Below are 72,089 nucleotides of genomic sequence, written 5' to 3'. Positions count from 1 at the left end.
GATAGCATTAAAGTGATATTAAGTTGTGTAGGTTGATATGCATGCTAGAAACAATTGTAAGTCTACTAAGTCTTAGAGAATGCTTAAGGGCTAGATTGTTATTATGATTTGGTTGTTTTCAAGGTCAATCTACTTATTATGCTTAGAATTCGATTATAGGTTCTTAGTGATAAAGGCATGAAAAAAAAATTTGGAGAAAAAATATGGAAGTTGTTGCTAGTTGTGGCTAGGCGTCAAATGGCTAGTAGCCGGCTCGCATATGGTGCGAGTAGTCTAGGGTTGAGCAAGATGGAGCGAAACGCACTTGCTCAGAGAAAAAAATAATAAAAAAAAAATAAAATATGCATAATTGATCAAGAGTGTGCTCTTTGGTATTCGAGTTATTAAGTTCTTAGGGGACTTTGTGCCTAGTGACCTAAGGCTTTTAGAGTCTGGGATCCGCTAACCTAATGCTCGTTACATGGATACCATTGTATAAGTCTTTTGTGGACCTCACTCATTGCACGGTTAAATAAGCAATTGAGTTGTAAATAAAAAGCAAGATTCCGTAATAAGCTCCAGAGTTCTTGTAGTGTTGTATATCACTTTGTGCCTAGAATTTTTATTCCTTGTATAATCGTAGGATTGCCTTGAGGATAGTCTAGTCATAATAATTGGTCTAGTTCCGAAGCATATCTGTTAAGCATATGCACACACCACGTTTCTGGCTGTATGTCCGTGTGCATGAGTTTATTGATCTTTAGTTGTCTAACTGCATTCGTTGAGGTGTGACAATTTGGTTGGTTAATTGTAGTAAGGGGGATCGCTGCATTTTCATATAGATTGCATTCATGCATGTTTTTATTTGTTTTTGAGTCTGTGACGCTTGAGGACAAGCATCGATTTAAGTTTGGGGGTGTGATAAGTGGCATTTTATACCACTTAGAACGTCTTAAAATGGCTTAAATTGGTGTCTTGAAATCAAGTATTTTGTGTATTTGATGCGTTTTTCTAGTGTTTATGCATTTCAGGGTTTTAGTTGCATTTCGGGGGAGAAATCATCAAGAATAAGCCTTGGCATGTGTTCACCATTGCGAGAGGAAAGAAACGGGCATATTACGGCGAAGAAACGGAGCAAAATCAGATTTTTTCCAGTAGAGGTCTGAGCGCCCGCTCAGCATTGCTGAGCGGCCGCGCAGCAAGCTGAGCGCCCGCTCAGCTATGCTGAGGGGCCGCGCAGGGTCGGGAAAAAAGACAAATTATTTTAGGACTTCTACTTCTGTTTGGTTTCCACTTCTATGTAATCTGAGTTTTATGGGACTATTATATAAGTAGATTTGAGACGTTTTCATAAGTGTGGATTTTAGAAGATTGTGTTTTTACACAAGGAGCGAAGGAGATAAGGAAGAAGACCGATTTAGCACACCGCAACGAAGAGGAAGCATATCTTCTTGTGATTCTTGTTTCGTTGTAACGTTGGATGCTAGTTTTCTTGCTTTGAACTTATTTACTCTTGTGACGTACTCTGTTTTAATATAATTAGTTTAGTTATTATTTTCTTGTGTTTGTTTATCATGATTTCATATGAACCCATGATGACGATAAGTACGATTATGGGCTAATCGTGATCATGGGGTTGCAACGGATTTATTATGGAATTCTTTAGTAATTGTTTAATACTTTAGTGTGTGATGATTGTATGATATCTAGTATTGGTTGTGCGTATTCGTCTTATGTGCGTCACGAACATATAAGATAGGGTGTTAATCTTTTATGAAGCGACGGTGGATCTTGAGATTTAGAACTTGCCATGCTAGCATAGGTTCATGTATGTTGTGCATGATTAGTGGGTAACTCTAACAGTTTTATTTGCCCTATGTAATCAAAAGAAATAACTTGTGCTTAAATTGTTGTGTTGTCAATTTCTGTAGACATATAGGAACTCAACATAATTGATGACTATTCAACTTCTATCTTAATTGTGGATGCTTGGTAGAATGGTATTAGTACAATGAAAGTTGGCTTTTATCAGTTTCGTGTTATTCGATTAATATCATCACTATCACATGCTAAAGGTAATAACAATGACTATTGAAGGAAGTAATAATGAAGTTGTGATCTCATGAATGTTTTATTATTGATAAATTGAAGTGTTAGTTAAGTGGTTAATTAAGTAGTTAATTATAGTTAATATTTAATCAACAATTTTAAGTGTTAGTGTCTTAACATTGAGAAGTAATCATACATTGGTGAGTGAGTTTAATTAGACAATAATTCAGTCTGAGTCTCTGTGGGAACGAACTAGAAAGTATTCTATATTACTTGCGAACGCGTATCCTTACGTGAATATTAGCGCGTGTTTTCGCCCTAACAGAGGTAGACACTGACCACTGACATATGGCTTTTGGATCAGTATCCTCTCCTAACACCTGTAAAGGCAATTGGTCCATTAACGAACCTTGAACAATCGAATCTGACCTTAAAATGGTCGAAACTCTTGTTTCCGTCAACTCATCCTTTGTGTGTGTAACCTTTCCTTGTGCATTAAAAATTGTTTATATTTGAGGTGGTGACACTACATAGGATACCTTGGCCGACAGGCAAATTTCAATAGACGCACCCTGTTGAGAGAATGAATCTAGTAACTATTTTTGTGCCTTTTCAACCATTACATCTTTTTGAGAAGATGTATGGGGGTTAGCCGTTGTCTCGGTTTAAATACTACTCATCTTTGTAGGAGACAGACCTACTAGGTTGACTACACCTTCCTTATGTGGTGCACTAAGGCACTATCTCCCTCACGCTTATTCATACTACATTTAGTGGTAAGAGAGTGTTGGTTGGTTCTGTTTTTGTGTTTGTCTTTACAGTCTGGGATAGACGTTGTGGGTTTTCAACCTCATGACTGTCAATGAAAGAAAGTCATTGGAGACTAAACCTGTAACACAAAACATATGGTAATAGAGAGAAAATGATTTACAATAGTGATTTCAAAAGATTTTACATGAAATAAGAAATCACTAATGTAGAAAGAAGTTTGATTTTGTTTTTCAATATGAATGAGTTTTTGATAAAACATTGATCACTTAGGGTAAAGTCTAAGTAATTCTCATTCATGTCAAAAGCTTAGAAATATCTGCAACATAATGTTAACAACATATCATTGACCGATACTTGTCAAGTACTTTAGATACTAATTGTTATGTTGCATAATATTTAAAAAAAAATAAAAATAAATAATACAATACAAATAATAATAATAAAAATAAATATCAATGAATTAAATACCAAATATCTATCAACAAGATATCAACATTCAATTTCATATATCATACAATACTTACAATTACAGAAAATACAAATAAAAACTTATATAAATATAGCAAAAATATAGCAAAAATATAGAAACTATTTACAAGTTCAAGATAACATTACCAGCTTGCAAACAGCCATATCCCTCGGATAAACCTTTGCTGTTATCTCCAAAGGTAACCAGGGGGCCAGCTTTCTTAATCCACATTTGATAGCAGGGCTCTATCTCCGGTCATATGTCTTGATGATCCACTGTCAAGAATCCACACTCCCGGTTTCACCTGTTTAATGCCCTGCACTACAAATAGATTAACCCTTCTTCGGAACCCAAACTTGGTTGGGCCCGACATACTTGTAGAACTGTCCTTTGTCAGGCAAAACAACATTTTTAATTTTAATTGTCTCAACTTTCTCAATGACTGAACATTTGACCTTGTAAACAGCCTTAACAAATTTCTGTTTAAGCTTAGGCACAAATGTCTCCTTTCTAGCCTTAGAAGGACTAGCAGTCTTAGACCTATCATGCTTCTTGTTATTCACATGCTGACGAGGAGTAGTCTTATCATTAGAAACATGCTTACCATTAAAATAAGCATACATCATATTAAAAGCACAAGACATACAATTAGAAACACCACATGCTTTATGAGAGTGATTAATAGCAGGCAATTTATGCATGGCAGACATGGCATTTTTGTTATCCAACTCATGTGTGTCTGAGTTAGTCTCAGTTGCTTTCACAACTTTGACTGGAACTTTCGACACACTTGACTTGGAAACAACCTTCTCATTAGCATGATCTTCAGCACGTATTTCTTCCTGAATAACAGAAGAGGTCGCATCAAATGGTTCAGCAATTGATGGTTTATAGAGGGGTTCATCAACACCCTTAAGCACATGTGGTACTTCCCTCCCTTTAGCACAGACATGAGGAGGGGAGTTTATGCCTAATTCTCCAATAGCAACATTGTAATCATAACCTATTCCAGATGTTTGATTAACAGATTGCTTACTGTAGAACTTTTTAGCATTCAAACAAGAATTGAAGTAGGCTCTAACCTTAGTCTCAAGACCGATGATCTTGTCTTTGAGAATAGTTTCGAGTTTTCTATAACAGTCAACTCTATTCTCTAGAAAAGATACTTGTTCTTTTAATTTGTCTTGATTAATGTGCACAAGTCTTAATTCATTGACCTCTTTCTCAAGGTCTGTGATCTGTAAACTTAACAGTTCATTATCACGACGTGCACAATCTAAGTTACCTCTTAGATGATAAACCATTTCAGCATCAGAAAGTTTTACCTCTATTCTTGATGATGAAGCTTTTCCATTAATAGCCATAAGAGCAAGATTTCCTTCTTCTTCATCTTCACTGTCAGTATCATCCCAGCTTCTTCCCTTTGCCAGATAAGCCCTTTCAGAGTTCTTTCTTACTTGCTTTGGCTTCCTACATTCTGTGGCAAAGTGTCCCAACTCATTGCAGTTATAGCATCTAATGGTGCTCCGATCAACCATCCCTGTTTTGTATCCACCACTGCTGGTGTTAGAGGATGAAGATCCACTTTTCTGGAATTTGTTGTAGTTGGACTTGTACTTAAGCTTGAGATTCCTCTTGAATCTGACATGGGAGAATCTCTTAACAATTTGGGCCATTGACTCGTCTTCCAATTGCTCCAGCTCTTCCAAGGAATAAAAATCATCACTTGATTGATTTGTAGTAGGAGGATCATATTCTGCTACTATCACATTTTCCTCAGCCTTGGAAAACTGTACCATTCTCTCCGACTGTTGAGATTGTTGTTGTTGTTGTTGACCTTCAGCTACAAGAGCAGTAGATGTACTGACCATTCTATCTTTCCCGTAGACTTCCTTCTGCTGAATCTGCTCCAACTCATAGGTTTTCAACACACCATAGAGCCTATCCAAATAAATCTCACTCAGATCTCTAGCTTCTCTAATGGCAGTGATTCTATGTTCAAGATGAGTTGGCAGTGTTAAAAGGAACTTTTTGTTGACCTCCCTGATTGAATAATATTTTCCATTTATGTTCAGGTTATTGATCAATGCATTGTACCTCTCAAACACTTCAGAAATTCCTTCTCCTGGATTTGATTTAAAATATTCATACTCAGAGGTTAGGATCTCCAACTTGTTCTCCCTAACTTCCTCTGTGCCTTCATTAATCACCTCAATAGTTTCCCACATGCGTTTGGAATTTTTACAATTCATCACATGTCTATTCATCAAGGGATCAAGGGAATCAATTAATATTAATTGAAGGCTGGCATCCAAGGAGGCTTCTTCCTTCTCAGCAGGAGTAAAATCTTCAGGCTCTTTTGGATAGGTTCTAGTTTTGGTAATCACAACATCATCTACTATCACCTCTGGTTCAATAACCATCGGAGTTTTTAGACCCTTCTGTAACAAGTTCAGATATTTGGGATTTGCAACTTGTAAAAATAATAGCATCTTCTTCTTCCACATGATATAATTTTCTTTATCAAAAAGTGGGATTTTAACGGTTCCAACTTTTTGTGAAGTCATTATGAATTTTTGAATAAATAAAAATTCAAGGAGTTGAAAAATCACAAAAGTCTAGGATCTTGATTTGTTCGTTAATCAGAAGGCTCTGATACCAATTGTTAGGTCCCAATGTGTTTGTAGAAGGGGGGGTTGAATATAAATAGTACCGAATAATCGAATTAAGTGCGGAATAAAAATTGAAACAAAATTCAAGTTAAATAAGAATATTATTAAACTTGAAGGGTGTTACAACAACGGTATCGATTACAAGAAATTAATCTCAAATTAATTATCACAAATCTAGAATAAGTTCGACATGACCTTTTACTATTTTTGCAATAATTAGAATCAAATGCTAAACGCGATTTGAGATTAAGTTCTAGGGATTTTGATCCGCTAGATTATTACACAAGAGCAAGATAAAGATTTCTAATGGTTTGGATTTAACAATAAAAACTAGAAATATGATCTTGAATTATGCAGATGAAAAAATGAAATATTGCTGCTTGTTTTTCTTTTCTGCTTTATTCTTGACTTCTGTGTTCTGGATGATTTTTTGTTGAATGGTTGCTTCTGTCTTTAAGTAATCAACCGAATAGAATAGAGCTGGCATGACAATCCTTTTGAACTAGCAAGACTTTCGGTGAGACAATCAGTTGAGCTAGTATGACTTTCGGTATGACTATCAAATGAACTAGCAAGACTATCTGATTGAACTAGCAAGACAATCCTCTTCTAGTGTAACTTTCGGCAAGACAATTATTTGTACTAGCATGACTTTCGATATGACTATTGATTGTCATACCGATTGTCATATTAGTTCAATCAGATTTGTCTTGTTGAATTTAAATAGATTTTAATCCAATTTAAATTCTAAAAATCCTTAATATTAATTCTGAATTAATTAATCAATTAATTCAATTAATCAATAAATTAATCTTTGCAGATATAATTTATTTTCTTAATTAAATTATATGACTTAATTAATTAATAGAGAATTAATACTAATCTTGAGCAGCAACCATTCTTCTGAAAATCTTCTGATAATCACAGTCAATTATGAATCAATTTCACCACTTCAATGTTGACACTCGATGTACTGTCTGGTTCATGAGTGACTAACTTCCGTGACATTTCTTCATGTCTTGACTTTGATACTTGATTTTTTTCAGATTAAATCCTTGTAATTCTCTGATACCCTGACGAGATCTCTGTCACTTGATTAAATCCACAACCTTGACTTATATTACTGAGGCATGATCAATTTCTTGAACTTCTTCCAGTGAATAAATTCCTCAAGTCTGTAGATGAACCTTGTTTCTGAATCCTTTGACAGATATTACTTTGCGAGATCTCTTTGACGGTAGATCCACTATTTACTTATTACATTCTTATTTGAGTTGAGTTAAATCCTCGAATATACAAATAGGCTATGACATATGCCTTACACATTTTAATTCTCATCCTCCTCTATATCACTAACTACTATTAGCTCTTCCAATTCCCTTTTCCACAATTTCTACCTTTTCTAACTCATGACTAGAATCACCATTGTCATTAAGATTATCAACAAGACCCTCAAGCTCTAAAATTTCTCCAATCTGATCATCATCATACTTTTTATTTTTAGAATCACTAAGATAATCCAAAAACCCTTGCTCCCAAGTAATAATGTGATTCTTGATCAATATATTTAACAGTCACATCATACACATAGACTAGTCGGATATAATCAAGTTTCACATGCATGTTAAGTACATCACTATTATGTTTTATGACAAATAACTCAGAATTTTTAGGTGGCTTGTAACTTAGTTCACAATATCATATAGCATAACTGCATTAAGGTAGTTTGTAGTCTTCAACAGCTAACCATCCTAAAGGATAGCCATTGAAAGGCTAACTCATCAACTTATGAGGATTTTGTAACATTTTCTAAGAGATTTTTTGTTAGGTCACACACACTGTAGAAGAGGATTGAATACAGTGTTTATCACAATCAAATCAAATTAAAGAACTCAAGTAACAAAAAAAATAGACTTTATTCAATATAATAAACTCTGTTACAATATGGAACTGTCCTCTCTCAGTGATGAACAAATATCACGAGAGCTGCTAGGGTTACAATGAATATTATTCTCGATAATGATAACACTTATAGTGTAAACCCTATGTATATGTTTATATACTACACAGTTACAAGATAATCGCTAATTGATATGGAATATAATTCTGCTTCCTAAAATATATCAATCAGATATCTTTTCTTCCAAGTATTCTATTCTTCATAGAATTCCTTCTTCATGCATATCTCTTCTTGCGTTTGTCTTGATCTTCTTTCCTTTCAATCAGTCGCCTTCCTTATCTGAAAGTCTCCTTTAAGTCCTGATATTATCTCCTGATAACTTAAGTTCTGACCACTTAAGTTCTGACTTCAGTATAAGTACTGATTTCCAGTTAAGTACTGATTTGTCCTGTTTAGGTAAGATCTGAAAACTAAACACAAATCACATTAGACATGATATTATCAAATATATCTAACAATCTCCCCCAACTTGTAAATTAGCATAATATACAAGTTTAACATATATTTGATGATGTCAAAAACATTAAGTACAAATGCATGAGAATTTGACTAGATAGCTACAACTCACAGTCCTTAAAGCTTTACCAACTTTAACTTGCGATAACAGCTTCAGTCTGTATACACATCTGAATTTGAGCAGTTGTAGATCTTGACTTGGCTTCAATTACTGATCTCTTTAATATCAGGAGTTGTTCTGAGATAGTTCTTTAACAAACATCTCTCAGCATATTTAAGTTCATCAATCATCCTCCTTTTAGCATTCTTCAATTCAACTGTATCTTCACAAATTTGAAAGATAGCAGCCCTGAGATCATTTATTTTAGCTTTCCTTATGTCCTGATCCAGTCTGATCAAATATGCCTTGTCAGACTCAAGGTTGAATTCTACAGCCTTATAACCCAGAAATATAGTTATAATCTTAGCAGAGTTAGGCTTCATCTCGACAATATCACCCTTGTGATCTCTGTACTTGGGACAGTATGTGTTGTCAGACTTCACAGAATGAAGCTTCTTATGTCTCTAAATTTGAGTCTTCAAATAATTTGCAGCACTTTCTGTTAATATGTTCTTCACTTGAAGTAGAAATAAAACATGTTCTAGTTCCTCAAAATACTTCAGTGGTATAGCATTTTCCCTTATGTGGTAAACCCTTCCATCTGTCATGAAATATAACAAGATGTGTTCTTTCAAGAAGGTATTATAAACCATCTATACAGATTCAAGCTGATTCAATCTTTTAGGAGTTGCTCCAACACCTGGTTCACTTAAGGAAGTTGGATCATTGGTTGTGCTCTGCACTCTTCTTTCATCAACACTACCCAAACCAGATTTATCTCTTGCTTCATTTCCTGTAACCACTCTTGTTTCAAAACCATTTGTTGTAGTCTTCAAAGGTTGAGTCTGTTTAGCTTTAGTGAATCCTGGTAGGAGTAACCTTGAGGATTTAACATGAGCAATGTCAGAGGTTTCCTTTAACTTATCTTCTGATATCAAGCCAACTTGAGCTATGTCAGAGGTTGCTTGCTTCAATATCATGTCAGAACTTACTATATCTTGACTTTGAACAACTTGAGCCATGTCAGAGGTTGTTTGAGAAATCTTCTTTGAAACCAGAGTAAGATTAGCATCTTCAACAGATATTTCTTCATCCATAGGAGTCACATAAACCTTTACAGGTTCACCAACTTTTTATTTGCCCTTGGACCGTGGATCTATCTGCATTTGTGATTTGGCCTTGGTTGCCTCAGGATTTACCCTTTCTTTTATCACAATGCCTTTAGCCTTAGGAATTTTCTTTTCAACAACAGAAGCTTCAGATTTGGAGTTGACTTTTTCTAACTTAAGTCTAGCTTCTTCTTCCTTTAGACTCTCAAAGTCCATTCCTGGATTTTCTTTCAGAAATTACTATCTTGAAATCTACTCATCAAGTTCCAGATGTTCATCAGAACTTATCCTTTAACCAGTATCAGAAGTTATTCTTCTCCCAGTATCAGAACTTGTTCTTTGACTTGTATTTCCAGTTCTACTTGATGAAAGACCTTTACCTTGACCATGACTCCACCCATTCCAGAGTTTCCCGGATCATCTTTTCCATCATCATTTCCCTTCAGTGTCTTAATAGGTTTGCATTTGGACTTAATTACTTTCTCCCCCTTTTTGGCATCAGCAGGTAATAAAAGAGAGACAAGCAATTCCACTGAGGATTGGATCTCATTGAGTTGATTTTGATGAGAAGCTTGATTCTTCAAAATTTCATCAATCTGAGACTGTTGCTTCTCTTGGGTTTTTCTCAATGTAGGCAATTCTGTCAAAGGTAGGTTAAAAAAACCTTTTCTTTTCAAGTTTCATATTCATATCTTGCTGGATCAAGTTTTCTTGAATTTTATTCACCTTGTCATGAGTTATTGAGTGTTGACCTTGAAGGTGCCTTGTACTCAATGCAATAACTCTCAGCTGTGTTTTGAAATCATCATTGATCAGCATTTCATCAGCTTTTGCAAGATGCTCAGCAAGAATCTTTTCAGAAGGAACAAAGGTAACTGTGTTCCACTCCTTAGTCCACTCCTGTCCTCTAGGAGTTTCACTCCAAGGTACTGGTGCCTCTCCTGTAACAAACTTCTTAACTATCTCAGCTTTATGAACAGTTTGTTGAGGTGCATGTCCTGATGGACCAGCTGCATCAGCATCTTCATTTGTAGCAGAAGCTTCACCAGTAACTTTATCATTAGCAGCATCAGAACTTGTAGAATCCGCATCAACAACATCCTCAGATGAAAGAATAGTATGAGAGGCTATGGAGGCTTCAACATCATCCTCTAAGTGCTGATCTCCAACTAAGTTCTGATCAACAGCCATATTCTGATGCTCACCTAAAATCTGATCTTCAGTATCTAGATGCAGAGAAGGTGTTGTACGTAATTCTGGATTAAAATCAGCATCAAGAAATGGTGTTGGTGGTGGAGTGATTGGAACTGGTGGAGCTTCTAGATGCAAAACCTGAGGCACTTCCAAGTTATGGATGTCAATTTCATCACTTGGCCCCTGGTTATCAGCATGTACTGGAGATTGATGAGTTGCATGAAGGTCTGGATCAACACTAGGAGAATTGTGAGCTTCAACAGGGTCTTGTGAGATCAGAGATTCCTGACCCCCTTCCTTAGCTGCTGCTTCCATTCCTTTACCAAAATCTTCAGGCCTTTTTGCCAATGATTTGAATCTTTTAGCTTTTGAGAAGTCTTTAGGAACTGTATCATCAGAATTACGCTTTCTAAGCCTTTTTAGGGGCCTGAAACTCCCGATATCAACATCCTTCTGAGAAGTGACCTTCTCAGCTTCTATAACAACAGGTTCTGATACTGGAACATGTTCCTTAGCATCTGATTCATCTCGCAGAATGAATCTCCTTCTCTTCTGTTGTGTCTGAGGTACTTTTTTAGTCCTCTTAGGTTTGGAAGATGAAGGCTGCACTGTAGGATCTGAAGGTGAAGAATGTTTTGGCTGGAATGAAGTGTTGGTTTAAATAGCCAATGGAATACCAAGGGACGGGAGGACTGGGCAACAATTCCAAGTAAAAATGATGACCCCTCGACTCCCTAGATTGATGAGTAATAAGGACAGCCATTGGAAGCTTAAAACAGGAGTTAATGTGCACACGAAACAAGTAAAAAATTACTGTGCATATACGAGTACCACTAACCCAAATTTTGTTGACTGTTTATATCTCACCCAAACATATTCTGATTTTAAATATGACTGTTTCAGATTTTAACCACAAATAAGTCAAGTAAAGAATCGGGATTTAATATCAGAACTTAGACTTATATCAGAACTTAACAGTCATCAGAACATGACTCCTTAACTCGAAAAGAGAATGACTATTTCTGTAATTCTTAACACAAATTCTGATTTCGTTTCTTCAGAACTTAATCATCAGAAATTTCATCATAACTTGTCCTCAAAATTTATGCAACTGACACTTAAACTGTTCATCTAAAAGAACATTGATCACCACAGTAATTTTCATCATTCATATGGAGTGTATGTGTGTGCAATAAGTTAAATATCATATAAAGATTAAAGTCTGATTCACTTCAGTACATCTTAGAAATAAGGCATAACTAAGAACTTTGCTCAAAATCTGTCATGATTCTGAAGTCTACTTTAGAATGAGTTCATGCATGAGTCCACCTCAACTGTTTTATGCTCATTTTATGCATCTTTTGAAATTCCATTTTACAGTGGCTTCTCAGTGTAAGTGAGTCACGACTGCTTATCAAAATTTATGCTATTATCAGAGTATTTCTCCAGTAATCAAAGAGTGTGAAAAATCACCAAGAAAATATTTATTTGCTTTTCTGATGCATATAACTTAATACCAGCAATGCACTTGGGTCTTCCCTTTCACATTTTTACTCTAGATCTCAAAGAAGTACCTGATTTTGATTCCCTTTTCTTTTTCTTTTTCTTTTGATAAGTGAGGTTTATCAGCACTTAGTACATCCATCAGATTTACTAACATCAGAACGTAACAGATAAGAAGCACTATTCTAGGTTGTGACTTAGTAATAAGATACACAAAGTAAACTTAACTAAGCTCAATATCAGAATTTGCTTGTGTTAAGAGATTTCCACATAAATAATTACTTCATACATGGGACCTTTAGTATTTTAAAGACTACTAGGTCAGCATCTAGCACAGTTATCCTTATTGGGTTGAATAGTCACAAAAACATTCATATCACTATCAGAGTTTAGAAATTCACATCAGACAACAACCAGTACTTAAGCAGTTTTCAATTTAAGCACGGAATACACAAAGATAGTAATATCTGTAAATACTGATAATAAAATCTGATGTATCAGAACATAAACTAAGCAGATTTAGAGAAAGAACCTGAAACCATTCCAAGTTCATTTACCAATCTTGTAAAAGTAGCTTCACACAGTGGTTTTGTGAAGATATCTGCTAGTTGTTGATCTGTTGGAACAAAGTGCAATTCCACTGTACCTTCATCCACATGTTCCCTTATGAAGTGGTACCTAATGCTGATGTGCTTTATCACTGAGTGTTGAACTAGATTACCTGTCATAGCAATAATACTTTGATTATCACAGTAAACAGGGATTTTAAAGTATGTTAACCCATAATCCAGTAATTGATTCTTCATCCAAAGAATCTGTGCACAATAGCTTCCTGCAGTAATGTACTCTGCTTCTACAGTTGATGTGGAAATTGACTTTTGTTTCTTGCTAAACCAAGAAACTAATCTACCTCCAAGAAATTGGCAGCTTCCACTTGTGCTTTTCCTGTCAATTTTGCATCCTGCAAATTCTGCATCCGAGTAACCTATTAGCTTAAATTCTGATTCTCTGGGATACCACAATCCCAGATCAGCTGTACCCTTAAGGTACTTGAAAATTCTTTTCATAGCTGTTAAGTGAGGTTCTCTTGGATCTGCTTGAAATCTTGCACAAAGACAGGTAGCATACATAATATCAGGTCTACTAGAAGTTACATAGAGTAGTGAGCCAATCATACCTATGTAATCAGTAATATCTACTGATGTAACAGTATCCTTATCCAATTTTGTTGCAGTGGCCATGGGAGTGGATGTACTTGAACAATCTTGCATTCCAAATTTCTTCAGCAAATTTCTGGTGTACTTGGATTGACAAATAAAAGTGCCTTCTTCATTCTGCTTGACTTTAAGGCCCAGAAAATAGCTAAGTTCCCCCATCATACTCATCATTTGATATCTTGACTGCATCAGTTTGGCAAACTTCTTGCAAAGTCTGTCATTTGTAGAACCAAAAATGATATCATCAACATATATATGCACCAAAAGTAAGTCATTTCCACGGTTGAGGTAGAACAGTGTTTTGTCAATAGTTCCTCTGTTAAATCCACTTTTCAGAAGAAACTGAACTAAAGTCTCATACCATGCTCTTGGAGCTTGCTTAAGGCCATAAAGTGCTTTATCAAGCCTGTAGACATAATTTGGAAGTTTTGAATCTACAAAGCCTGGAGGTTGTTCAACATATACTTCCTCTTCCAATTCTCCATTGAGAAAAGCACTTTTCACATCCATTTGAAAGACAGTAACTTTTTGTGAGCAGCATAAGCCAAAAATATCCTTATGGCTTCCAATCTAGAAACTGGTGCAAATGTTTCATCATAATCAATTCCCTCCTGTTGAGAATATCCTTTTACAACCAGCCTTGCTTTATTCCTTGTTATTATGCCATCACTATTAGTTTTGTTTCTGAACACCCACTTTGTACCAATAACAGATCTGTTCTTTGGTCTTGGCACTAGGGTCCAGACTTTGTTTCTTTCAAATTCATTTAACTCTTCCTGCATTGCTTGCACCCAATCAGCATCTTGAAGAGCTTCTTCCACTTTCTTTAGTTCAGTCTGAGAAAGAAAAGAATTATAAAGACATTCATTTGATGTAGCTGTTCTAGTTCTGACACCTGCAATAGGATTTCCAATAATTAAGTCAGGTGTATGTGATTTAGTCCACTTCCTTGCAGATGGAAGGTTTTCTCTAGAACTGGATGCTCCCCCATGATCTATGCTGTCTTCATCAACATTTTCTGATGCTCCCCCTGAAATTATGTTCTCTGAGTTGGATCCTTCAGAATTTGAGTTTCCAGACTTATCAGAACTTGGCTCATCAGAACTTGATGAATCAGAACTTGAAGAGCCAGTTGCAGGTTCTGATGCTTCTTGAGATTTGGTTGTATCTTCAGTATGCTCCCCCTACACAGGTGCATCTTCCTTTGGCGTAGTCACCACAGTTTCAATAACATCAGAGTTTAAACCATCAGAGTTTGCAGTATCAGGATTTAGACTGCCAGGATTTAGACTATCAGTATTTATAGTATCAGAAATTAAATTTTTATTTTCAAGATCATATTCCTTGTCGACTAGTGACAAATCATTCAAGAGTTTGACAAATCTGTCATATAAACCAGTTATTGACTCATCAGGCTTTGAGTCAAAATGTTCATACTCTTGAGTAAGTATAGTCTTCCTGTTCTTCTTAATTGATTCGGTTCCCTGGCATCTTGTTTCCAAAGCATCCCATATCTCCTTTACAGTCTTGCAGTTAATTACCCTATTTGACATTACATTATCAATAGCACTATGCAGCAAGTGTCGTACCTTAGCATCCTTAGCAACTGAAGAGATATCTTCAGTAGTGTAATCACTCTTCTCCTTTGGTACAGACTTTGCTGGTTGACCTGCAACTACAACAGCGAGTTTGGTTGGCTTGTGTGGTCCTTCATTGATTCTGTCAAGATATTCTGGATCAGTAGCTTCCAGAAACATAGACATCTTCACCTTCCATATGGAATATTCAGATGGTTTCAGAATGGGAACTCTAATAGTCTCATATCGACTATGGATTTGAGTCTTTGGAGGTTCTTCAGTTTTGGTGGGCTTGGTTGGAGTTTCTTCTTCAGACATGATTGTTTTTAGATCTTAAACTGTTTGTGTGTTAACAGATCTTCTCTGATACCACTTGTTAGGTCACACACTGTAGAAGGGGGTTGAATACAGTGTTTATCACAATCAAATCGAATTAAAGAACTCAAGTAACAGAAAACAGACTTTATTCAATATAATAAACTATGTTACAATATGGAACTGTCCTCTCTCAGTGATGAACAAATATCACGAGAGCTGCTAGGGTTACAATGAATATTATTCTCGATAATGATAACACTTATAGTGTAAACCCTATGTATGTATTTATATACTACACAGTTACAAGATAATCGTGTTAGATATATTTGATAATGTCATGGCTAATATGATTTATGTTTAGATTACAGATCTTACTTAACAGGACAAATCAGTACTTAACCGTTGATCAGTACTTATACTGGAAGTCAGGACTTAAGGATATCAGTACTTATATTGATATGGAATATAATTCTGCTTCCTAAAATATATCAATCAGATATCTTTTCTTCCAAGTATTCTATTTTTCATAGAATTCCTTCTTCATGCATATCTTTTCTTGCGTTTGTCTTGATCTTTTTTCCTTTCAATCAGTCACCTTCCTTATCTGAAAGTCTCCTTTAAGTCCTGATATTATCTCCTGATAAATATCTCCTGATAACTTAAGTTCTGACCACTTAAGTTCTAACTTCAGTATAAGTACTGATTTCCAGTTAAGTACTGATTAGTCCTGTTTAGGTAAGATCTGAAAACTAAACACAAATCACATTAGACATGACATTATCAAATATATCTAACATTTTATAGTAGTTTTTATTAATTCCCAAGTTATGTTGACTCAATAGATAATCAAAAATATGATGGCTAATTGTAAATATGTGATATCATGTAATTCTAATTAAGTGAAGTGAATTAGCAGCTGCTAAGTGAAGCTATAACATCAACGGCTAACTGTATTAATCCATCAACGACTAACCAATCACTCTCAACGGTTAAGAAAATTTAAATAGCACTAGTTTATAGCCCGTGCTTTGCACACGGGTATTTCAAAAATTATTTAATAAAATAAATAAATAAATTTATAATTAAAATTGAATAATATAATTTTGAAAGATTAAGTTATCTATATAATAAGTGTATTGCATCTACATATTATAATAAATTTATTTAAGAACTACTTTCGTTACATAAGTTATTTTTATGTTATACATTTTATGAGATTATTTCTATAAATAGATCTGTCAAAATTTAAAGTTTATTTCAAATTTGTATTAAAAACTTACCATAAGTAACACAATTCATATTTATAATTGTATTGCAAAGTTTCTATAATTAAAATGGGTCATAATAAATATATGGATCTCTTATAACTTAGCATTTGATAGTGACCTGATAGTGGTTAAATCCTGATTCTGACATAGCACATGGGTTGATTGAAATCTCGGCAAAGAAAATGGGGTTCAAGACAAACTTTGCATGCGATCTTAAATTCTGAAGAAGAAGAAGAAACGTTCTATTTTCATGCATGGCAAATTGGAGGCATATTCAAAATAACGTGTCAAGATTAAATTGACCTAGAAGACCATGTTATACTTTGTCTAGAAAAGATTGTAACTTGGTGATATAAACCAAGTAGTAGCAGTGGTATCTCTCAAGAAATAGTTTTTAGAGTGTTCATTGTTATAGAGAATTATCTGAAGAAAAAAATTGAAAACGCAACTGTGAAATTGCACTTGTAATTTACAGAAAAAAATTCCTCGATATATATATATATATATATATCTCAGGTGGTAAATTCAAAAACAAACCACCCAAAATTTTTAATTTTTATTTTTCTTCTTTATGTTTATAAGCCTTAAGTTTCTGTTCAAAATTTTCAAAAAGAATTTATTTATATTCAACCCCCTTTCTACAAATCACCATAGTTGATTGTTAAAGAATAACAACATTATCATTCTCAAAATCCTCTACATCACTAACTACTAATGGCTCTTCCAATTCCCTTTCCACAATTTCTACCTTTTCTAACTCATGACCAGAATCACCATTGTCATTAAGATTATCAACAACACCTTCAAGCTCAAAAATTTCTCTAATCTGATCATCTTCAAACATTTTATTTTTAGAATCACTAAGATAATCCAAAAACCCATGCTTATCTCCCAAATAATAATGTGATTCTTGATCAATATATTTAACAGTCACATCATACACATAGACTATTCAGATTTAATCAAGTTTCCCATGCATGTTAAGTACATCATTATCATGTTTTATAACAAATAACTCAGAATTTTTAGGTAGCTTGTAGCTTAGTTCACAATATCATATAGGATCAAAAGTCTCTTCAAATATACTAGCAATCTCTCGTATAGACATCTTATCAACATCACATTTATCAACATACCTAAATCATCCACCTACATATGTTCCATAACCTCACCTCCATGATATAATTTAATGGAAAATAAGTCACCATATGCAACAATTTAGCCATTTGCATCAAGAATAGGGCATATAAAATTGGGATACAATTAGTTAAAGGTATAATAATATGAAGAAGACAACATATACTATCTTAAAAATAAATGGTTAAAAAAAATTAAGAAATAAAAGCAAAAATAAAGTATCCAATCAAATTTACCCAAAATAGCCGTTTAAAAATAAAGAAACCTATCAAAATTCTAATGATTATCCATCGAAATATACTTACATGTTGTAAGTAAATTCAACGGATAATGCCTAGAATGAACGGCTAAGATTGAAAGCAATTTGACGGATAATGATAAGGTACCTAGAGTAATATTTGATACTTCAACGGACGATAAAATTCAACGGATATTCATTATCAACGGATAATAAACATCCGTCGAGATGTAAATTTTGACTTAGCCAAAATTTTATCTTTTGACAGGAAATATCAAATTTTACTCTGTCTGCATATAAAACTGCTTAGACATCAAAACAAATTAAGAGTAATTAAGCATACCTAATTCACTTACCAACCTAGTAAATATGGATTCATCAAGTAGCTTGGTAAATATGTCTGCAAGTTGCTTCTCACTTGGAACAAAATGAAGTTCTACAGTACCATTTATAACATGCTTTCTAATGAAGTGGTACTTGATGTCAATGTGCTTGGTCCTTGAATGATGTACTGGATTTTCAGTAATTGCAATAACATTTGTGTTATCACTGAAAATAGGAATCTTATTCACCTGTAGACCATAGTCCAACATTTAATTTTTTATCCATAAAATCTGTGCACAACAACTACCAGTAGCAATATATTTAGCCTCAATTGTAGAAGTAGAGACTGAATTTCGCTTTTTACTGAACTAGGATACTAGCTTATTTTCTAGAAATTGACAGGTTCCTGTAGTACTTTTCCAATCAATTTTACAACCTGCATAATCTGCACCCGAATAACCAGTTAGATCAAAACCATAATCTCTTGGATATCAAATGCCAAGTTTTGGTGTTCCTTATTGTACTAGTTAGTTCATATAATTAGAAAATAATTATAATCAAATAATAATTATTAATCACTTCTCATATTTGTAATCAAATAAAAATTATTAAGCACTTCTCAGATTGTATATACATAAAAATAAGTAATAAGAGGCATTACAAATAGAGAAATATGTACATAGCATAAATATAATAAGGAGGAGGGGTGGGGGTGGAGGCAAGTCAATCTGTAGCCATATCCTAGGTTTGCGCCCTTGGGTGCACATGAGGAGTAAAAGATGAAATTTCTCTAAGTAAAAAACTCCACGGGCACCCATACAAGGAACTTCTTGTTAGGCACGCTTGGAGAGACCAAGTCCTGAATTTTTGTAAGAGTATCACCAACGGTTGGCACCAAATTACCCGGATAATAAAAAATATTATAATTTATATTTTTTATTTCATATTTTTAGCACATTTATTTTCGAAAAACACTATAATGGTTTGCAACCAATATGTCAAATCCACCAATTTAACAAAAAAATGCATAATATAATAATATTATGATAATAATATTTTATGCATCATTGAAATCAGAAATAAAGTTGTCACCCTTTTTCATGAGATGTCAACTCACCGTATCTAATGTCAACTCACTTACACCCCAATAACATCCCAACTAGGGCTAAGCATTCGGCCGGTTCGGTCTAAAACCTGACCGAACCTAATAGACCAAAAACCGAATAGTCATTTTTTCTTGAACCGAACCGGACCAAAGTTATATTATGGACCGGAACGGATCGGACCGAAATAATTTGGTTCGGTCCGGTTTTGAACCGAATGAAACGAATTTTTTTTCAAAAGAAAAATAATATTAAAAATTAAACCAAAACTTGAAATATCTTAAATATAATTAAAGTAATGTGACATATGGAGTTCTAAGAGTGTATACATATAATTATAAATTATAAAATATGATTATAAGTTCTAAGATCATGTAATATGTATATAATATTAAATTATAGTATTTATGATTTGGTCTATTCGGTCTATTCGGTATATTCGATCGGGACCGAAATATTTTTTTAAAAGAATCGGATTGAACCGAATTTTTACTCCGGTCTATTCGGTCCGGACCGAATAGACCAAATTTCTAAAAAATCAAGACTGAACCGAATTAGCACGGTTCGGTTCAGTTTTTCGGTTCGGTTCGATTTTACTTCCCCCATCCCAATTTGGTAGTTCACTTTTAAAATTTCATACATATTAAGAAATAGAAAATATAATATTCTTTTTCTCATTTTCAGACAAAAATACTCCATCCACCCCAATTTATCTGTCATGTTTGAATTTTTGCGGTCAAACTAACACAACTTTGACTGAAAATTTTATACAATATATAATCAAAAATATTTATAAATTTTATCATTAGAAAGTATATGTAATATATTTTAATATGTATTTTCAATTTTTAAAATAATGAATGAATAAGTTTTTATTTACGGTCAAAGTTGAGTCAATTTGACCATAAAAAGTCAAACAATACATATAAATTGGGACGGAGGGAGTACAACTTAGTTTTTACACACTACTCTAAATTATACGTATTTCAAGAAATGGATAAATGTATACACACCCAAAAGTATTATAAGAATAACCTTTCTTATTTAATTTAGTCAACATTGAAAATATAAAATTTAGATGGGTTGAGTAAAATGACAAATATTTTGGAGAAATTATTTTTACAAGGTAGAATTTTAAAATGGGATGGAGGGAGTAATAAAATAGATCATCGTGATGAGTATTTTTTGAGCTTTTGATAATGAAGTAGTTTGGTAGACAAACTATCTAGGTACTCAAAATTATATAATTTAGTTATCATTTACTACCTTCCAAGTTATATTAGAATCAGTGTTGGTAAATATACTACCATCAATAATATAATTATATATTTTTTAATTTTTTTTGACCAAATATTTATATTTATTAATATTTTAATTACATTTCAATTTGTTCATTTTGCTTCAATTCCTAATTTCACTCTAGTGATTATTGATCAATTACCAACGTTCTTATGATTTGAAGATTGACAAATTTACTATAGATCTTAGTTGTCCAATTCACTTTACATTCATCATCGTTTTTGGTATTAACATATCATGCGAGTTTTAATTGCCTATGTTAAATTAGAAAAAAATACAAGATTTTATTTAATTCATAATTTTTTCTATTTTTATATAATCCATCATCTTCCTTCCTGTTTGAATTATCATTTATAAAATTTCACTCTCATTTCTCTTCCCGAGTTAAGAATCTCAACACATCCAATCAAATTGCTTCCAACTGCCAGTGCAATTATCAAAATTTCAATGTCTCTAATTTTTGGAAGTTAGAGAATATATGATGAAAAAAAGGACGATATCATTTGTCCAGAGTATCACAAGGAGGATTTCACTATTACGGGAAGAGGGATAAGCAAAGACAATCTTTGATCACCAAGTTAAGGTTAAATGTTATTGATCGAACACACGTGATATAGCAGATGGGTGTGTTTTTATTCATTTGGGATCAGAAGTAACATAAGCATCTAAAAATCGAAGGTTAATCCTTGTAAGAATGCCCCATATGAATATAATCATGATCTTAGTTTTGTTTGTTCTACTTTATTACTTTTATTATTGATCATTTGGCTATTGTTTACTTTGATCGTACACTATTTTTTGTTGTGCACTAAGTCAGGATATTTACGGAAATAACCTCTTTACTCTTCGGAATAGGGGCATGTTCTGCATTGATCTTAGGCTCCCCTCTATGCAGAATTTAATTTGTTTTGATTTAGTTTTTCTAGTGTATGCTCATCATTGAATTCAATGTCGGTTTCACGGGGAGGGTCGCATGGGGCATCAAAAGTATTTGGGCCCAAAGTCTTTTTAAAAAATTACCCAAGTATATTGATGTGACTCAACTTATACCCTTTTGTGTCGTTTGCAATGTAGAGTAAATAGGGTATCGTTTTACGCCGAGTATCAAAGGCTCACTTTTCTTCTATTTCGATAATAATATCAAGAATGGATTTGTTTTGTTTATATAACAGCTAAATTAACTAGTAAGTAAGAAAAAATTATTTGTAGACAATTAAATAAACATGTTGGAAAGCATGTAGATCCACCCTAAACTCATGACACAATTCTGAAATTCTTTTGATATGTTCCGAAAGATACCTATAGAGAACCTGCCATGACCACATAGAAACAAGTTCTGCTATCCATATAACCCCATGACTATATAGAAAGGTTAACACGAATTACATACTTATATAACTAATAATATGACCACATAGAAAGATTAATTTACTTTACAGAGAAAGCAATCACAAAACATATTTGGATGACCACATACCATAGTTAATTCAAGCATCTCTATAAGTATTGACGTATATATAGGCACAATCATGAACACATCTCAGAAAATCAAAACTGTATAACTGTTATAAAATTTAGGACTTCAAAACAGCCATCCAACAATAATAAATCAGCCAACCATAATCATAGTAAAAGTGATAAGATACATGAGAAGATTAGAATACAATACAAAGTGTGGATAACGAAAAATTATCCCTATGTTGTTGATGTTGAAATCTCCAAGCATAGAGTCTTTCTTATCCTCTTCTTAGCTTCTTCTGTTGGTGGATATGGATAGGTATATTCTATCTATAATATTATAAACCTAATATATAAAAAGTATTTTTATTATTTCTAGGAATAAAATAAAAGTTTCCCAAACCGGAAAGATTTCTCATGTCAAAATTCGTATTAGACTTTTCTCATCTGATCCCGGGCTGGTCAAAGTGAAATTTGATATATGGGCCTGTTTAGAATGAAAGATAATCTCATTATTTTCGCGTGAGCTGTTAAATCGCCCAAATCTGTTAAGCATAATTTAACATATGGCCCAAACAATATGTCTTGAGCGTGTAGTCCAATAAATCCGAATTTTCTTCTAATTTAGCTCCAATGCTTCCAATTTAGAATTTCTTGTTTCCTAAGTAAAATATTACAAATTAATTAAGGTCCAATTAAATGTAAAATATAATCAATGTGGGAGAAAAAATTATCTAAAATAAATATATATATATATAATATATATATTATATCATATATATGCATGTGTCTTTTTTGAAATTAAAAAATTATTATGTTAATATAAAATACAATGTTGAAGTACAGTCGACTAAATAGTTTCTTAGCGTTATTTTCAAGTTGTGATTGATATTTGATATTGCTTTACATAACAACTAGCATAATAACTCGTGCGAGGCACGAATCATTTTCTAGAATTTTTTTATGCATCATGCAATTATAATGTTTTTAATTGTTTTCTTATTTGTAAATGTTGTACAATGTCTAACGTATATCAAATACAGGTTGATTGTTTATCAATGTGTATTATTTTCATAAAAGGCAATACCAAATTACACAACGTTTCAAATATAACTCATTAAGCAATATATATATATATATATATTCTTGTTTGTGTTGTATAATTTGTATTTAATGAATGAATTTAAATAGGGTAGTAAGTGTACGTTTAAAACAAAACGATTATACTTAATCTGTAGAATGTCGTTAGTATGTTTACAAATAAAAAGTTAAAAAATAACATTTACGTTGAATATAGAGTTAACCAAAAAATTTGAATTTTCTTTAAATAAACTATATGTACTGGTCTATATTATTACTGAGTTCACTACCAACTTACAATTAACTTATTTAATTTAAAAAGATAAAAAATGTATAATTGAAATCAGGATGACTTGCAATCATAATATACAATAATGTAAAATTTACACTGTTGTTAATATAAAAGTTGATTTTTGTAAAAAAAGTTAGTTTTAGAAATTCAACGTATGTATGCGTGGAAAATGTTAGTTTTTATTTACACTACAGTTACCATAGTAACATTAAGTTATGTGCGTATGTGTCAGCATGTAAATTATCGTATGTTACATTTCTTAGTAAATTGCGATAGTTTCAATTATTTATATGCTAAATATCTGATTTATGTACATGTATAAACACTATTAACATCTAGTGAGACAAATGATTACTTAAATAACATGCATTTATAATTATTGAAAAATTAAAATTATGTAATAAATAAATTACAATAATTTAAATATGGTATTCATATTATCACTGACAAACAATCTATATCTAATTTTTACGCAACTGGGTATCAATCATGGTTGTAACATAAAAATAAATTATATATTATAAAGACTTATAATTGACATTTATGATTTTTTTTTCAAGGATTCGAAGGAAAAATTATAATTATATCGTTATTTAAACCATTTTTGAGTTCCTTTCATTACTACTCTAATATTTCTTCATATAATAATTTGATAACAATGTATATTATTCTCCTAAAATTAAATATTTTTTAATTTGATAAACTTTTATAAATATCAGTTGAACTGCTTAATTCATTCAGATTATTGAACAATATATATTTTTTCTTTAAATAGTATAAAATGCATCGAACCAAATGTTACAATATAATATAAATATAACTTTTATTTGAATAATTCAAAATATAAAAAAATTCAAAATATCTGTACAATATTATCTTGATCAATAAATATTATTTATGTAGAAGAATTCTTTTTAAAAAGCTAGTTTTTTAAAGTAAAAAATGAAAAATAAATATATTTAATATATCATCGTAGTTTTAAAAAATATGGTGAGATCTCATATCAAATTTCGAACATTTTTTAAAATCGGGACAAGTCCCAAAAATAATAATGTGCTACTAGTGAAGTTAGTAATTTTAATATAAATAATCAATTGACTTGATCTTATAAACACCTCAAACACATTAATTTATATTAACATAAGATATTAAAAAAATTCACATTATTGGTAAGATATTCTCGACGAACTTGTAATTTAAATTTACTAAACGTAGAATGTGACGATGTTTTTTGGCCGGGTCATATAGTCAAATTTGGAGTATTTTAATTACTTTTATAATAATAAAATATATTAAAAATATACGAGATACATTTTCAAACTAAAAAAAGATTAATAAATAAGATAATAATTCATTTATGTACTATGTCTAATTTTGTATCCATAATTTAATTCTTTTAAAATTAACTGTACAAATATTCAAGTAACTATTTTTTTTACGGAATTCAAGTAACTATCTTTAATGTTAAATAAAATATTCATTTAGCACACTTATATATTATGTGTATGATAAAAAATACATGTGACATTATGGTTGTTAGATATATTTGTGATGTCATGTCTAATCTGTTGTGTTTAGTTTCAGAACTTAATATCAGGACTTACTGGGAATCAGAACTTACTGAAGTCAGAACTTATATCAGAACTTAAGGCCGTCAGGATTTATATTAGGACTTAAGTGCGGGTACTTCAGATAAGGAATGCAGCTGATTTACAGGAAATGATCATGACTAAAATAATAGAAGATATGCATGAAGAGTTGGACATCTAGAAGACTTGTTGAAGATAATATCTGATTGATATATTTTAGGAGACAAAATTATATTCCATATTAATTAGAAGATATCTTGTAACTGTGTACTATGGAAACACAGCTTAGGGTTTACACTATAAGTGTTATCATTCACGAGAACATTATACATTGTAACCTAGCAGCTCTTAGTGATATTGTTCATCACTGAGAGAGAACAACTGTTCTATTGTAACATAGTTTATTATATTGAATAGTGTTACATACTTGTGTTCTAAATCGATTTGATTGTATAAACACTATATTCAACCCCCTTCTATAGTGTTGTGTGACCTAACAAGTGGTATCAGAGCATCTCTGTTGATTTACAAACAGTGAGATCCAATTTACAATCATGTCTGAAGAAATACAAACTCCACCAAAGCCCACCAAAACTCAAGATACTCAAAACAATCAAACTCACAATCGATATGAGAGTATTAGGGTTCCCATTCTGAGAGAATCTGAGTATCCTATATGGAAGGTAAAGATGGCTATGTTTCTGGAAGCCACAGATCCAGAATACCTTGATAGAATTAATGATGGACCATATAAGCCTACCAAGCTTTCTGTTGCAGTTGCTGATCAACCAGCAAAGATGATACCAAAGGAGAAAAGTGAGTACACAACTGAAGAGATCTCATCTATTTCCAAGGATGCAAGGGTAAGGCAACTGCTTCATAGTGCAATTGACAATGTCATGTCAAACAGGGTAATTGGATGCAAGACTGCAAAGGAGATCTGGGATGCTTTGGAGACAAGATGCAAGGGAACTGATGCAATCAAAAAGAACAGGAAGACTATACTCACACAAGAGTATGAGCACTTTGACTCAAAAGCTGATGAGTCATTAACTGATTTATATGACAAATTTGCCAAACTCTTGAATGATCTGTCACTGGTGGACAAGGAATATAATCTTGAAGATTCAAATCTAAAATTCCTATTAGCTCTTCCTGAAAATTGGGATTTAAAGTCTACTACCATAAGAGACAACTATGACCTTGCTGAAACTACGCTTGATGAAATTTATGGTATGCTCAAGACTCATGAACTTGAGATGGATCAAAGGAGCAAAAGGCATGGAAGAAAGTCAAAGACAATTGCTCTTAAAGCTGAGGAGGAATCTCCTAAAGTTGTTATCTCAAAGAGGGGCAAAGGAAAGGCTCTCACCATACAGTCTGATTCAGAGTCATCATATTCTGATTGTAACGTCCCCAAATCCGGGGTCAGAGGATTTGGTCGTCACTATAAAACTTCAATCCAAATTAAACTGTTTAATTAATAAACAAATGCCAGCGAAAAATATTTATCATTTATGACCCCAAACTAATACAAGATCTTTTAAGGTTACAGTTCTAGAAACAAGATATCCAAACTCCACAAATAAATTTTCCACTTTCTTTTAAAACTCTTTTCAACAATTCTCAATCTCAAAACTTAACCCGCTAGTATAACTTCGAAAAGAAGTATACTAGGCCCAACTTAAAATACACAACTATAATATAATATAATATAAACAACTTTACATAATAAAACTTACACTAGCCCGCAAACCCTGGACCAACCACCTTCCAAGAGCTTTTTCTTTGCTTCCTCGAATTTCGCAGCTAAACAGCGCAAGCTAATCCTCACTGGAGGTTAAATTTGAAAACGGGCAAGTATGAACGAAAGAAATGCTCAGCAAGATCATTATAGCGAATATAGGGTCATTTTGATATAAAACTGACATATGCATTAGAGCAGAACATTTAAAATTATAATTGCTGATTCATAAAATTTTAGTTGAGGAATCCCAGAATTAATTTCTTAATTGTATTCAAAACCATTTTGATACTTTTGAGCGAAATGCTTCAGCAATACTTTGAATCTTGACGAGAATCAAACTCGTAAAACAGTGTTTACGGAAATATCATAAACAATAATAACAAGAAACAATGATTACGGATTGAATCATAAACTTTACTCAAAACCGAACTCTTTAAATTAATACTTATTTTGCTGTCATATCAAATTACATATCAATACGAACTTTGATGCTCACAACTCCCATACTGAAGTCAACATGAATCATCTATACTAATACCACCTTTGATATTTAACAACAACTTAAGTATCAGTATAAATCAGAATCTGAATCAAAACTACATTTCACCATTATTCCAAAACAGAAACAGTTGATAAATCATTTATTCTATGAATATCAAAAATGATATGATAATTTAGATTATGATCATTCTCCGATGGACGTACTATCACATGTTGATCAGCCCGTGTGATTGCACAAGATCATGATTCATAGAACGTGACCCTAAAAACACGAGTACTCAAACAAAAGGCAATATACCTGCCTGTGGCAAAAGTTGTGTCATAATATTCCATATGGTACTTAGAAATAGCCCTCCGCTGGACCGTCCGTCCCAGTCACTTACGCAATTATGATCCAATCTTAAAACCTTTTATTGAAATGGGGTCATAACAATCGACACCCGAAATAATTTTATTCCCCCAATTCTTGGGTAGGAATATTCGCAACCAAATCACTTTTCTCAAAATCCAAAACATTTATAAATCCGATAATTGGATAAGTAAAATCACTTGACTATTCTGAACATAGAATAACAGATGAGTATTTGCATAAATAGAATTATTTAATTCAACGATATGTAAACCATTTATCTATTACGAACTGAATAGGGAAAACAATACTTGCATGAAAAGATTTAAAATAAATATCACTTGAATAATAAGTGATGATAGGGATACTTGCCTTTGAGATTTTAGCAGTTAGTCACACTCGCAAAGACGCATCTATTCTGACATTCTGTCTCAAAATATCACCGTCCTTCTTTTCAACACTTCACCTATATGTTGCTCCTGCCATTGCTAGAAGCCAGATACCCAATACCATTCCGTCTCATTCTTTATCCAACGTCTTGTCCTGATCAACTCGAATGATCCACATCTATAATTAAAAGATATAACTTTAATCGCCTAAACGATAATAACTCGACGAACTGCGCGTCAAAACCCTAATGTCTACCCATACGATAGCCCACACATAAAGGAAACAGTCAAACACAAGACTCTTGACCCACGCACGCACATAATTCATATAGAACGTATCATATAATTCATGTATCATATTATTCATATCACACATGCCTCGGTTCGTCAAAACATTCGACTTTGTGTGCTCAAAACTCAAATCAGGTCAAAAATATGATTTATCGATCAAAAATCGACTCAGAATGATTCGTAAAATAAGCGACCTTTCGAAACAAAAGGATTTGGGTTTCAAAAGTATTCTTATTGAAAGCGGAATATTTTTCTAGGTCTGTACGCGTTCGTTTCGTATTAAACGGACGAACGGTTTATTTATTATGAATTTTTGAACATTTTTTGAAATTAAAACAGGTCTCCGAATCATTTAATAATTAAATAATAGGGCTCGAACATCCGAAAATTTTTTATAAGAATTATCGAACCTGGAAAATAATTTAAAATAATATTTTAAAGCTCGAAACTATTTTTTGAAATTTTAAATCAAAAATAAATAATTAAATCTAATTAAATAATCAATTAAAATTAATTAATAACTAATTAAATTAATTAATATTTAAATTAATTGACTAATTAAATAATTAATTATCAACTAAAATTAATTAATTAAATAATTTGGATTTATTTTTGAATTAAAATAAATTTTCAGAATTAAAATAATGATTTTTAGAATTAAAATGCATTTTCAGAAATTAAACATAATTTTTTTTGATTTATTTTAAAACAAAACTCCAGAAACAAAATTCAGGAAAGGGAATAGGTTTTAGGCGGATCGAACCCGGGTTTCTGTTGGGTTGAAACCGGGTCAGGTTTCGGGTTGAAACAGGTCGAACCGGGACGTGAAGAACCCAGGTTCCGACCGTCGGAAAAATTTCCGGCCGCTTCAATTCACGGCCAAAACAACACAGCTGAGGTTCGTTCTTGATCCTAATCCATTCTATAAGCTTCCAGCAATTCGAATACAACCTTAACATTACTAACCAATCTCTGCAACCAAAAATCCGGCAAAAACGCCATTGAAGCCGCCGATACTTCGAGTTTTCCGGCGAGACAACAAACCCACTCAAAACTCGATCATAATTAACGAACTATATATGAAAATGAAGCTTAAGTCACAGGCAATCTGACAGCATAATCCAAATTATTCTAGAATCACTCAAACCGAAAAATCCCAAAATTGATTAAGAACATTCAAAGCTTCAAAACCCTAATTTTATTAATTCGAAGATTAAACTCAAATTTAACCATGCTATTGAACTCAGTTTTTGACATATAATATACCAAAATGACCAGAAAAATATTATCTACACGATTCTAGCATCAAATCACATCAACAATATCAAGAACAAAAATTCATATTTTAATCCCTATTTAATTCGAATTAAAATATTTAAATCAGAAAAATACCTTGATTTCTGGGCAAAAACTGATGATTGATTCAGAAAGAAGATTTCGAGAATTTCGTTTTGATATGCTGCACGCCCGAATCGGAGTTCGATAACACCTTCGTTCGTACGATTGATTTTCAGGAACATATCGGTTTCTAGAGTTTTTCTCTGTATTTACTGTATTTTAACTGGTTGAAAAATGAATAAACGAAATAAATGAAATAAGAAATAGGTTATTTATATTTACAGAATATTGGTTCGTTCTGGATCATTTTGGATCGATAAATTAGTTGCTTAGCCGCTAAGTAACTGCAAAACGATCCAAAAATAGATTACTTAGCCGCTAAGTAACTATAAAAACGATACAATTTAATATCAAAATTGGATAATTATCAAAACCGAGCTTTTCATAAAATACCATATACGAAAATAATGTAAAAATATCGCGTCTCTTGAGAATACGGGTTTTGTTGATTTATCGAAATGGTTATCGTACCGAAAATCTTGCGCCGGGCCGCGCACGGGTCAAACCGTAATCCGGATCAAAAAAGTCAAAACACGGAAAATGTCGAGAATTACCAGATTAGGTTAGGAAAGAGTTTTCGAAAGAGTATCGAAAAATGCTTGTAAGGAATATCATAGTTTGTACTATGATTATTATCAAATAAAACCTTCTTTGAAGAAAGTTAGTGAAATTTCTTCTAGTGTAAATTCTCATGCAAAGTATGATATAAAGTCTGATAAAAAGCATGTTAGCATAAACTCTGAAACTAAATCCGCTGCAAATGCTAACAAACTTAAAAAGGCCAAAGGATCCAAGCAAGTTTGGGTCCTTAAATCTAACCAATAGTGGTCTTTGTGATTGCAGGGCAACTGGAAAAAACATCCTAGTTCTGGACAGTGGATGTTCAGGACATATGACTGGAAATAAAGCCCTGCTATCAGACTTTATGGAGAAAGTTGGCCCAGGAGTTTCTTATGGAGATGGCAACATGGGAAAGACTCTGGGATATGGCAATATCAATCTTGGGAATGTCATAATTGGAACAGTAGCTCTTGTCTCAGGACTTAAACACAATCTGCTAAGTGTGAGTCAAATCTGTGACAGAGGTTATCGTGTTGATTTCTTTGAAGAACACTGTAAAGTTGTAAGTAATTCTACAGGAAAAGTGGTTCTGAAAGGTTACAAACATGGTAACATATATGAAGCCAGAATTTCAACAAACTCTGATGGTTCTACAATCTATATGTTAAGCAGAGCATCAATTGAAGAAAGCTGGAATTGGCACAAGAGACTCTCTCATTTAAATTTAAACAACATAAATGAGCTAGTAAAGAAAGATCTTGTGAGAGGACTTCCAAAATCAGTATTTGCTCCTGATGGTCTTTGTGATTCATGTCAAAAGGCAAAACAAAGAAAATCTTCATTCAAGAGCAAAACTGAATGCTCAATTCTTGAGCCTTATCATTTACTGCATGTTGTTCTATTTGGTCCAGTCAATGTCATGTCCATTGAAAGAAGAAATATGCTATGGTTATAGTGGATGAGTTCACTAGATACACTTGGGTGTATTTCTTGCACAAGAAGAATGAAACTGCATCTACTCTAACTGATCATGTCAGACAACTGGATAAGTTGGTCAAAGATTCTGTTAAAATAATAAGAAGTGATAATGGCACGGAGTTCAAGAATTCAATCATGGAAGAGTACTGCAAAGAGCATGGAATAAAGTAGGAATTTGCTGCACCTGGAACTCCAAAGCAGAATGGAGTTGTAGAAAGAAAGAACAGGACTCTTATTGAATCTGCACGAACTATGCTTGATGAAGCAAAGCTACCAACCTACTTTTAGGCTGAAGCTGTGCAGACTGCTTATTTTACACAGAATGCTACACTTATAAACAAGCATGGAAAAACATCATATGAGATGGTGAAGAAAAAGAAGCCAAATATGAAATACTTTCATGTATTTGGATGCAAGTATTTTATTTTTAAGACTCATCCTTAACAGCTGTCAAAATTTGATCTAAAAACTGATGAAGGAATTTTTATTGGATATCCACTTTCCACAAAAGCCTTCAGAGTCTACAATTTAAGAACAGGGGTTGTCATGGAATCTATCAATGTATCTTTTGATGATAAAAAGATTACTGGACTTGAAGATTTCAATGATCATGATCAGCTGAGATTTGAAAATGAAGATTTAAATTCTGATTCTGTAAATTCTGATGACCTAAATCCTGATCCTGTAAGTTCTGACGGGTTAAATTCTAATGTCATTGAAACTGTGGTAATTACTCCAAGGGAAAATGCACCTGTTCAGGGGGAGCAAGCTGATGAACATACCACGTCTCAAGACTCCCAAGAAGCATCAGAACCTGTCACTGGTTCTTCAAGTTCTGATTCATCAAGTTCTAATGAGCCAAATTCTGATAATTCTGGAAACTCTGGTTCTTCAATTCCTGAAGGATCTAACTCAAATTCTGAAATTTCAGAGAGCATAACTTCAGGGGAGCATCAGAAAATGCTGATGGAGACAGCATGGATCATGGGGAGGATCCAGTTCTAGAGATCAACTTCCATCTGCAAGGAAGTGGACTAAATCACATACACCTGACTTAATAATTGGAAATCCTAAAGCAAGTGTCAGAACTAGAACTGCAACATCAAATGAATGTCTCTATCATTCCTTTCTATCTCAGACTGAACCAAAGAAAGTGGAAGAAGCTCTTCAAGATGCTGATTGGGTACAAGCAATGCAGGAAGAGTTAAATGACTTTGAAAGAAATAAAGTCTGGACCCTAGTGCCAAGACCAAATAACAGATCCATTATTGGCATAAAATGGGTGTTCAGAAACAAAACTGACAGTGATGGCATAATTACAAGAAACAAATCAAGGACGGTTGCTAAAGGTTACTCTTAACAGGAGGGTATTGACTATGATGAAACATTTGCTCCAGTTGCTAGATTGGAAGCCATAAGAATATTTTTGGCTTATGCTGCTCACAAGAAGTTTAAAGTCTTTCAAATGGATGTGAAAAGTGTTTTTCTCAATGGAGAATTGGAAGAAGAGGTATATGTTGAACAACCTCTAGGATTTGTAGATCCAAAATTTCCAAATCATGTCTACAGGCTTGACAAAGCACTCTATGACCTTAAGAAAGCTCCAAGGGCATGGTATGAGACTTTAGCTCAATTTCTTCTGGAAAGTGGATTTACCAGAGGCACAATTGATAAAACTCTATTCTACCTCAACCATGGAAATGACTTACTTTTGATATAGATATATGTTGATGATATCATCTTTAGTTCTACAAATATCAAACTCTGTGAAAGGTTTGCAAAGCTAATGCAGTCAAGATATCAAATGAGTATGATGAGAGAACTTAACTATTTTCTGGGACTTCAAGTCAAGAAAAATAAAGAAGGTACTTTCATAAATCAATCCAAGTACACCAGAAATTTACTCAAGAAATTTGGAATGTAAGACTGTTCAACTGTATCCACTATCATGGCCACTGCAACCAAGTTAGATAAAGATACTAGAGCATCAGTAGATATTACTAACTATAGAGGTATGATTGGCTCTTTACTCTATTTAACTGCAAGTAGACCTGATATCATGTATGTTACCTGTCTTTGTGCAAGATTTCAGGCTGATCCAAGAGAACCCCATCTAATAGCTGTGAAAAGAATTTTCAAGTACCTCAAGGGTACAGCTAATCTAGGATTGTGGTATCCTAGAGAATCAGATTTTAAACTAATAGGTTACTCAGATGCAGATTTTGCAGGATGCAAAATAGACAAGAAAAGCACTAGTGGAAGCTGCCAATTTCTTGGAGGCAGATTGGTTTCTTGGTTTAGAAAGAAACAGAAATCAATTTCCACATCAACTGCAGAAGCAAAATATATTGCTACAGGAAGCTGTTGTGCACAGATTCTTTGGATGAAGAATCAGTTACTGGACTATGGGTTAGAATTTTCTAAAATATCCATTTACTGTGATAATCAAAGTGCTATTTCTATGACAGGAAATCCAGTTCAACACTCAATGACAAAGCACATCAGCATTAGGTACCATTTCATAAGGGAACATGTGATGGAAGGTAGAGTGGAATTGCATTTTGTCCCAACAGATCAACAACTAGCAGATATCTTCACAAAACCACTATGTGAAGCTACTTTTACAAGGATGGTAAATGAACTTGGAATAGTTTCAGGTTCTTTCTCAAAATCTGCTTAGTTTTTGTTCTCATGCATCAGACTTTATGATCAGTATTTACAGATTGTCTAATCTCCATGTAATCTGTGCTTAAACCGTAACATATTAAATACTGATTGTTATCTGATGTGATTCTATATACTCTAATAGTGTTTTGAATGTTCTGTGACTATTCAATCCAATGAGGATTATTTGTTAGATGCTGACTTAGTAGTTTTTAACAAACTGTGTATCCCATATTTGAATTAGTTGTTTATATGAAAATCCATAACACAAGCAAACTCTGATTTTGATCTTAGTCAAATTTACTTTATGTATCTTATTACTAAGTCACAAACTAGATTATTGTTTCTTATCTGTCAAATTCTGATGTCAGTAAATCTTAAGGATGAACTACATGCTTGATAAGCCTCACTTATCTGAAAAAAACAAAAGAAAAGAAAAATTGAAGTCAAGTACTCCTTTGAGATCTAGAGTAAATATGTGAAAGGAAATACCCAAGTGCATTGCTGGTTTAAGTTTATATGCATTAGAAAAGCAAATATTTTTTTCTTGGTGACTTTTCACATTCTCTGATTACTGGAGAAATACTCTGATAATAGCATAAATTCTGATAGCAGTTGTGGCTCATTTACACTGAGAAGCCACTGTAAAAAGAATGAAAAGATGCATAAAATGAGCACAAAAAATTGAGGTGGACTCTTGCATAAATTTATTCTATAGTAGACTTCAAAATTAAAGACAGAGTTTAAGCATTTTTCTTAGTTATGCCTTATTTCTAAGATATCTAAAGTTTATCAGACTTTAATCTTTATCTGATCATTTACAAATGCACACACTCTCACTCCATATGAATGATGAAAATTATTGTGGTGATTAAGTTGTTTTTGACAAACAGTTAAGTATTATTTGCATAAATTCTGAGGACAAGTTCTGATAAAAGTTTCGATGATTAAACTCTGAAGAAACCAATCAGTATTTGTGTGAAGAATCACGGACACAGTCATTCACTTTTTGAGTACAGAATCCATGTTCTGATGACCGTTAAATTCTGATAATATTCAAGTTCTTATGCAAATCCTGATGGAAGCTCTGATGCTTATTTGGCATTATTTAATTGCTTGGCTTATTTTTAGTATTTACTGTAACGATTATATTTTGTCAGAAAATAATTAAGTGAGATAAAAACAGTGATAATCATTTGATTTATGGGTTGCGTGTTTGTTTTGGTAACAGCATGTGAGCAATAATTACTGCACGTTTACCGTGCCCACTCATTACTTTTTTGACTGTTTCCATGCTGCCAGGTGTAAAAGGTCTATTCTGCTTCACAAAAATGACCGTTGTCACGTGGAGTGTATAAATAAAAGAGTTAAAATATTTTACAATCTTTTACCTACTATTTTTATTTTCTAATCTCTCTTATTCTCTCTCCCACTCTCTAATATTCTCTGATGCTTTTTCATACAGGCATTTTATCAAACACCTTTCGTACACACAACTTTCACTTAATTTCTTACAGAAATGGCACCCAAGAACATCATCTTTAATGGAGTCAAGTTCGTCCCCAGCAATTACATGGTTATTCTCAGCAGGGATGATGCTCCATTAGATCTTCATTTTATTCAAGACTTTCTGGCTCGAAGTGAGATTGGGTATGCTCTGACCCAACCACAATTACTCTCAGGAACTCAAATACTGGAGTTTTGGAGGACTGGTATTTATGATGATGGTGGTGAGGCTGGGTCCCCAAGTATCATTTTCACAACAGGGGAAGAAGAGCATCTGGTAACATTATCAACAGTTCGACAGGCTTTGCACTTACGAGAAAATTGCACTTTCAATGCTCAGATTAAGGAGCCACTTCTGCAAAGTATGATGGACAATCTTGGCTATGAGAAAGGTTTGTCCAAGCTGGGACAACTGAAGAGTCCATACATTAAAAGGGAGTGGAGTTTTTTCTTTGACTGCATCACCAGAGCTTTTGCCAACAAATGCTCAAACTTTGATGCCATTCCCATTCTGAGTCAGCAAATAGGCCACACACACTCTTGTGTTGTCAGAAGATGATGAATTTCTAGCAAATTCTGGAGAGTCAGCTCCAGTTAACACTCCAGCTCAAATTCTTGGAAAGGAGACACTGCTTAAAAAGTTTGTTGAACAAGATGCTCCTGTTCCATGGGAAGAAACTCACAGAGGAGTTGAATGGACCAAGAAGTGGAATGAATCTGACTTCATTCCAAGCTCAAGAGTTTTGTCAGATCATATTGCAAAAGCTGATGAGTTGATGACAAATTCTGACTTTAAAGCTCAACTTAAAGTCACAGCTCTCAGTACTAAAAGTCTTCAAGGTTAACACTCCATTACTCATACCAAGGTTGATAAGCTACTGGAAAATGCTGATAAGATGGAACTGATGCTTAAGTTAGACAAGAACAGGTTTATCAGACCTATTCATGAGAAAGTAGAGGCTATTGAGAAGGTTCAAGAAAAGCAACAGGCCCAACTGACTGAGGTCCTGCAGAATCAAGCCTTTCAATAGACTCAACTGAATGAAATTCAATCTTCAGTAGAACTTCTTCTATTCCTACACCTACCAGATGATGCCAAAAAGGGGGAGAAGGTAGTGAAGTCCAAATGCTTAACTAGTCAAGTACTGAAGAAGAAGGATGATAAAGAAGATGACCAGGGAAACCCTAGCAAGGGCAAGGGTCAAGGTCAAGGGCAAAGCAGCAAAGTTTCTTCAAGGAAACTAATTTCTGATTTTAGCAAATCTTCTACACAGAAGAAGACACGAAATGAAGCTGTGAATGCTCAAGTTCTGAAAGCAAGTTCTGATGATCAAAGTCTGATATCAAATTCTGATCTTCTCATTTAAGGAGGAAGTCAAGACTCTCAGAAGTTTTTGCAAACTCTGAAGCTAAAGGGAAGGGAGACTACAGTCTATTATAAAGATCCAAAAATTCAGACACTTGATGAAGAAATTGCTAGAAGATTATTTCTCAAGCATAATCTTGGAATGGATTTAGAGACTTTAAAGGAGGAAGAAGCTAGATTTGCAGCTGAGAAGACAAATCTTAAGTCTAAAGCTTCTAATGCAAAGAAGCCTCCAAGGCCTAAGGCAAAAGGCATTGTGATCAAGGAAACTTCTGAGGCTTCAAAGCCCAAGACAAGATCACAAGTTGAAATTGATCCCAAGGCAAAAGGGAAAGGAAAGATTGATGAACCAACAAAGACACAGGAGATGAAGATTCCTTAAGTCCTGATGAAACCTGTATGCAAAATGGTTCAATTTTTTGATGATACAGTTGCTGAAGATGAAACTGTTGAAACTCTGAAAAGAAGGAAGATAACAGAAGAATTTAAGACAACTTCTGACATAGCTCAAGTTGTTCAGAGTGAAGAACATCAAGCTACAGAAGAAATAACAAATTCTGATCAAATCATCAAGACATCAACCTCTGACAAAGCTCAAGTTGATTTAAATAAAATGATAGTTACTGATAAGAGAAAACTCCTATGGAAAAATGTTAATCCATCAGATCCTAAGAAAACTCAATTGCTATCTGATTTCATGACTGTTGGATTGAAAGCCATAGAATCAAGAGAAAGAGCTGGATTAGGTTCTGAAGAAGCCAAGATCAAAACAGGAGTAGAAGTACTTACTAGCAGTGTTGTAAAAAGCGCATTAAGCGGACGCTTAAGCGGGGGCTTAAGCGGAATCGGAGGTAAAAGCGCTTCAATTAGTGCAAAATTGGATAGTTAAGCGTTTAGTAAAATTTAAGCGGGTTTAAGCGGAATTAAGCGGATTTTGACCGTTTAAGCGGATTTTGACCAAATTAAATTGGAATTAAAAATAATTAGAAAAAGAAAAATGTTATTTTTAAAAGAGGTGTAATTTGATATTTTTAAATGTTACTTGTATTTTTTAAGTTAATTATGATTTTGTGAATGATCATTTTATTGGTTTATTATAATATGTGGACGTTATCTCTTTATTCAAAAAATATTCTTTATTTTTAATATATATGTATATATATTTATTTATTTATAATCCGATTAATGGTCCGCTTTTAAAACCGCTTAAGCGTCCGCTTTACCGCTTAAGCGCTAGAAGGTGACCTCACCGCTTAGGTCCGATTTGCGTTTTTTACAACACTGCTTACTAGAGATCCATTTTTGCTAACAGACAAACCACTTGAGGAAGTTACACAGAAACACCTTGACAAGGTTATATCTGTTCAAGTGGTACTGAATGCTCATGATAAAAGTAATGTCAAAGAAAAGCTGATTCTGTTTCTTGAAGATGGAAGAACATACAGAATGTCAAAATCAGATGTACTGAAAAATCTCTGAAAGAATTTCAATTCTTTCATTATCTTTTGGAGATAAAGTCTGAGATTACCAGAAGATAGTCAAATTTCATCATGAAGACCATAAGGGATAAAGCTAGAATCTCTGGATCAAGGGTTACAGAGTTTGTTCCAAATATAGTTGAAGCTGATGGAAGTGAAATTCCAATGAAGAAGAATTCTGCTAAACTTGAAGTTATTCTGAAAGATAAATGTATGTTCTATAATGAAGACTCATCTCATCCAAGAGTGATTAGACTTGGTGATGGATTGGAAAGAAATCACATATCATCACTTAGGACTGCAATATACCAGATTGGAAGTCAAGATGAAGAAATGAAGTAAGTGAAGGCTACATTAGCTCAAGTCCTGAGGAATGCAGAAGAGAAGCTGATATCAAACTTTGTCAAGAATCACTTTGGATTCAGATTGACTCAGTAAGATTGTTTAAAGCTAAAAGGACTGTAAGTTGTAGTTAGTTGTTTAAATAAACTCTCATTCCATTTGTACTTAAATATTTTTGACATCATCAAATCTATTAACTTGTATATTTTTCATAATTTACAAGTTGGGGGAGATTGTTAGATATATTTGTGATGTCATGTCTAATTTGTTGTGTTTAGTTTCAGAACTTAATATCAGGACTTACTGGGAATCAGAACTTACTGAAGTCAGAACTTATATCAGAACTTAAGGCCGTCAGGATTTATATCAGGACTTAAGTGCGGGTACTTCAGATAAGGAATGCAGCTGATTTACAAGAAAGGATCATGACTAAAATAATAGAAGATATGCATGAAGAGTTGGACAGCTAGAAGACTTGTAGAAGATAATATCTGATTGATATATTTTAGGAGACAGAATTATATTCCATATCAATTAGAAGATACCTTGTAACTGTGTATTATATAAACACAGCTTGGGGTTTACACTATAAGTGTTATAATTCACGAGAACATTATACATTGTAACCTAACAGATTTTAGTGATATTGTTATCACTGAGAGAGAACAACTGTTGTATTGTAACAGAGTTTATTATATTGAATAATGTTACATACTTGTGTTCTAAATCGATTTGATTGTATAAACACTATATTCAACCCCCTTCTATAGTGTTGTGTGACTTAACAATGGTGTAGTGGTACGAGGTTGTATTAGTAAATGAAATATCTCAAGTTCGATTCCCACAAAGCACATATTTTATATAAAAATTAAAAATAGGGGTAGTTTAGTCTTTATAATGAGACTTTTTAATCTAAGAGATGGATTCGAACAATTACAGTAATTAATTGAAAGTATTTTTTTTGATTAAAAAATATTGAAATAATTAAAATACAAGGAACCGAAAGAACATTGCAAGAAGGAAGAAGTGTCATCATAATTAAAATGGTTTATAAACATTTTGAGAGTATTCTTTTTTTTCTGACAATAAATATTACTAATATATTTGTTTTTTTTATGTAAAATAGATATTTTCTTATATTTAGTTTAATTGTTTTATCTAACATTCTATTGAAAACTTGTATACTAGGTAATCTACCAAAAATATTAATTCCAGTTAAAATTTACAGGCTAGTAAGTGTTCATTTTTCAAGTTGAAACTAAATTTAATAAGTTTCATTTTAATTGGCCTACTATCTACAAAAACTATAACAATCAATTGAGATAAATTTATAATCTTTAGTGTTTAGGCGGATAAGCTCGTACACTCGAAAACCCAACAGAAATTAAAGAACAGCTTCTGCCACGGCTGCCCTACCAAATGGTTCTTATACAAAGAAATCGCGTTTCTTTCCCATTCTTGTAATATTTATGTAGAGAAAGAAAGTACAAAACAAGTAATCAACTCCAATACACTGTCTTCATAATTTTAAATTTGTGGGAGTTGGTTTAATTGCGTATCTATAAAAGATATTTTTCTTTTTTAATGTGTGATTCTCTACAGTCAATACAATTTTTCCAGGCTCTCTAATATGAAATGAATTTCTTACGCTTCTCATTTTGTGTTCCTTTTGAAGTAATACTACGTAGGAACACTCGTCATCTGGTATAAATTCCTCCTTGTAATGGACTTCATGTCCCACCACTGTCAAGTCCCAAAACACAGTCACTCCTGCCTGCTCATTTTGTTTTTGTTCACAAACATTATTAATAATAACAATAAATAGGTAAAAGTTTTACTGCTTGCTTGCTTGCTTGATGAATATCTATAATTATCGAGACTAGTATTTCGATTTTTCAAAAGAATGTACCTTGTTAACAGGTATTTGGATACTTTGCGTTGCATTGGCTCTAACTTTAAGCTGAAAAACTTCGTCAACACAAGAAAAATCATCGTCCACCTCTCTTTTGAGTCCACCGTATTGAGCTGCTAAGTTTTCGGCTGCTATAAACCTGTTTATTATTTCAAACAAATTTAATTAATAAATCACAAAAGAGTTACACTTTTTTAAGTTGCCACAAAGCATATGTAAATAAATGGGTGGGACGAAGGGAGTAACAATTTTTTATTTTCCAGCAATTTTTTTGACTAATATGACTTATTGATAATGTGTTCTTGCAAATTCCAGGGTGAGGACTTGAGACACAGATAATAAATAAACCATTATTTTCCTATGGTAATTGATATATTCCATGTTCTTACTTGAGAAGGGTCTTGGTAACTTTACGTGGCTTCACAAAGAGAAACTTGTTTTCGTCCATCTGTGATAAGCGCCTTTGTTGTAGGGTATGATAAGCAAAAATCCAAAGAGGTACATTGATAAATACCTGCATCCATACAACGCTTTTGATTAAGCAATGTGAAGTGCCAAGGTATAAAAAGAAGTAATCTATGATGCAAAATTGCAGAACTGCAAAGCACTAACATATCTGAAAATCATTCCAGGATAGTTTTCTCGAAACACAATTAAGATACTCCGGAAGAAGAAGCGCAGTTCCTTCATTGCATTAGCAGGTGCATGATATAAATCCACAATCCGAAACACCGAGTTTGCGCCATCCGGTCTGAAATCAATGTGGTGGATACATTTTTCCATGAATTTTATGTTCCATCTTAGGAACGCCTCGCGTTTTTCCACTTTCACGGAGGATCTATCCTTGTGTAAATCTTTCCACTTGGATATCCCATGTGCAATGTAACATACTGGGTGCCCTTTCTTGTCTCTGCTTCCAATGTATCCTGCGTTTTCAAGATCAGGACCCAAATCTTCATCATGAATTTTGTCGATTTTGAGTCTTCTCCTCCATTTCAAGGTCTTTTGGATCATATTGAAGGCTTCAATGGCCTTGAAGTCTCTAGCTTTCAAGAACTTCGTAAGAATCACATCAGTGGCCTCATGGCCTTTACTAGGCAACAAGGGAACACCCCATAAAGTAAGCTCCCTGAGATTTCCTTCAACTTTTCCGCTTAGTATTTCTTTTTCATCTTCCCCGAGTAGAGAATTGCTGAGAATTGCATTTTCCACCTTTCCTCTTAATTCAACCAACGCTTTCTTTCTCGAATATTTAGTTTCTAAACAAATTATGGTTTCTTCATCACAACGATCTGTAATTTTTTCTTGCACATCATCAGCAGGACCAAAATATATAGGTTCATCTTCAGCTTCAAAATAAACAGATTCATCTTCATCTGACATTTTAATCAATTAGTTGGATATTCAGGCCAACCGGAGGGTTCTCGCTCCTACTGCAGGAGAGGTTTTTCTAAAGATATTTAATGGCGTTGTTTCCCTGTTGAAGTGCAACCAAATGAGACTTCAGAATAAGAGGGTCGTTTAAAGGCCAGACAGGTCTAAACTGATTTTAACCATCTGTTTCGTTGGAGCTAAATTTGGGGTCTATTCAGGTGGGGCCATATTTAGGGACATCGCTCGACTTGATTAACATCTGCATTATAATAATTATCGAAAAAAATATTTGCATTATAATATCTTCACATACAGACTAATGGAGACTCTGTTTTGATTCACACGGTTTGAGCATTCTGTTAACCTATCACAGCATGTAATATAATGTTAAATTGTGTAAGTATGCCTCCACTTTATCTGTTATTGCCAAAGGCCAATCTCACATGTAACAAATTACAGGTTCTCAAACTAATCCACAATCGGGAGGTTAAAAACCTAAAAGACGCGCCCTACGAAAAATTCCACTGGAACACATTTACCCGACAATTTTGCATGCAACACCCTTTTAAAAATCTTTACACAAATAACTATTACGAAAAGCTATGAGAATGCTGAAACACCTCCAGCCCGAAACCTACCACGCCACCATTAGAATGAAGAAAAGGTATCAACGGGGAAGTTTTTCTCTCTACTTGCCTTAACACGTAAATCTAAATGTTGTGACTAAATCTAGCATGAACTGCATTTAATAGTATGCACACGTTTTAAGAACACAAATACACAGTAGGAAAATTTAACATACATCCTTGAAAGTAAATGGAACAATATCTATAATTTCAGCTTCTACATGTATCGAACATCTGTTCATTTTCTCCAAGGGTCACACCAATTTATGTACTGGCCTACTCCTATCTCCCAATCAAAGCGCATTAATCGTGAAATTTTGTTAGGTCAAAGGTCAATGTTCTCGAGCAGCTGAAAAAAAACACAAGATCTTTAATCATTAGGATACAAGAAATTAGAGTGGTTTTCTAGCTCAGTGAAGAAGTAATGAATACTCTATAAACTTGAGATTAACAGACTGACCTCCTATCAGAATCTCTGTACACACCAACCAAAGCTTCAGCCTTGTCATAAAAGCTATCTTTCAAGGAAATCACGATACTCTGGAAACCGCTTCCTCCATCAGGATCCTGATTAACACGTGCTCCTCCGCAAGATTTTGAACGGATGAATCCAGCAACCTTGGCTACGTTCAGATTATCTAATGCAGCATCCACCTCATCCAATATAAAGAAGGGTGAGGGCTTATAACTGAAAATTCAAAAAAAAAAGTAATGGCAAGTGTTAGTTCCTTTAAAATAACACGTCCAACTGAAACAAAAGATGGCTACTAAAACTACAATGCAAGTGTTGGGAATTTAAACAAGCATATGCTATATAGATATTTTGTTGTGCCCCCAGTGGATACCCTTCAGTCCTGGTAACAAGAGTTCAGTGGTCCGAGTAATTTAACCTCAACCCCAAAAAATATAAAATTCTTGGAGTGCATATTCGGAAAGGGCATATCGGACTAGGTATAGATAAAAAATATCACATCTTTTGATTCAAATGCTTAAATCTAGTTTATTGAAAGAAAATTAGTCATTATGTTCTGCAAACATATAAAAACAATTAAAATTCTCCAACTTAATCCGTATGACCAGCTGTGTAACACATCCTTAAAAAATGACATGTTAACACATGAAAGTAAAAATGAAGTGATGCCTCACTACTCCGCAGCTATGAGGGTTACCGACTTACCTTGATATAAAAAGTACAGCTTCTAGCAAACATATACACTTTAGGCAAGGAAACTAATAGGTGAACATTCTCATTTCTACTTAAAACTAAGTATACTACTCTCTCTGTCCCTTTAGGAAATATAAGTTGGGGGACGGGGACTCGGCACGCATTTTAACACTCCTCTATAACATAGTTTCATAAATTAATTTAATTTCTTTTTTCTTCTAAATAGAAATTTGATGTTTGAAGTTTAATTCAAAAAAAGAAAATTTTAAAAATAAAATGGAAGTATACTTTATATTCACCTTAAAATGTGTGCCAAACATTGAAAAGAACTGTATAGAATTGAATGGGACGGAGGGAGTATTAAATTATAAATAATCAATTCACCCAGTACTTCCTACACGATCTCAAAAATAGGAGATGATCTTTATACAGGATGTTAGAAGCACATGCACACATAGTTGGGTACTACACTGATCTAACACGTAACCATTAAGGAACAGTTGGTGACTGATTATTAAACAAACGGCCATCTGAGCTTTGGAAATTAACAGGTATCTAGATCTGTGCTTAAAACAACCAAAATAATGAGATATTTTAGGAGCTTTACAGAGAACCAATGACTAATTAGGCTTAATTAAATTATTAACTAATAACTACAAACCTGTGGATAGAGAAGAGCAGTGCAAGTGCTGCAACAGTCTTTTCACCACCAGATAGCTGTTCCATATCACGGAAGCGCTTTGTTGGGGGCATAGCAGTGAATTTAATCCCATGTAAAAATGGCTCATCTTCATTATCCAAGTTCAGATACGCAGTTCCACCCAGCGGATGTGTACTGCTCTTGGTTAATTGCTTGTAAATCTTGTCAATATTACCAGAAATATGGCTAAAAGCTTCCATAAATAACCCGTACCTGTAATCAAGCATAATGTATATGATCAGGAGAAATACATTCTCAAAAGCCACAGATTTCCAAAAAATAACAATTATAAAGTTCAGCAAACAAGACTTTGCATTTTTTCACCCAATAGGATATTTTATTTCCTTCTCCAAAAAGATATAATTTTCAAGAAGACTTGCCATTATGAGAAACTGTAACCTATTTTATATATCAAGATTTGTTAATAATTCAGGACAACAAACACTACCTATTCTGCTTCACTCTATTAAACTCGCCTGCCGCTTCTTTTTCTTCATTTCTTGCTTCTTCAAACTCTTTATTTACAGCTCTCTCCTTCTCTTGCAAGGCCTCGTACTGATCTAAGGCTTTTAAATTTGGAGCAGTTCTTTCTATTTCAGAAACTATAGAACTGATTTTTTGTTTAAATTCCACATCAAGCTTCTCTCGGTCAGACTGTTTCAGGTTTTGCTGATGAGATCTACTTAATTCACTAAAATCAATGACAGGGCCAGATGTTGATCCAGTATCCATTGCATCTGGGACTGTGGGGAGTATTATCTGTTCAAGCTCACATTTCTCCAAAATTTCCTGCTTCCTTGAATTCAGCTGCTCAATCTGTGTCTCCTGAAATTATATGATGTATCAAAAGACCAGTTAGTAACCAATTGAATTATCATAATTCATATAGATGATAATTAAAAACTAACCTTTGTTTTAATTTGTCGGTTATGTTTGCTTATGTTTGTTGTAGAAGCAGAAATCTTTTTCTTCCATTCCTGTATATCTTTCTCACACTCTTCTGACTTGGACTTCCAGTCTACAGAAAGGAGGGGTGCAAAGCAGAGTGGTATTGTTACATTCAGAATTATCCATAACCAAAATCGACAAGTAACAGAAGATGGCAGTGAAATTAAGAAGAACTATAAACACAGGTTTCAGAACAAAACAGTTACTTGGTGAAATCACTTCGCTCATCCTAAAGCTATGGAAACAGCAGTTTTCCAACGATGCATTTAGTAAGAAGTATTACACGTATGCAAGAATATGCTTATATTGAAAATATATATTGCAACAAAAAAAAACATAAGGAATCACTCTATCATCAGGCATGAAAACAACACTATTTGTTACTAAGTAACAAGAAATCGTGTTTTAAGAGACTTGAAAAATAATCTTAATCATCAAACACGGTACAATTTTCACTATATGTAACAGGAAATTAATTAATTAGCAATAACCCTACAACACTTCAAAAGAGCCATATAGTTTGTACAATTTTGTAAATATATTGAAATATATTTTATAACTACTATAAGCACCATTCATACCGGATATTATTCACTACACCAGATTATTACCCACACCTTGTGAGGTCGAGTAATTAGAAACTACTAAAAAACGAATATTACATATTGTAGCAGTAAGCTTTCAAAGGCATTTCGAGGCATTCTTTTCTCCATATATAATACATCCACACAAGGACTTAGTTTGATTCTGAATTGCGGAGCCCATGTACTTGCAAACACAAAAAAATATAAGAAACTATTTGTAGACATCACACGCACACACAGACACACACGCAAAAGCGTTACAATTGTAAAGATCCATAATCTCATTATCCCTATATGATACGCTATCAGCCCATCACTATACATATTAACTTTAACTCTCTTCTCCAAATGACTTGGATACTTCCAACCTTAACCCTTAATTATACACGCTAGGACCAGATAACAGCAATTGAGCTACAAATAAAACATGTTGAACTCCGATTGATAAGGAAGCTGGGTGATAAAAATTATAGCAGTACAGGACTCTACAGTCTAGTAGAAGATACTGATATAAATTTTAAAACGGGTAACACAAGAGCTAAGTTCGTCATATTTAGGAAAAATTGTATTTTCTCTCACTATTCCACACCATGAATCCCAATCATGTAGTTGCTTTTAATTTCTTCCTTTTAATGAAGTGGATAATGACTGGTACCCTTGAACTTGTTATACTAAACAAAATATCATCTCATCATAATAATAGACTAACACTGCCATCTGGTAAATTCTAAAGGAAACTGCTCCTGCAAACACATACATATGCACCTAGAAGCCTCTCAGCAGCAGCGAATAGAGTAAGCTTGATTTGAATTCATGCTATATTAACAGATAATACAATTTCAACCGTTGGTCACAAGTTAGAGGCTGTCACAAAAAGACTCATGATGCACGTGCAATTTACTGAAAGAAAGAAACTTGCTGATCATAACGAAATATTTAAAAGTAAAAGATGTAGTTTATCTGAAAAAGTGAATGTCTGCAGCCTGAAATATCAAACCTACCCTGTGCTTCCATCTTCCAATGATCAATCTCATCTGTTGCTTTCTCCATAGCAGACTGAAGTTCCTTTTCTCTTTCCTCAACCACTTTTAATGAATTCTTTAGAGTATTAAGTGCTGATTCCAGCTTAGCAAATCGTGAATCCATGTCTCGGTTTTGTTCGTACTCCAGCCTGAAAATTTAAAGATCAAAAGCTTGATAATGATAATCAAGTTAACAAAAATCAAATAGCAGACAACTATATATAGAGAAAGTACATGGCACAAGCTAGAAACACCACAAAGGTATACATACTGGTACTTCAGCTTAGACTGCTGACTACGCAAGTTTAGCCTTTGTTCAGCATTCTGCTCAACCGCCATGAGCTGGTTCTCTTCATATTCACGGATGTTCTTCACCCCAACAGACTCGCTAAACTTCTTATAAATGCGGTCAACGATATCATTGATTCTTTTATCTAGTGTAGAGATCTTGGAATTTCTTGAATTAATGATATCTTTTAGCTGGAAAAAAAATACTCAAACTTACTTTGACAGTTACAAATAATATCAAAACCGGACATTTATGGTCAGCAAGGCACCTTTTGAAGCTCTGGACTACGACGACCAATCTCTTTTTCGATATTAACTTTCTCATCCTCCAATTTTCGGAGTTTATCAGCAATACTTTTCTGTAAAACAGAGATCTAAGTATAAAGTAATCCAAGAAAATGCATGCAGAATGTGCTGCGACATGTTCCAATCTATGCATAGGATGGAGTACAATCAACAAAATGAAGCAACAGAACATTTAGCCCTCGTAAAGTTAACAAGATTTATAAGGCACGTCAGTTACATTATGGAAAAAGCACCAACACTTAATAAGTTTAGTAGTTTAGACTGACTGCAACATGGCCAAATTTAGTAGAGGGGGTGTACCAAAACTCAGCTCACTATATTTCTACTATTGGTAGTCTGCCACATTGGAACATTCAATTATCAGTTCAGGTCAAACCAAAGAGATGACTTTATCCGTGCAGAAATCCTCCATAAAGTAGATTCATAGTTCAGCTCTGATAATCCTTTAGATAGTAAACTAGGTACAGAGATATATAACTTACTCCAAGTAATGGTCAATAGGAATAGACAGTAAAGTTCCGATAGGTCCGATAATGATACAGAAAGCCAACTAAGTCCAAATCAGAGCTGTTAAGTCCAAATCGGAGCTGTTATGATCCTCTTCCATTGAAAATGAACCACAGCCATTGACGACAGCCAATAGCCAGTAAAATATAAAAAATAATACATCCTCTGTCCCAGTCTACAACCCTCTTTGATTTGGCACAACGATTATTGTAAATATTATATTCTAAAAACCAAATCTTCCCCGTATATACTATATACACATAAGCTCTCCGTTCATAATTTATCCATAAATGTAAGAGTAAAAGAAAATTGCATTTATAATAAGAACTACAGGTACACAAAGTGTAGGGAAGTTTTAGTTAATTGATTTGAGAGTCTACTTGAAGTCAAACCAAAAAGAACACTTTAGCCACACAGGATCCATAAGAAAATTCACGCGTCAGCTCTGATGGTCCTTCAGATATTAAAGTAGGTACAAATATACATCTAACTTCAACTAAAGGTCAAAAGGGCATCCACAGTAACGTTACCATAGGTCAGATGATGGTTCAGCGAGCTCACTAATTCCAAATCGGAGCTGGTATAAGCCTAATTTGGAAAGTTTTAGTTAATTGATCTGAGGGTCTACTTGAGATTCAGTTTGACAATTGTAAACAGAAAATTTTAGGACCAAAAGAACCGAGTCAGAATTAATATTACACGCAAACTAGTTAGGAGCCTGCTATAATTAGTAGTGAGAAATAAATACATATTGTAACACTGTAAAACCTTTTCAATTTCAGCATATTGAATTTTTTTCTCTAATCCACTAATCCTCCCAGATGCTTCAGATTCCCTAAGCTGCATCTCTCTTAAAGATCCGAGTCCGTCCAACTCTGACTCAAAAGCTTCCTTCTTCTTTTTAAGCCCTAAAACAATAAAACAATTGTTAAACAAATCAAATATATGATGCCGCTAGAAGTTAAAAGATAATGTACCCCAAGTGCTTAAAAGAATTTTCTTATTGCTAGTTGTTCACAGAAGCACAATAAAAGACTACAACCACAATACCTTCGATCTTTTTATCATCCCACTTATGTGACCTTGCTTCCATGCCGCCACTGGTACCACCAGTCATGGTACCAGCCTTCGTCAGTAATATACCATCAACAGTCACAACTACAAAACAATCCAAATCATTTTCCAATATCTAATCACGAGTATAAAAAAAATATTGCGGTAGCAGGGAAAAAAGGACAGCATAATGGTTCACCTTTATGTCTTTCACCACTCCAACTCAGACGCTTAGCTTCATTCAGTTCATCACAAACTAGCGTATTTCCAACCGCAAATAAAACAGCATTTTCCAAGTTTGCAGAAAATGTGTAACTGTTAAGCATAAACAGACTGCACTTTTATAGAATTTCAATTGTAAGGTTGCCTTTTCACTTTCCCCCTCCACAAAAAAACGAAAAAACAGATGTGAACTTATTTTTTAAAGAGACAAAAACAGACAATTAACAGGAAATGATGACTTAAAAATCATGATCAGTAGTTTGAATTCATTGAAATCGAGGTAAGACCACAAAATTTTACAAACCACATTTTCTCTGTTGGAAACAAAAGGGCCTAACACATCAGGGGAAGCAAAGAACCTTTTACAAAATGCTCAACCACCAGAATACAATGCACTTGTGTTGATAGTTTAGAAGCAAGCAACAGATGAAACATTAAGTGAACATGCCATAAGAAAAAAAGGCTGCATCCACCATGCTCACTGCTGAGAACCCTCTTCTAGATGAATAGCATGCTTTAGTGTTAAAAAAGAGATATTCAATCTATGTAAAACATCAAAGGATATTCAATTACATCAAAGATCAGTTTTGCAGTTCCTCCTAATGTCCGTAATTTCTCACTGACCGCCTTTATACGAACCGACTGAAGAGGTATAAAAGTCTGAGGAGGAAGTCTTTGTTCTTTCAAATACTGCAGATAATCAAGTAGAGGATTTGTAGTTACCATGTACATCCAAATACAAATTCCATATTGAAAGCGAAAGATAAGAAAACACAACGAAATAGCCCATGCATCGAATGTTAATTAGATGTTCATTTATGACAATCTTTTTGTGAGAGAGGAACCAGGGACCAGAGAGCACACGTCATCCCCTCTGAATAATAATCCTTCATATTGCAAACCAGAACTCAATTTTGTAATTCCCCCACAAATCAATGAATTGATAAAAGTGAAGTACCAACGTCCATCAGAATGAGGTGAAGCATGGCATTGACAAGTAGATATGGTTTGGGAATTCAAGTGCAAGTTGCATGATCAGTTACAAGGATGAAATGCTTCAGGGGGAACTTTTATAATTGAATATTTCTAGTTGAGACAAACATGATAAAGTAACGCATGTTGACAAGGACAGAAAACTGAGAAGATGTACCAACAGAGATTCCCTTGCTATAACAAGTTCATCAAGTTTTACCTTAATGCATTCTTTTCCTGTGTGTTCATCCTCGACAACTACAGCATCCATAAATTTTCCCATTGCTACAGTGACAGCAAGGTTATATTTTGTATGTCTTGGCCTGCAAAGCTCAGTCATACGGCCATGGACACCAGAAAACAGACGTTTGAGTGTATCAACTGCTTGAGACACCCTGGCATCCCTCTCATTTTCATGTCTGTCAGCCTTCAATTCGCGCAGTTCATTTTCTACTTCACCAATTTTTTTCCTTAAATTATCATGTCTGCGTCTGTAAAGTACAAGGCATGATATTCAACTAGGAAGTAGGAACCATAATACATGAAAACACATGGAAGTAATTCATGCTGCTGTTGCAAAGGATAGGTCAAAGAAGAACTACAATAACATATATACATAAACTTGACTTCAAAAAACTGCCCATTATTATAGAATGCAATCCACAAACCTAGAATCTTCAAGTTTCTCTTTCAACTCACGTTGCTCCTTATTCGCTCGTGCGAGTTCTTCTTTGTTCTTCCCAGATGTATCAAGCATCTTCTTTAGTCTACTTTGCATTTGTTTCTCCTGTGACTCCAGCTCATTCTTCCGACTCACCAATTGTTGAAGATTCTCTTCCAAATTTTTTTGTGCTTCAATGTCAGCATGTTGTTGCCTATCTTGAACCTCTTTCTCATCCCTTAACTTTGCAGTTTTCATTCCAGCTTCCTCTTTACTGCAAATCACACCTTTCTGTGATTACTTCAAGGTATATAGAAAGACTATATCAAATAAACATTTTGTTTAAGGAACATTTACCCTCCAGAAGCATCGACTCATGTGAATATACCTATATAGCTGGTTGCAAATTTTAGTTATCCATTTTGTTGTACTGTGGAACAAATATAACTTCACCCATAAGGGGATATACTAGGTTTTGAGACTTTAACAGTCTTCATACATATATATCATATATCGTACCAAATTACTATTAACTATATAATTGTAAAGCTTTTCTAAAGGAAATTTAAAAATTTCAGTATTCCCTCCTACTATCGCAAGGAACCAGCATTTTCTGGTAACAGCAAACGACCTATCAACTTATATGAGGTGAATAAGATACGGTTTGATGACATATCAGGTCGACCGAAAGTGGCATAACAAAAAAAAACTGGAGTGACATGAAATGTGGCCTATCTTGAAAAGTGTTGTTGCTAGAGTGTCTCATATTCCATTAGGAATTATGCATATGCTGATGCACTTACATTTGGTGGTAAGTATCCAATTGGCTTTCAACTAGCTGAAGTTTCTCTCCACCATCTTGACTTTTTTGCTTTAGCTCATCCAGCTGTTTACTTAGATCCTCCAAGTCATTCTGAAGCTTTCTTATCTCACCGGCATGCTTTTGCTTTTCAACCTTCTTCTTTTCAAGATCTTTCTCTGTACTCTTAATTTTTTTAGTAATCCGGGATCTCTCCTCATTTAATTTTAGAACTTCAGGTCTCTGCACAAAGAAATGGTCCATATCCCACAAGCATTAAAACAGAGACCCGGGTTGAACAAAAATATACTCATATTTATGCAGCAAAGAATATGTTGATAATATATACTCAAAAAAACAGACTTGTAGCGAGGCACTAGCAATGCTAATACTATAATTTTTTTAAACATTAAAGATTCTTGTTGAAAGACAATGTTGGGCAACTGTATAAGTGAACACAAAATTATAATGTCAGCAGATTTTTTTCCCTACTCTATTAATTTTCCGGTTTGGTCAAGGGAATATCACTTAAACTGTTTTCTGCCTGTCATCTAAAGCCCCTACGCAAGATGGAGATGTATTACGTCTTTGAACACTCCGAATTTACACATAATGTCGAAGGGCACACGTACAGTATATCCAACTAAATTTTAGGCAGCAAGTAATTTAAGGTGGTAGAACCATCAAAATATGTAGCAGATCTTTAGGCCATCCAGGAAAGAGAGTATGAGGACAAATCTATAGAAATACTCTTATAAGAGTGCTCAACAACCACTATTGAAGAAACAATTTTAATTGAAGATGTAACACACGCATGCTAGGCTGAGAGTCAAAAGAGGCATATCAACAAAAAGAAATATCATATTAAGATATATGCAGATTGCATTATGCCAACTTTAGCACGAGATTACAGCAATCTATTCAGAAATTATACTCCACTCACATTTTTCTCGAGTCTGTTCTTTCTCTCTGCAATCTTCTTTTCACATTGAGCAATCTCTTTTAGATATTTGGCCTGCTCTTTCTTTTTCCGGCTTGATTCACTTTCATATGTCTCTAGTTCTTGGACAATCTCTTCACGGCTTTTTTCTTCAGCATCTATATCATTATTAGCCTTTTCAAAATCCATCTCTAAGTTCGATAATTGCCATAAAAAGTGTTCTTTCTTCAATGATTTCTGCAAAAGAGCAACATCAATGAACAAAATGTTCTTAAAAATGAGTTTACGCAACTCACTAGGCCACTAGCATAATAGACGACTCCTCCCATGGCACACACACTGCAGGAGAGGAACATAAATGGCATAATTTTACACAAAAATGGTATTCACGAGGAGATTTTTAATTAAGCAAGCATATAACACAGACCTAACTAGTTTTGACCCCTTAAGACTTCCATACATTCTATATCATCCTTGTATGAACAAGCAGTTCGCATACACCAAGAACAAGCAGCAAATATATTTCATTTTTTATCTCATTTGCACAAGGGGAGAGAGATAATTTTTAGTAACAAAGAAATGAAACTATAAATAGGGTTCTGTTAAATATAATGTACATTAACAGTCAACAGATAGAACTATATATTACCAGTTGATCTTGCAAACGAAGATGTTTTTCAGCCTCCTCCTTTTGTTCTTTCTTCTGTTTTCTTTCCATAACTATAGTCCTTTTTTTCTGATAAACGAGTGCTGACTTCTCTTCAGCTTCACCTTTTTTTACTTCCAGTTCTTCGTACTCTCTCTTGTATTCATCTGATCCAGAAATTTGCTCAAGCAGAGCAGTAAGCTCTTTCGGATTTTTGGATGCTATAGATTCCACGTCACCCTATCCCAAAAATGGAAAAACAAGATTGATTAGCAAGACGCCTCCCATAGAAATCAATGAACTATTACTTTATAAAATATGGTACATCTAGAGACTTCTAAATAATTGAAGGTGGCACCAATTGCATCTCTGAAGTGTACTTTCATAAAATTTAATACCACACCTTCAATAAGAATTTCTAAGCCTAAGAATATTATATAGCTTATTGCAAATAATGGCATGTATATTGGAGCAGGTTTCTGAGTTGCACTGTCTGCATCTTTGCTATCATGTTTATCTTATTACAATAATACTATCACATGTATTTAACTAAATAAAAGATACCCCTTTGAAAGAATGGTTCCCTAAAACTAGTTGCAAGAAAAAAGACTGTTAGACCTAAATTAAAACTTGACATAGATAACAATCCTTTGTCACACCCCATAAAAAGGTTGAATGGTTATATGTGCCAAATTTTATCCGGTCTGACTGATTACATATACATTTTTCTTTTTGATCAATTCTAGAATTATATAAATATAGCTTATCAGCGGCCGAGGCCGCAAGTGCTGAGAGTGCACGGAAGAATACTCTCAAAGTATTTTTTAAATAACTAATAGAAAATTATCATTTAGATTCAAACCTTTTGATAGGTCAATAAAAACATTTGACCCCTTTAGATATACAATTGCAATTTGGCTCACTCACCCTCAACAGATCTATAAAAGTTAAAATTAGAGGTGCAAAATTTTTTACATCAACAAGGAGTCAAGGATCATATTCCAGTAATCCATTTTTGCAAAAAAACAAACGATGCTCGAAAAGATAACATATTCCAACATTCAACATTTTATGATTACACCTCTAATTCTTGGGATAGGCAAAATTTTCATTCCAAAATGAGGGTCCATTAAACTCTTAAATAATTTAATTGACTACATAAATCTCGTGTTTCCCAATCAATAAGCACCAATAGAGTTCACAATAATGATACCAAACGTACCTAAAGAGGATTTCTAAGCCTATCAATATTTTTGAATTGAAGTAAAAAATACACAGATTACATACTAAAGAATCCCTTTACATGCATGATTTAAACAGTCAAATGCTAGATGAAAACGGAAGTGAAAATTTTAAGATTGAATCCTAGGTTTTGAAAGCCTATATGAATCGAAGCCTTAAATAATGTGAACCTAATCAATACACCTGCAATTTAACTTTTCAGGTTTTAACTTGCACTTTATCTTCAGCAGATATACATACACGAATGATAAATGATAACTATTAATACTGCAACTAGATAAATTATACAATAGGGATTAATGACAAAAGTAAATCATGTTGAACTTTAAGTTCACTATGTCATATTTCCATGTCTCGCTCAAAGCAAAGTTGATAATTCTTGTCTTCTGAACTTCAAAATTAGAAAGACTCGCAGCATAACTAATTTGACATTATTACAGTGTAAATACATAGTTCTCTTATCACCGATTCAATATCTACCACTACCGGCCAGTTTGTTAAACCAGCTTATAAATTAGTACTTATGACTTAAAAACCGACATAAAAATTGAATATTAGCATGTATTAACAGGTTGCTTAACAAACTAAACATTGTACGTAACTTGACTAAACATAGCATAATATTATCCTCATACACCTAACACATCAGTGATTTTATGTCATTCCTAATTTTTTTATAACATATAGAAAAAACACTTTCAGATTAAACTATCTAAGATTTAAGTTATGAACTACCTATCTAACATTTAAGTTATTAACTATCTTTACATATTAAGCTGAGCCACCCCAAACCATATTTCCAACTACATCTCCGATATAAATTTTAACTATCTAGTTCAACAATTCTAAAACATTACATACATCGACAATAAATAGCAAAAAACTACACTAAACTAACGTAATAATCAAAATTCAGTACCTGAAACACCAAAAAATTCCTAGCCTTAACCAAAATCCCGAGCGACTTCAACTTAGCACCATAAGCGTCCCACGTAACCGCCTTATCATTAATCCGATACTCGCTACCACCGGCACTACTAATCGTCCTCGTAAAATGCAATTCCTCTCCATTAGCAAGCAAATAAACCAAACTAACAAACGCTCTCCGACCTCTCTGTTCCTTCTCCTTATCATCGAAAGCATAAATCAAGTCTTTCAACTGCGCGCCACGGAGATGACCGGTTCGAACACCGAGAACGAAGCTAATAGCGTCCATTAAGTTGGATTTACCGGCTCCATTAGGGCCGATAATGGCGGTGAAGTCGTAGAAGGGACCGATTGTTTGGAATCCTTTGTATGATTTGAAGTTTTCGAGTTCGATTCGGTGGATTTTGCCCGGTGATGGGAGAGATGGCATCGTTGTTGAGTTTCTAGCCCTAAAATATTGCGTGTGTGTGTGTGTGTGAGAGAGAGAGAGAGAGATTTGAAATTTGGGGGAAAAAATTTAGAACCCTAGAAGTTTGTGTGAGAAAGGGGGGAAATGAGTAAAGTGTAGTGGAGGGAGTTGGTTACGATTGAATTGGAATGGATGGATTTAGGTGCTTGTTTTTAACGGAGGGGATTTAGGGGCTTTCTTCTTTGGAATGAGAATACAGGGGTTCGGATCGGGTATCCGATCCGACGGATACCCGATCCGAAATTCGAAATTTTGAATTTACCGAACTCGATTTTTTAAACTTGGATATAAATTTAATTTTTAAACCCGAAAATATTTGGATTTGAATTTGGATATTAGGTATACCGATCTGAAACCCGACCCGAAATCTGAAACTCTATCTAAACCCGAAATCCGAAAAAAAACCCGAATTATTATTATATATATATTAATTATATATAAAAAATATTAGAATTTTATATATTACATATTATAATATTATATAATATATATATTATCATATACTTTATAAATATTATTATATAATTTTTAGAACATATATTTTTATATTTATGTTAAAAATTAACTAATTATAAAGTTTAATGAAATATAATTATTCAATCATTTAAACGGGTGGTAAGTTTTATAAGGCTAACAAAACATTTTTAGTAATAAATCTAAAAACTAGGTATCAATTGAGTTGATTTTTTAAATATGAGTTATACATATAATAACACAATTAATGATGTGATGGAGTGGTTGAAAATGACACGTTAAAACTCTTCCTCTAAAAGTCACATGTTCGATCCCAAACACTTGTAATATCAATAATTATACAAATTTTCAGATTTTGAGTTCGGGTTCGGGTTTCAGGTTTCAAGTTCGGGTATATATATCCAATTCATAACTGTTCCTGATGCTCCTAGAAAAACATGTCATAACTGTGGAAGTTCTAACCATCTGGCTTCTTTTTGCAGGAAGAATAAGAACATAAACTCCTTACCTTCAAGGTCAAGAGTTAAGAGTCAGTCTGTTAGATATAGGCCACAAAATCCTTGTTTTCATTGTGGTAGTTTATGGCATTCCATTTATACTTGTAAGGAATATCATAGTTTGTACTATGATTATTATCAAATAAAACCTTCTTTAAATAAAGTTAGCATTGTTCCTTCTAGTGTAAGTTCTGATACAAAGTCCGATAGTGTAAATGCTGATAAGAAAAATGTTAACATAAACTCTGATGCTAAATCCGCTGCAAATGTTAACAAACTTAATAAGGCCAAAGGATCCAAGCTAGTCTGGGTCCTTAAAACTAATCATTAGTGGTCTTTGTGATTGCAGGGCAACATGAAAAACATCCTAGTTCTGGACAGTGGATGCTCAGGATATATGACTGGAAATAAAGCCCTGCTATCAGACTTTGTGGAGAAAGCTGTCCCGAGTGTTTCTTATGGAGATGACAACATTGGAAAAATACTGGGATATGGCAATATCAATCTTGGGAATGCCATCATTAAAGAAGTAGCTCTGGTCTCAGGACTTAAACACAATCTGCCGAGTGTTAGTCAAATCTGTGACAGAGGTTATCATGTGGATTTCTTTGAAGAACACTGTGAAGTTGTAAGAAAATCTACAGGGAAAGTTGTCTTGAAAGGATACAGACATGGTAACATTTATGAAGCCAAGCTTTCAACAAGTACTGATGATTCTGCAATCTGTCTGTTAAGTAGAGCATCAATTGAAGAAAGCTGGAATTGGCACAAGAAACTCTCTCATTTAAATTTCAACAATATAAATGAACTAGTCAATAAAGATCTTGTGAGAGGACTGCCAAAATCAGTATTTGCTCCTGATGGCCCTTGTGATTCATGTCAGAAGGCTAAACAAAGAAAATCTTCATTCATGAGCAAGACTGAATCATCAATTCTTGAGCCTTATCACCTACTACATGTAGATCTATTTGGTCCAGTGAATGTCATGTCTATTGCAAAGAAGAAATATGCTATGTTCATAGTGGATGAGTTCACCAAATACACATAGGTGTATTTCTTGCACACAAAAAGTGAAACTGCATCTATCTTGATTGATCATGTCAAGCAACTGAATAAATTGGTCAAAGATTCTGTGAAGATCATAAGAAGTGATAATGACACTGAGTTCAAGAATTTGATCATGAAAGAGTTCTGCAAAGACCATGAAATCAAGCAGGAATTTTCTGCTCCTGGAACTCCACAGCAAAATGGAGTTGTTAAAAGAAAGAATAGAAATCTTATTGAAGTTGCACGAACAATGCTTGATGAAACAAAGCTACCAACCTATTTTTGGGCTGAATCTGTGCAGACTGCTTGTTTTACTCAGAATGCAACACTTATTAACAAGCATGGAAAGACACCATATGAGATGGTGAAGCAAAAGAATCCAAATCTGAAGTATTTTCATGTATTTGGATGCAAGTATTTTGTTTTTAAGACTCATCCTGAACAGCTATCCAAATTTGATTTAAAAGCTGATGAAAGAATTTTTGTTGGATATCCACTTTCCACAAAAGCCTTCAGAGTCTACAATTTAAGAACAAAGGTTGTCATGGAATCTATCAATGTCTCCTTTGATGACAAGAAGATTACTGGACTTGAAGATTTCAATGATCATGATCAGCTGAGATTTGAAAATGAAGACTTAAATTCTGATACTGTAAATCCTGACAGTCTAAATCCTGATACTGCAAACTCTGATGGATTAAACTCTAATGTTATTGAAATTGTGGTGACTACGCCAAAGGAAGATGCACCTGTGCAGGGGGGGCATACTGAAGAAACAACCACATCTCAAGAAGCATCAGAACCTACAACTGGCTCTTCAAGTTCTGATTCATCAAGTTCTGATGAGCCAAGTTCTGATAATTCTGGAAACTCAAATTCTAAAGGATCCAACTCAGAGAGCATAATTTCAGGGGGAGCATCAGAAAATGTTGATGAAGACAGCATGGATCATGGGGGAGCATCCAGTTCTAGAGAAAACCTTCCATCTGCAAGGAAGTGGACTAAATCACATACACCTGACTTAATTATTGGAAATCCTGATGCAAGTGTCAGAACTAGAATAACTACTTCAAATAAATGTCTCTATAATTCTTTTCTTTCTCAGACTGAACCAAAGAAAGTGGAAGAAGCTCTTCAAGATGCTGATTGGGTGCAAGCAATGCAGGAAGAGTTAAATGAATTTGAAAGAAACAAAGTCTGGATCCTAGTACCAAGACCAAAGAACAGATCTGTTGTTGGTACAAAGTGGGTGTTCAGAAACAAAACTGATAGTGATGGCATAATTACAAGGAATAAAACAAGACTGGTTGTAAAAGGATATTATCAACAGGAGGGAATTGATTATGATGAAACATTTGTACTAGTTGCTAGGTTGGAAGCCATAAGGATATTTTTGGCTATGCTGCTCACAAAAAGCTTACTGTCTTTCAAATGGATGTGAAAAGTGCTTTTTTCAATGGAGAATTGGAAGATGAAGTATAGGTTGAACAACCTCCAAGTTTTGTAGATTCCAAATTTCCAAATCATGTCTACAGGCTTGATAAAGCACTTTATGGCCTTAAGCAAGCTCCAAGAGTTTGGTATGAGACTTTAGCTCAGTTTCTTCTGGAAAGTGGATTTAACAGAGGAACTATTGACAAAACAATGTTCTACCTCAACCATGGAAAGGACTTACTTTTGGTGCAGATATATGTTGATGATATCATTTTTGGTTCTACAAATGACAGACTTTGAAAGAAGTTTACCAAACTGATGCAGTCAAGATATCAAATGAGTATGATGGGGGAACTTAGCTATTTTCTGGGCCTTCAAGTCAAGCAGAATGAAGAAGACACTTTTATTTGTCAATCCAAGTACACTAGAAATTTGCTGAAGAAATTTAGTATGCAAGATTGTTCAAGTGCATCCACTCCCATGACCACTGCAACAAAATTGGATAAGGATACTGGTAAATCAGTAGATATTACTGATTACAGAGGTATGATTGGCTCTCTACTCTATCTAACTGCTAGTAGACCTGATATCATGTATGCTACATGTCTTTGTGCAAGATTTCAAGCAGATCCAAGAGAACCTCACTTAACAGTTGTGAAAAGAATTTTTAAGTATCTTAAGGGAACAGCTGGCCTGGGATTGTGGTATCCTAGAGAATCAGACTTTAAGTTAATAGGTTACTCAGATGCAGATTTTGCAGGATGCAAAATTGACAGGAAAAGCACAAGTGGAAGCTGCCAATTTCTTGGAGGCAGATTAGTTTCTTGGTTTAGCAAGAAACAAAAGTTAATTTCCACATCAACTGCAGAAGCAGAGTACATTGCTGCAGGAAGCTGTTGTGCCAGATTCTTTGGATGAAGAATCAGTTACTGGATTATGAGTTAACATATTTTAAAATCCCTATTTACTGTGATAATCAAAGTGCTATTGCTATGACAGGTAATCCAGTTCAACACTCAATGACAAAGCACATCAGCATTAGGTACCACTTCATAAGGGAACACGTGGATGAAGGTACAGTGGAATTGCACTTTGTTCCAACAAATCAACAACTAGCAGATATCTTCATAAAACCACTGTGTGAAGCTACTTTTACAAGATTGGTAAATGAACTTGGAATGGTTTCAGGTTCTTTCTCTAAGTCTGCTTAGTTTATGATCCTGTTTCATCAGACTTTATAATCAGTATTTACAGATATTACTATCTTTATGTATTTTGTGCTTATTTGAAAATTTTTTAAGTACTGATTGTTGTCTGATGTGAATTTCTACACTCTGATAGTGATATGAATGTTTTTGTGACAATTCAATCCAATGAGGATAATTGTGCTAGATGCTGACCTAATAGTCTTTAATATACTAACAAGTCCCATGTTTGAAGTAATTGTTTATGTGGAAATCTTTTAACACAAGCAAATTCTGATATTGAGCTTAGTTAAGTTTACTTTGTCTATCTTATTACTAAGTCAAAAACTAGAATAATGCTTCTTATCTGTTAAGTTCCGATGTTAGTAAATTTGGTGAATGTACTAAGTGCTGATAAGCCTCACTTATCAAAAGAAACAAAAAAAAATAAAAATCAGGTACTCCTTTTAGATCTAGAGTAAAAATGTGGAAGGGAAGACCCAAGTGCATTGTTGGTATTAAGTAATATGCATCAGAAAAGCAAAATAAATATTTTCTTGGTGACTTTTCACACTCTATGATTACTGGAGAAATACTCTGATAATAGTATAAATTCTGATAAGCATTCGTGACTCACTTACACTGAGAAGCCACTGTAAAATGGAATTTCAAAAGATGCATAAAATTAGCACAAAACAATTGAGGTGGATTCATGCATGAACTCATTCTAAAATAGACTTCAGAATTATGACAGATTTTGAGCAAAGTTCTTAGTTATGCCTTATTTCTAAGATATACTGAAGTGAATCAGACTTTAATCTTTATCTGATATTTAGCTTACTGCACACACATACACTCCATATGAATGATGAAAATTACTATGGTGATAAATGTTGTTTTAGATGAACGTTTAAGTGTCAGTTGCATAAATTCTGAGGACAAGTAATGATGGAAGTTCTGATGATTAAGTTCTGAAGAAACGAAATCAGAATTTATGTGAAGAATTACAGAAATGGGCATTCACTTTTCGAGTTAAGGAATCATGTTCTGATGACTGTTAAGTTCTGATATAAGTCTAAGTTCTGATATTACATTCTGATTCTTTACTTGATTTATTTGTGGTTAAAATCTGAAACAGTCTTATTTAAAATCAGAATATGTTTGGGTGAGATATTAACAGTCAACATAATTTGGGTTAGTGGTACTCATCTATGCACAGTAATTTTTACTTGTTTTGTGTGCGCATTAAATCCTGTTTTCAGCTTCCAATGGCTGTTATTATTCTCATCAGTCTAGGGAGATGAGGTATAATTATTTCTACCTATAACCATTCAATTTTCCTTGCGTCTCTTGATATTCTATTGGTTATATAAACCAATGCCTCATTCCAGCCAACACATCTCTCATTTTCTCTCAAACTCATTTTTTTTACTCATCACAAACATGGTTCATTTCAACTTAGTTCTGAACTATGACATTTTCACTATCAATTTGAGGTGTACTGAATGGCAGCAGGAATGGCATGTCACTGCCATTCCTGATGAAATCTGGGACTCAGTTCCCCAAGAGGTTCTCACAGACCTCTTGTTCTTCTATATGCACTATCATCACCATCTTGAGCGTCTACAAGAAGAAAGGAGAGAAGCTCTCCGACAGCAGGAGCGAATCATTCGTCTTGTTGTTCTCTTTGTTGAGAGTAGGAAGAAGAAATAATTTCAGCTATCTGTTTCTCTTCACCGTCAGCTTTGTCTGACTTCTTAGCTTAGGACTAAAGCTGTTGATGTTAGGATTTGTAGCTTAAGACAATCTTGTAATTTTAAGCATGTAATTTAAATTTCATGAAATGTATTTGCTCAATATATTAATGAAATTTTATATTTATGCAAGATTTTATCTCTGAGTCGTTTGATATTCTGATAATATTATAAATCCTGATACTAACCATATTCTGATGACTTTTTTAGCTCTGATGCAAATCAAGTTCTGATTCTGACGTGGCAGTATTTATTTACTTGGTTTCTTTATGGTCATTCTCTCATTGGTCATAGTTTTACAGAATATTGGTCGAGCAGTGATAAAAATTTATTAAGTGGGAACAGTTTTAAAATTTAAAATAAAACTGAACGACCTTGATTAATGGGATTACTTGGTAAGTGGAACGATTTTTTCTTGAAAAACTGCATGTGATAAGTAATGATTACTGAATACCCGTGCCCATTAATTATCTTTTACTGCTGCATGTCTGACAGGTGTCTCAACGGTTACTTTTTCTATCGTGTATAAGTAAAAGAGAGAAAAGATTGTAAAATCTTTTATTTACTTTCATATTTTATCTCTCTCTCTTTTTACTTTTATTCTTTCTCATCTACTGACGATTTTTCATACAGACATTCTATCAAACACCTTACAGGCAATTTTCTTTCTCATGAATTCTCATGGCACCCAAGAACATAATTTTCGATGGAGCTACGTTTGTTCCTAATAACTTCTCTACTATTCTTAGCAAGTTAGAAGCACCCTCTGAACTTCACTTCATTCAGGACTTTCTTGCTAGTTCTGATATTGGGTATGCTCTAACTGAACCCGAAACAGTCTCTGGTACTCAAGTACTGGAGTTCTGGAGAAGCGGTGTATATGATGATGGTGGTGCTCAAGGGTCCCCAGGTATTATTTTTTCATCAGGGGAGGATGAGTATGTTGTGACTTTGTCTACGGTTCGACAAGCACTGCAGCTACCTGAGAACTGTGTTTATTCTACTGTTGACGAGCCAGTTCTTCAAAACATGATGGCCAGTCTGGGATATGAGAGGACATTGGCAAAGCTGGGCCAATTGAAGAGATCTTTCATAAGGAGGGAATGGAGTTTCTTCTTTGATTGCATAACCAAGGCTTTTGCAAACAAATGTTCCAATTTTGATACAATTTCCATATTCAGCCAACAAATCGGGTATGCTCTCATAAATCAAACTGATTTTGATTATGCAAGTGATGTCTTAGGTTTTATTGGGGACAGAATGAATGAAGATAGATCTACTGTTTATTTTGCTAGATTCTGTCAGCTTATCTATAGTTTCTGTTGTGATAATAAGCCCCGAAATGCTAGTGAATTAATTTCATCATTCAGAATAGCTAAAAGAGCTTTTACTGACTTATTATCTACTGATAATAAGAAGGCTGTGTTAAGACCCCTCTTAATTCCTTTATCTGTCAAACAAGCCTTAATAACATATGATCCCGTTAAATACACTGCACTATATCCTGATGTCCAACCGTCTGCACCTCATCCATCAGCACCTACCACTTCTACTCAACCACCTCAAACTTCTCAACCTCAACCTTCAGATCTTACAGTGCAGCCTTCATCTTCCAAACCTAAGAGGACTAAGAAAGTACCTCAGACACAACAGAAGAGAAGGAGATTCATTCTGAGAGATGAATCAGATGCTGAAGAACATGTTACTGTATCAAAACCTGTTGTTCTAGAAGCTGAGAAGGTCTCTTCTCAGGAGGATGTTGCTATTGGGAGTTCTAGGCCCCTAAAAAGGCTTAGAAAGCGTAATTCTGATGAACCAGCTCCTAAAGTCTCCTTAAAAGCTAAAAGATTCAAACATTAGCTAAAAGGCCTGAAGATTCTGGTAAATGAATGGAAGCAGCAGCTAAGGAAGGGGGTGATGAATCTCTGATCTCACAAGACCCTGTTGAAGCTCACAATTCTCCTAGTGCTGATCCAGACCTTCATGCAACTCATCACTCTCCACTACATGAGCCAGAAACTTTTCAAATTCCCACACATCCAGTATCTCCAGTAAATGCTGATAACCAGGGGCCAAGTGATGAAATTGACATTCATAACTTGGAAGTGCCTCAGGTTTTGTATCTAGAAGCTCCACCAACTCATGTCACTCCACCAACAACACCAATTCCTGATGCTGATTTTAATCCAGAATTGCCTTCAACACCTTCTCTGCATCTAGATACTGAAGATCAGATTTTAGGTGAGCATCAGAATATGGCTGTTGATCAGAACATAGTTAAAGATCAGCACTTAGAGGATGATGTTGAAGCCTCCATAGCCTCTCATACTGTTCTTTTATCAGAGGATGCTGAAGATGTTGACTCTGTAAGTTCTGATGCTACAAATGTTGATGATACTAGTAATGCTGCTACAAATACAGATGCTGATGCAACTGGTCCTTCTGGACATGCACCTCTACAAGCTCCTTCAAAAGCTGAGATAGTCGAGAAGTTTGTTACAGGGGAAGCACCAGTTCCTTGGATTGAAACTCCTAGAGGACAGGAGTGGACTAAGGAGTGGAACACATTTACTTTTGTTCCTTCTGAAAAGATTCTTGCTCAGCACTTGGCAAAAGCTGATGAGATGCTAGTCAATGATGATTTCAAGACACAAAGGTCCAAGTGTAAATCCTGTGGCAACCAAGGCCAAATCATAATTGCAGATAGATCCAAGGTCCAAGGGCAAAGAAAAATTTGGTGAACCTGTAAAGGTTTATGTGCCTCCTATGGATGAAGAAATTTCTGATGAAGATGCTAATCTTACTCTGACTTCAAGGAAGTTTTCTAAGACAACCTCTGACATGGCTCAAGTTGTTCAGAGTCAAGATATAGTTAGTTATGATATAACTATGAAGCAAGCAACCTCTGACATAGCTCAAGTTGGCTTGATATCAGAAGATAAGTCAAAGGAAACCTCTGACATTGCTCATATTAAATCCTCAAAGTTACTCCTACCAGGATTCACTAAAGCCAAACAGACTCAACCTTTGAAGACTGCAGCAAGTGGTTTTGAAGCAAGAGTGGTTACTGGAAAGGAAGCAAGAGATAAATCTGGATTGGGTAGCGCTGATGAAAGAAGAGTGCAAAACACAACCAATGATCCAACTTCCTTAAGTGAACCAGGTGTTGGAGCAACTCCTGAAAGATTGAATCAACTTGAATCTGTACAAATGGTTTACCATACCTTCTTGAAAGAACACATCTTGTTATATTTCATGACAGATGGAAGGGTTTACCATATAAGGGAAAATGCTATACCACTGAAGTATTTTGAAGAACTAGAACATGTTTTATTCTTACTTCAAGTGAAGGACAAATTAACAGAAAGTGTTGCAAATTATTTGAAGACTCAAATTCAGAGACAGAAAAAGCTTTATTCTATGAAGTCTGACAGCACATACTGTCCCAAGTACAGAGATCACAAGGGTGATATTGTTGAGATGAAGCCTAATACTGCAAAGATCAGAACATATCTTGGTATTAAGGGACTTGAATTCAATCTAGAGTCTGACAAAACCTATGTCATCAGACTAGATCAGGAGTTGAGAAAAGCAAAAATTAATGATCTCAGATATGCTATCTTCCAAACTGGTCAAGATACTGCAGAGCTTAAAGATGCTAAAAGGAGGATGATTGATGAACTCAGATATGCTGAGAGATGTTTGTTAAAGAACTATCTCAGAACAACTCCTGATATTGAAGAGATCAGAAAGTGAAGCCAAGTCAAGATCTACAACTGCTCGAATTCTGATGTGTGTACAGACTGAAGTTGTTATCAGAAGTTAAAGTTGGTTAAGCTTTAAGGACTGTAAGTTGTAGTTATCTAGTTAAATTCTCATGCATTTGTACTTAATGTTTTTGACATCATCAAATATCTGTTAAACTTGTATATTATGCTAATTTACAAGTTGGGGGAGATTGTTAGATATATTTGATAATGTCATGTCTAAATATGATTTGTGTTTAGTTTTCATATCTTACTTAAACAGGATAAATCAGTACTTAACTGGATATCAGCACTTATACTGAAGACAGAACTTAAGTTATCAATACTTAAGGTTCAAGAGATATTTATCAGGAGATAATATCAGGACTTAAAGGAAACTTTTAGATGAGGAAGGCGGCTGATTGAAAGGAAAGAAGATCAAGACAAACGCAAGAAGAGATATGCATGAAGAAGGAATTCTATGAAAAATAGAATACTTGGAAGAAAAGATAACTGGTTGATATATTTTAGGAAGCAGAATTATATTCCATATCAATTAGTGATTATCTTGTAACTGTGTAGTATATAAACACAGACATAGGGTTTACACTATAAGTGTTATCATTATCGAGAATAATATTCATTGTAACCCTAGCAGCTCTCGTGATATTTGTTCATCACTGAGAAAGGACAGTTCCACATTGTAACAGAGTTTAATAAAGTTTGTTTCCTGTTACTTGTGTTCTTTGAATTCGATTTGATTGTGCTATACACTGTATTCAACCCCCCTTCTACAGTGTGTGTGACCTAATAAGCTTCGTCAATGGTGTTGCAATCCTTGAGAAATTCTGAACAAATCGGCGATAATATCCCGTTAATCCCAAGAAACTTCTTATCTCTGTTGGTGTTCTCGGTCATTCCCAATTTATAATTGCTTCAATCTTTGTTGGGTCCACTTTGATCCCTTCATCACTGACTATGTGTCCTAAGAACTGAACTTCCTGTAACCAAAACTCACACTTTGAAAATTTAGCATATAACTTTTGCTTTCTCAAAATCTCCAAAGCTGTCCTCAAATATTCTGCATGATCCTCTTCTGTCTTTGAATAAATCAAAATATCATCTATAAGCACAATAACAAACTTGTCCAAGTATTCCTTGAAAATTCTGTTCATCAGGTCCATGAATGCTGTCGGGGCATTGGTTAATCCAAAAGACATCACTAAAAATTCATAACATCCATACCTTGTTCTGAAAGTTGTCTTTGGTATATCCTTTGGCTTAATCTTTAGTTGATGATATCCCGATCTCATATCGATATTGGAGAAGTACTTGGCTCCCTTAAATTGGTCAAACAAATCATCAATTCTGGGTAACGGATACTTGTTCTTGGTTGTAAGCTTGTTAAGCTCCCGATAGTCAATGCACAACCTCATGCTTCCATCCTTCTTCTTGACAAATAGCACTGGTGCACCCCACGGGGATACACTGGGTTTGATTACTCCTTTTTCAAACAACTTTTTCAATTGCTTTGCTAGTTCCTTCATCTCATCGGGCGCCATTCTGTACGGGGCCTTGTATACCGGTTCCGTTCCAGGTGCTAAGTCGATCGCAAACTCAATTTCTATTTCTGGAGGAAGTCCTGGTAACTCATCGGGAAACACATCTGGAAATTCATTGACTACTGGAATATCTTCAAATTTTGTTGGCTCCTGACTTCTATCAATCACATAAGCAACGTAATGCTCGCATCCTTTCCGTAGTAACTTTTTAGCTTGAATCATTCTTAAAAACTTCTTTGCTTGTTTCTGGCCTTTAAACATTACTATCCTTTCGTCTAGCGTCTTCACCATTACCTTCTTATTTCGACAATCTATCTGGGCATCGTGCTTAAATAACCAATCCATTCCTAAGATAACGTCAAACTCTCCTAGCTTTAATGGTATCAAATCTACACAAAACTTATTACCAGAAATCTCAATCTCACAATTCTCACAAACTTGATTAACAGCTATACGTTCTTGATTTGCTAATTCCACAGTCATTATTTCATTTAAATACTCAACTGAACAGTTTAACTTACTAACAAAATCTTGAGAAATAAACGATCGAGTTGCTCCCGAATCTATTATTACTTTGGCACATAAAGAATTCATATTAAGCGTACCTGCCACGATATCAGTATCCTGGATAGCGTCCTTCATAGACATATCAAAAACTCTAGCCCTTGGAGTCTCATTCACTGTTGGGGTAGATCCCATAATTCTCAATGCATTACTGACTGGGGCTGGTATCTTGCAATCCCTGGCTATATATCCTGGCTTCCCACACTTAAAGCATGTAAATCCAATAGCTGGAACCTTAACCGCTGGATTCCGGATAGGCTGATCCTTGTTTGCTGGCTCTCTCGCTGGCTGATTGCGGCACTCCCTCGAATAGTGCCCTTTCTGATTACACTTGAAACAAACCACGTTTAACTTATTACAAACTCCTTCGTGCTTCTTCCCACATACCTGACAATCTGGAAAAGTTAACCTTAACTGATTCGGCTGATTCACATTGACTGGACGGTTGCTTTGACCTTCGTACACCGCATTCTGCTTCTTGAAATTAAAATTTCTCCCTGGCTGAAACTTACCCTTCTTAAAGTTTGGAAACTTCCCTGGTTGTGACTGTCCTTCATTTCCTTCAAACTTCCTCTTCTTACTTTCCTTTTCCTTCCGTGACATCTCGCTCTCTGTCTCTGCAATCATGGTCTTCCGTACAACTCCTGCATAGGTATCTAATTCAAAGATAGCTACCTTCCCTCTGATCCATGGCTTCAGCCCTTGCTGGAATCTCTTAGCCTTCTTCCTGTCAGTATCTACATATGACGACACATACCTTGACAACTCTTCAAACTTACTTTCATAATCAGCTACCGACATATTTCCTTACTTTAACTCTAAAAACTTCAGCTCCATCTGATCCTGAACAGACTGGGGAAAATATTTTTCTAAAAACAATTCCTTAAACCTCTCTCAAGTAATGACATCTGTACCCTCCAATGTCTTCACAGTCTCCCACCAATAGGTGGCCTCATTCTTTAAATAATAACTTGCAAACTTAACCTTCTGTTCTTCCTTCACTTTAACTAAAGCAAACGACTTCTCTATTTCCTTTAACCAAACATTCGCTTCAATCGGATCTAGGGAACCCTTGAATTCTGGTGGGTTTACTGTCTGAAAAGTTTTGAAAGTTACCTTGGGATTGGTTTGTCTTTGTTGTTGTTGTGTCAGGTGAACTGTTTGTTGAGCCAAGATTTGAAGAATCTGGGCTATTGCTGGGTCTATGGGTCCTGGGATTGCATTCTGGTTAGTATCATCTTGGTTGTTATTGTTGTTGGTTTCTTCATTCTGGGTGTTGGTGCCGGTGTTTCTTCTGGGAGGCATTTTTTGTAAAGAATCAAACAACTTATTTAGCTTTTAAATCAAATCCTTTGTATAAAAGAAAAGTTTTGTAAAACAGAAATATCTCTTTTTGAAAACAGTTGTAACAGTTGAACTAAGTAAATTGCATGCTTCTTTACAGAATATAAACAGTTAAGGGAATAGGGTACATGGTATCACAGGGGTATAACTGGTATAATAAATAAAGCAAAGTAAAACAGGTGCAGTAATGTAAATGACAATGCTGGAAAGGAAAAGGTACTGATATATATAGATCAAAAGTTTTAGGTAGTACAAGCGTAAAGACGCTTCAGAAGAAAAAGCAAAAGGATACAACAAACCTACTCTCTAGTCAGCAGATCTAGTCTATAAATACAATCCAAAAGTCTACTGATACATACTACACACTACTGTACATACTAAACAACCAAAACAGCACTGATCAGCATCTCCATCTCTGGATCCCTGGCTCATGGCAAGTCTGGACCTCCAATCTCCTCAAGCTCCTCTAGAACCCACTTAGCCCATTCCACAAGAAAATCAGGGGTGATATCCTCATGAGTAGCCTCAACAATCCTCACAGCAGTTGCTCTCCGAAATACCCGGAGTCTCTCTCTGAGTCGCCTCTCACCACTCCCAACCTCTCTGGTACGCAAAATATGTAATAGCTCCTGAATCTGACCCCACAGAAATTGCTGCTCCATAAGGCAAGCCTCGAACTGATGATATGGGACAAGATAGGAAGAGAACTGAAAAGGTACACCTGTAACTGAGTGACCAGTAAAACTTGAATCAGCAGGTGGGGGTCCTTTGATATGTGGCCTCATGCCTGGCGGTGTAATAGCCTGCAGCGGTACGGGTTGCAACACAGGTGGAGGTAAAATAGGCAACACTGGTGGAACAACATGACGTGGATCCGAAGATGGTCTGTTAGGTCACACACACTGTAGAGGGGGTGAATACAGTGTATAATACAATCAAATCAAACTTTAATATATTAAGTAACAGAAAACAAACTTTATTGAAACAATAAACCCTGTTACAGTATGGAACTGTTACCTCTCAGTGATGAACAAATATCACGAGAGCTGCTAGGGTTACAATAAATAATCTTCTCAAATATGATAACACTTATAGTGTAAACCCTATGTCTGTGTTTATATACTACACAGTTACAAGATAATCGCTAATTGATATGGAATATAATTCTGCTTCCTAAAATATATCAATCAGATATCTTTTCTTCCAATTATTCCATTCTTCACGAAACTCCTTCTTCATGCATATCTCTTCTTATGTTTATCTCGATCTTCTTTCCTTTAATCAACTACTTTCCTTATCTGATCGTCCTTCAGCACTTAAGTTCTGATATCTAACTTCTGATGATTATCTCCTGATAATATAAGTATTGATATCCTTAAGTCCTGACTTCCAGTATAAGTACTGATCAACAGTTAAGTACTGATTTGTCCTGTTAAGTAAGATCTGAAATCTAAACATAAATTATATTAGCCATGACATTATCAAATATATCTAACAATCTCCCCCAACTTGTAAACTAGCATAATATACAAGTTTAACAGATATTTAATGATGTCAAAAACATTAAGTACAAATGCATGAGAATTAGACTAGATAACTATAACTTACAGTCCTTAAAGCTTTACCAATATTCAACTTCTGATAACAACTTCAGTCTGTACAAATATCAGAATTTAAGAAGTTGTAGATCTTCAACTTGGCTTCATCATCTGATCTCTCTGATGTCAGGAGTTGTTCTGAGATAGTTCTTCAACAAACATTTCTCAGCATATCTGAGTTCATCAATCATTCTCCTTTTGGCATCTTTAAGCTCTGCAGTATCTTCACCAGTTTGAAAGATTGCAGCTCTGAGATCATTGATCTTTGCTTTTCTCAACTCCTGATCTAGTCTTATGACATAGGCTTTGTCAGACTCCAGATTGAATTCAAGTCCCTTAATACCAAGATATGTTCTGATCTGTGCAGTATTAGGCTTCATATCAACAATATCACCATTGTGATCTCTGTACTTTGGAACATATGTGCTGTCAGACTTAACAGAATAAAGCCTTTTATGTCTCTGAATTTGTTCTTTTAAGTAGTTTGCAGCAGTTCCTGTTATTCTGTCATCCATTTGAAGTAAGAAAAGTACATGCTCCAATTCTTCAAAATACTTCAATGGAATGGCATTTTGTCTTATATAATAAACCCTACCATCTGTCATAAAATACAACATGATATATTCTTTCAAGTAGGTATGGTAAACCATCTGTACAGATTCCAGTTGATTCAATCTCTCAGGAGTTGCTCCAATACCTGGTTCACTCAAGGAAGTTGGATCATTGGTAGTGTTATGTATTCTTCTTTCATCAGCACTTCCCAATCCAGTCTTATCTCTAGCTTCCTTTC

The 72,089-nt window shown here is 34.3% G+C and overlaps 2 protein-coding genes across 2 annotated transcripts; both read right to left on the bottom strand.

The window, feature by feature from the left end:
* Positions 1-40,155: 40,155 nt before the first annotated feature.
* LOC141697818 (patellin-4-like) lies at positions 40,156-42,027 on the bottom strand. Its single transcript, XM_074502363.1, has 4 exons — positions 41,257-42,027; positions 41,034-41,158; positions 40,642-40,783; positions 40,156-40,506 (listed from the first exon to the last, which is right to left on the bottom strand). The coding sequence occupies exons 1-4, from the start codon at positions 42,025-42,027 to the stop codon at positions 40,252-40,254; spliced, it is 1,293 nt and encodes a 430-aa protein (XP_074358464.1). The 3' UTR covers positions 40,156-40,251.
* A 700-nt stretch (positions 42,028-42,727) lies between these two features.
* LOC141697817 (structural maintenance of chromosomes protein 1) lies at positions 42,728-56,240 on the bottom strand. Its single transcript, XM_074502362.1, has 18 exons — positions 55,619-56,240; positions 53,461-53,697; positions 52,815-53,048; positions 51,876-52,114; positions 51,080-51,346; positions 50,632-50,902; positions 50,005-50,129; positions 49,417-49,526; positions 49,215-49,322; positions 48,933-49,072; positions 47,621-47,710; positions 47,335-47,543; positions 47,043-47,212; positions 45,418-45,527; positions 44,958-45,334; positions 44,471-44,722; positions 43,105-43,332; positions 42,728-42,993 (listed from the first exon to the last, which is right to left on the bottom strand). Exons 1-18 carry the CDS (start codon positions 56,054-56,056, stop codon positions 42,948-42,950), a joined length of 3,651 nt encoding a protein of 1,216 aa, XP_074358463.1. The 5' UTR covers positions 56,057-56,240; the 3' UTR covers positions 42,728-42,947.
* Between the last annotated feature and the right edge of the window lie 15,849 nt (positions 56,241-72,089).

Source organism: Apium graveolens, chromosome 11 (assembly GCF_009905375.1).
Source record: "Apium graveolens cultivar Ventura chromosome 11, ASM990537v1, whole genome shotgun sequence".
Lineage (NCBI taxonomy): Eukaryota > Viridiplantae > Streptophyta > Magnoliopsida > Apiales > Apiaceae > Apium > Apium graveolens.
The sequence above is the reverse complement of the archived record's forward strand: the minus strand, read 5'-3'. Positions and strand labels throughout refer to the sequence as shown.

What these genes read in the sequence shown, in the direction of transcription:
- LOC141697817 (XM_074502362.1), bottom strand. Translation starts at nt 56,056, where the DNA reads ATGCCATCTCTCCCATCACCGGGCAAAATCCACCGAATCGAACTCGAA. An exon ending in AATATGCTGAAATTGAAAAG is followed by an intron (nt 47,711 to 48,932) that starts GTTTTACAGTGT and finishes TCTGTTTTACAG; the next exon opens with AAAAGTATTGCTGATAAACT. An exon ending in CAGTCTAAGCTGAAGTACCA is followed by an intron (nt 47,213 to 47,334) that starts GTATGTATACCT and finishes TTAAATTTTCAG; the next exon opens with GCTGGAGTACGAACAAAACC.
- LOC141697818 (XM_074502363.1), bottom strand. Translation starts at nt 42,027, where the DNA reads ATGTCAGATGAAGATGAATCTGTTTATTTTGAAGCTGAAGATGAACCT. An exon ending in CTGGAATGATTTTCAGATAT is followed by an intron (nt 41,159 to 41,256) that starts GTTAGTGCTTTG and finishes GTATGGATGCAG; the next exon opens with GTATTTATCAATGTACCTCT. An exon ending in GTTACCAAGACCCTTCTCAA is followed by an intron (nt 40,784 to 41,033) that starts GTAAGAACATGG and finishes AATAATAAACAG; the next exon opens with GTTTATAGCAGCCGAAAACT.